Consider the following 72,089-nt stretch of genomic DNA (forward strand, 5'->3'; position numbering starts at 1 on the left):
ACCACAAGGCGCATAGAAATCCTCAATCACGAAGCTCGCGATCTCGTCGGATTCCCTAGTGGAAAACCTCAACTCTGAGATTACCCAAAGCATCACCGGAATCCCGATGCACAAGATATTTCGTCAAAGGTAAAACTAACCCAGCAAGGCCGCCCGACGTGTCGACGATCCCGATAGGAGTCGCGTACCTCGTTCTCAGGACACGACGGATGGGTCACACTAGGAGAACCAAACCTCGGGTTGCCCCGCGGTGGCCCCATACTCTGCCAATTTGGACCAACACTCATGAGGAGCACTGGCCCGGGGGTTGATGAAATTATCCTCGGGGTCCGGAAAGTCCCTATGCAATTTTATTAGGTGTTTAGGCAAATGTAGTACCAAAGTTGGGCCTTGCCAGACCAGTCTTAATCTAAAACGAATTATCAAGGGGGTCCCCATAACAACCCCAATCGTGTTAGGAGCGCTCAATTGTGGAACATAACACCGGTAGCCGGAAACTAAGGGGGCAAAGGTGGAACAGAACACCAGGCTAGAAAGGCCGAGCCTTCCACCTTTTACCAAGTATATAGGTGCATTAAATTAAATAGCATTAATATGGTGATATTACAAGGAACCCATGTTTTCACATGGAAGCATCTGCACCTGCAACTAGCAACGCTAACACATGGTTAAGCAAGCGGTAACATAGCCAATCAGTGGCTTGCTAGGTTGAACACGTCGAAGGTTTTCATGGCATTGTTGAGAGGCTGATATTTAACATGTGGTAGGCAACGAGACATAAACGGTAGAAGCGGTAAAAATAGCATGGCAATGATAGTAATGGTATCTGGGGAAATGGTCATCTTGCCTGAGATCCCGCTTGGAAGAAGAATGCCTCCGTGAAGCAGACGAACCGAGGTAGTCGAACGGGTCCTCACAATCCGGCACGCTGCGGAACTCTATCGAGACGAAGCAACCGGAAACACAAATCAACACACGGAATTCACCACACGACGCACAACACAAATGATGCATGAGCAGCTGAATACATGCAAGTCACGGCATGACAAATCACACAAGCAGTCACTACACATTAAGTGAAGTTCAATATGCAACGAGTTGCATATTAACGAAACTCCACGTCAATTATTTAGTTCTATCCCGATTAAATACACGACAATATTAAATGTGATTAAACATGGCAAGAGGTGAAGCGTAATTAAACTACCTATCTAGGCATTTTAAATGAGGCCGGAAACGACATATAGCATCTCCGAAATGACCCCACATGTTAAATTTTTATTCTGTCCAGATTTGTCCTAATCACGTTTTAAGTTTGTTAAACAGCAAAACAAAGTGGATCACGTGATTCTACTCGTCGTTCTGGACCATTTACATATATGGCACATCTCCAACGGAGCTACAGACAAATAGTTACGACCTAAACCGTTTCAACACGTCAACACGCAAACCGATGGAAACAGCACACTAAACAGTTCTGATTATGCATGAGAGTTGGAAAATATTACTCTACGCAAAATTCTAGTCAAAAACCATATATAACTCACTCTGATCCGGTGCACGGTTAAGAAACTACGAGCGTTTGAAAAACAATGCTTTTTAAAAAAATTAAAGAAAAAAATTACACGTGCTAAATAAACCACTACTGGGCCGAATCTATGCAAAAGGCTGCATCCAGCGGAAGCTTTCGGCCCGTGTGCTTGGGTGTGTGGCTGTGCAAAACAAATACAGAACATGGCAAAATATTGGTGCTTGACTGCGATTCGAAACATAGACCTATTGGTTGCTAGAGCTGTGGGTTAACCAGATTGCCTACTCCATGTTTGTATGATGATGGCAGTGCAATAGCAATTGAACAGATGCAACAGGAGTTACCCACCGAGGCCAAAAGGGAAAAAGAAAAGGTGCAGCCATGGGGTTCGAACCCTGCACCTCAAGGATGCAAGCGCAGAGAGCCAACCAGCTGGACTAACTAGGCTTCGTGGTAAAACGTGGGTACTACTCTATATGACATATACCTTGCGCGAATCTGACGAAACTGAAGAAACGAAGACACAGCCTTCTATTGCCAGGGCGGGGCTGCAGGGAATTCCATGGTGGGATCGGCTTGGGGATGAGGCCTGGAGGCGCGGGAACGGCGGGGCTCGATAGATCCGACACCGGGGGTTCCATTCCCGGCGGCGAGGAGGCTTGGGGCGGCACGGACGCGGAGATCGGGCGGCCAGTTCGGTTCCTGACACAGAGAGAGGAAGCAGAGATGAGGGGGGGATTAGAACAGAGGAGGGAGAAGAAAAGAGAGAGGGAGAAGAGAGGGATGGCACAGGGGCACCGGCCTAGGCGTGGCGCTGCTCCGGCGAGGCTGGCCTCGAGAGCTTGCTGCCCCCGTTCTAGATCGGAAGCGTCGGCTGGGGTTGGGACTGCTGTTGCTGTTGCTGGCGCGGGGTGCGTGTACGAAGAAGCTCCGGGCATGGGGGCGCTCCTGGCCGAGGTAGCAGCGACCGGAACGGCAGCGGGGTTGGCTTGGCTCGGACAACGAGGGGGCTACGGATGCTCCAACTGTTGGATCGAGGCCCCATGGGGCGGCTCGGCTGCTGCAAGACAGAGAGAGATGAGACGAGGAAGAGAGAAGAACCAGGGAAGAGAGGAGGAGAGAGGAGCAGGGGCACCGACACGGATGTAGGGAGCTACCGGTGATGGACGCTGGCATTTACCGGCTCCTGGACGCGTCCAACAATGCAGAGTAGAAGGTGGCATCGGGGCATCCTTCTTGCTTGTTGGGCAGGGGAACGAGATCCTGAGGAAACAGGAGGAGTGGCGGCGGCGGTGATGGGACAAGATCCCTAGGAATTAGGGTTGAACCTCTTTTATATAAAGATATTGAATTGGGCTAGAGTCTATCAGGACCCTCTGATGCAGATCAGACGGTCGAGAATAACTAGGTTCGGGAGTCCCATGGACAAACCGATGATGGTTTGCGGTATTACGGGGTTGAACTGGATCCAACGGTCATAACCGTGTGTTTCGGGCACCGGGAGGTTTCGGACTGGGCTGCGCGTAGGGTCGGTGCACTATGCAGAGGCGCTAGGCGGAGATGACAGGGAAAAACGGGCAACCCGGTGACAGAGTTTAAAATACCGAAACGTCCGACAATTGACCGGCTATAGTGCTGCTATATAATAAACGGCACGGGTGACAAACGAGCTCTGATCGCGATGAAATTTGACGGACGGCCTACCTACACTAAATTAATACCGCACGCCAAGTTCCAGCTCAATCAGAGAAAGTTTTACGCACACTTTAAAACAAGGTTTCGACGATGCCGCGGGCGCGTGCGTGTGCGGTCAGGCTCAGAACGGACAACGGCGAGAACCGGCAACTAACAACGGATGCAAGTTTTGAAAACGTGCGGCAATGGAGACGCCGATGCAATGTAGATGATGCGCATGATGCAATGATGGTGCGACAGACAAACGAACCACACGACGAAAACGGAAAGAAAGGGGAATCTTCTGGAGCGTCGGTCTCGGGCTGTCACACAAGGGCTCGTGATCCTACATGGGAGCCATAGATTCCTTCGTGTATTTATTTCTGCCAACAGCCGTTGTCCTTCCTCCTAGATGATGCACCTCAATTTCACCCCATTGGGCCTTTGCCTGTACAGATCATTGTCCATGAACTGGTACATTCTCAACCACCGGCCTACTCTTCCGGCTTCCTCTTGCTCTTTGGGGAGGTCTCCTGTCTGGAGGTATCAGAGAGCCCAGGGCTCAACGACAAGGACTAAAGGCGTCTCTTCCACCATCAGAGAGCTAGCTTCGATGACAAGGATTGCTTGTCATTTTGGAGCTTGGCGCTCACCGTCAAGCGCTTCGTCGTCCCCGACAACCTTCTTGGCAGCCACGGGTGGCTCTGCCGAGAAATAGTCAGCGGAGCCGATCTTCCTCTTCTTGGCCTGCCGCCTTCACGGTGTCACTGATGGCTGAGTGAGTCAGAGCACGAAGGTGCCTGGTTCCACATGCGAGTTCTCAATTGCTTGCTTCGACAGGTCATCAACGATGTTGTTCTCCATCCTTGGGACATGTTCCATCTGTAGACTGTCGAAGCGTTCCTCCAACTTCCCCAGTTCAGCAACATATCCTTCCATCAGGGGGCTTTGATACTCCTTGTTGACTTGACACACTACCACCTGTGAGTCCCCTCGTATTATTAGCTTCTTGATCCCCAGTTCTGCCGCTACTCGCAACCTGGGAAGCAACCCTCGTACTCTTCCATATTGTTGGTCGATACCTCCTCAGGGAAGTCCATCTGGATCACATACTTGAGGTGCTCTCCGGTGGGTGCTATGAGCAGCACTCTCGCACCGACGCCTTGCAGCAAGAGAGCTCCATCAAAGTACATGATCCATTCTGGGGGGTTTCCTTGTCGTGAAGGGTTGTCTCCGGGACCTCTTCATCTGGTGTTGACGTCCACTCGACAACGAACTCTGTTGGTGCTTGGGTCTTGATGGTTGTTGTGCTCTCAAAGTTCACACCGAAACTGGCAAGCTCCAGGGCCCACTCGACGATCCGTCCGGTTGCTTCTGGGTTCCTTAGGATCCGTTGAAGTGGAAAGTGGGTAACAACTATGATGTGGTGTGCTTGGAAGTAGTGACGCAGCTTGCGGGGGGGGCATGAGGAGGCCAAAGAGCAGTTTATGGATCCTAGAATATCTCGTCTGAGCCCCCTGCGAGAGGGAGCTGTTGAAATATACCGGCTGCTGCACCACCTTCTTCTTTTGTGTTGCCCGCTGTTCCGCTTCTCGTGCCGCTTCCGACTCGGGCTCTTGGCTCATCGGGGTTGTCTTCGGGCTACCGACCGCTGGGTCAGAGGCCACTGTTTTGCCATCCTTGGACTCCCTTTTTGCCACTAGTGTGGCGCTGACCACTTGATTCATCGCTGCCAAATACAATAGCGGCGATTCCTCAGACCTAGGTGCGACTAGGACCGGGGTCAAGGATAGGTACTTCTTCAGGTCTTGCAGCACTGCTTCTGCTTCTGGATTCCGTGTCATTGGTCCTGCCTTCTTCAAGATCTTGAAAAACGGTAGGGCCTGTTCCACGGGCTTGGAGATGAACCTGCTGAGAGTAGCAACATAGTCTGCCAGCCAACGGACGTCCTTGATGCGCTTTAGGGGCTCCACTTGCTCGATGGCTTCAATCTTGGAGGGGTTGGCTTCTATCCCACGTTGAGATATGAAGACGCCAAGGAGCTTACCAAGCGGGACCCTGAACACGCACTTCTCTGGGTTGAGCTTCAAGTTGATCTTGCGCAAGTTCGCAAAGGTCTCCTCTAGGTCTTGGACCAGCATGGCCTTGTTCTTGGTCTTGACTACGATGTCGTCCATGTAGGCTTCCACATTTCTATGCAATTCTGGCCCAAGGCCAATCTGGATGACCCTCGTGAACATGGAGCCTGAACTCTTCAGGCCAAATGGCATGCGCCTGAAGCAGTACGTGGCGCAAGGGGTGATGAAATATGTTTTATCTAGCGATAACAAGAGTAGGCGTCGACGAACGACAACAGGTCATAGCTGGCAGTCGAATCCACGATCTGGTCGATGCATGGCAAGGGGAAGGGGTCCTTCGGGCAAGCCTTGTTGACATCCGTGAAGTCAATGCAAACCCTCCACTTCCCGCTTGCCTTGCGCACTACCATGGGATTTGCCAGCCATGTCAGTTGGAGTACGCCCCTAACTAGCCCTGCTTCTTCCAACTTCTTGATTTCTTCAGTGATAAATTCTTGCTGCTCCAAAGCTTGCTTCCGGACATTATTCTTGATGGGGCACGCATGAGGACAGACGGCAAGGTGGTGCTCGATCACCTCCCTAGGAACACCGGAGATGTCAGATGTCTGCCAGGCAAACACATCGACATTTGCCCGCAGGAAGGAGACGAGTGTGCTTTCCTATTTGCTGTTGAGGGTGGCACTTATGGTGAAAGTGCCTCCCTCACAGTCCTCTCGCACAGCCACTTGCTTCGTCTTGGGGATGTTCACTCTGTTTCTCTTGCCCCGGCTCCGAAAGTCTCGGGTGAGTCATCGACGAGTGCGCTCTTCTTAGTGGTGCGCTTGCTGGATTTGTCACAAGTCTTGTCGGAGGTCTTGGGTTTGCTTTTGGTAGGAGCGGGTGCCTTGTCGACGGACACTTCGACTCCTCCGTCAACACACATATCATTTACAGCCTTTTGGAACTCCTGCTTTTCAGATTCCTCTCCATCCTCATCATCATCACTGCCAGATTGGTTGTCTCGTCCCCTGGCGGGCTTCTCTTTCTGCTGCTTGGCCTTGCCACGGCGGCCACCTCGGTCATCGCATTTCTTCTTGTCGGAACCACCAGCACCGTCTCGGCCCTTCTCCTTGTCGTGCCTTTCGAACTCTTGCTTATGCTTCTCAGCAAGTTGTTCTACCTGGCGGCACTCATTGATGTCGTGGCCTTTGGTGAGGTGGATCTTGCAATATGGCTTGCCGGTCTTCTCGGTTGTTGTGGCCTCGTCATCTCCGGAGCACGCGTCAACATCCTTGTCGGGCTCCTCGGGCTTGACCTTCTTGTCGGCGTTAGGCTTTTCGGAGCTCTCGACAGCCATCACCGCTTTTCCCTTGTGCTTCTTTTTGCGCCTGTGTCCCTTGTTCGACGAGGCAGGCGCGCCGTCGTTGTCGTTGGAGTAAACTTCTGCACTAGCGTCCTCGCCCAGGAGCCTTCTTCCCTCTTCAGGCCACGTGCACTTGTCGGCCAAAGCATAAAGCTCGGCGACATCTCGGACCTTCTTGATGCTCATCTCTTCGTGCATGCAGTGATTGCGTACGTGCTTGTGGTACGAGGCGATCACTGATACGTCTCCAATGTATCTATAATTTTTTATTGTTCCATGCTATTATATTTTCTGTTTTAGATGTTTTATATGCATTAATATGTTCTTTTATATTATTTTTGGGACTAACCTATTAATCTAGAGCCTAGTGCCAATTTCTGTTTTTCCATATTTTTGAGTATTGCAGATAAGGAATATTAAACAGAGTCCGAACAGAATAAAATCTCCGGGAAGATTTTTCTTGGACCAGAAGAATTCCAGAAGACTTGGAGTAGGGGACACGGCACATGTCGGGAGGCCACAAGCCTGCAGGGGCGTGCCCTGGGGGGGTGGTTGCGCCCCCTGGCTTGTGGGTCCCCTGCAGACCTCCTAACCCTATTCTTTGGCCTATAAATTTCCAAATATTCCCCCATCGCAAAAAAGATCCATGCGAATACTTTTCCGCCGTCGGGAGCCTCTGTTCGTGTGAGATTCAATTTGTGAGCATTTTCCGGTAATCTGCCGGAGAGGGCATTGATCATGGAGGGTGTCTACATCAACTCCATTCCCCCTGTGATGATGTGTGAGTAGTTCACCATAGACCTACGAGTCCATATCTAGTAGCTAGATGGTTTATTCTCTCTCTTTGATCTTCAATACCAAGTTCTTCATGATCTTCATGGAGATCTATTCGATGTAATACTCTTTTGCGGTGTGTTTGTCAAGATCCGATGAATTGTGAGTTTATGTTCAGATTATCTATGAATATTATTTGAGTATCTTCTGAATTCTTATATGCATGATTTCACATCTTAGCAAGTCTCTTCGAGTTATGGGTTTGGTTTGGCCCTTGCAATGGGAGAAGTGCTTAGTTTTGGGTTCAATCTTGCGGTGTCCTCACCCAGTGACATAGTAGGGGTAGCGAGGCACGTATTGTATTCTTACCATCGAGGATAAAAGATGGGGGTTTCATCATATTGCTTGAGTTCATCCTTATACATCATGTCATCTTACTTAATGCATTACTCTCTTCTTCATGAACTTAATACTCTAGATGCAGTCAGGAGTCGGTCGATGTGTCGAGTAATAGTAGTAGATGCAGAATCGTTTCGGTCTACTTGTCACGGACGTAATACCTATATGCATAATCATTGCCTTAGATATCTTCATAATTATTCGCTTTTCTATCAATTGCTCAACAGTAATTTGTTTACCCACCGTATTATTTTCCTTTATGAGAGAAGCGTCTAGTGAAACCTATGGCCCCCAGGTCTATTTTTCATATTATACTTTCAGATCTATAAACCAAAAATACCAAAAATACTTTGCTACAATTTATTTACTTTTGTTTCCGCAATCTTTTATATTTATCTCTATCAGATCTCATCCTTGCAAATCACTTTGAAGGGATTGACAACCCCATTTTAGCGTTGGGTGCAAGAGTTTGATTCTTTGTGTAGGTACTATGATTGGGGCCTTGATTGTACCTCCTACTGGATTAATACCTTGGTTCTCAACAAACTGAGGGAAATTCTTATCTAGTTCGTTGCATCACCCTTTCCTCTTCAAGGGAAAAACAATGCAAGCTCAAGAGGTAGAAAGATCAAGCCTACCAAGTACCCATCACAAACTCATATCTTGTATTTACTCTATTTGTCATTTGCCTCTCGTTTTCCTCTCCCCCACTTCTAAAACGATTATCGAAAAATACCCAAAAGATTTGCCTTTTTATTCGCCCTTTTTCCGTTCATCTTTTCGTTTGCTTCTCATTTTCTTAGGTGTTAGATCACTTAAAGTCATGGTTGGCCTTGCTACAATCGCTAGTATTCATGAGAATGAAGTTCTTAATTTTAAGCAAAGGGAGGGAGAAAACTTAAAAGATGCTTGGTATAGAATTTGCAATGCTCAAAATAGATCTATTTGCATGCAATCTACTACTGTTCTCCTTCGCAATTTTTATGTGGGTGTCTCTCCTTGGAATAGATATGTTTTGGATACCATTATGGGAGGAAACTTCTTGGGTAGCCACACTTTGGATTCCTATAATGCTATGACAAATCTGGTAGGTTCACCCCCACTAATGGTTAATGAAACAATCTTAACTTTGGAACATGTGATGCGAAGGCTTGATGCCATTGAAAATAAAGTTGCTACCGTTGAGCTCATTGAAAACTTGGACAAAAATATTCATAATCATATTACTCAATATGGATCTAAGGTAGGAGTTACTTTAAAAAGCCTAAGGTAAAAGGAACCCATGGTTAATGAAAAATTTGATCTAGATTCTTCTACAATTGGAAAGCTTGAGGACATCATTAACAACTTAGGTTCCGCCTTTGCCTCTATTAAAACCACTCCTCCTCCTAAGACTGCCAGGTTTGTTTATGTTCCTAAAAATAAGGGTGAATCCTCTAAAAAGGTGATGAAGATCTTAAGATGATAAGCGTTCACCCTAGCTTTATTTGGGAACTTATTACTACAAGTGAAATTCTGAATTTCTCACCTAGGATTATGATTATTCATAAAACCAAAGGATCTCCTAGGGTTCACAAGTGTACGATTGAGGAGTTTCATACCAAAGATGACAATACCTAGATTTATTGCATTATGCCTAGCTAAGGGCGTTAAACAAAGCGTTTGTTGGGAGGCAACCCAATTTTACTTTTATTTTTATGATTTTGCTTCTGTTTTTTAGTGTTGCACGCATTATTACCTCTGTAATAATTGTATTTTCTTGTTTTAATTAGTGTTTGAGCCAAGTAAGACCTTCGGGATGGTCTACGGTGTTTGCAAGTTGATTTTGCTGAAAATAGAAACTTTCACTCTCAGTCCAGGAATTTTGTAAATCCACTGGAACGTGCTTTTGATCTGAATTTTTTACACAAGATTGATTTACAAATTTCCAAGATTTTCCTAATTGTTCAGAATTTTTCGATTTGCATAAGTATTCGAAGTAAACGGATTGCTACACTGTTTTGTTTTTAATAGATTTTGTTTTCTTTGTGTTGTTTGCTTATTTTGATGAATCTACGGGTTATATCGGGGGGTATGAACCATGGAGAAGTTGTAATACAATAAATATTACATCAGTATAAATTCCCAAATATTCCCCCATCGCAAAAAAGAGCCCCGCAAATACTTTTCCGCCGCCGGGAGTCTCTCTTCCCGTGAGATCCAATCTGGGAGTCTTTTACGGTAATCTGCCGGAGAGGGAATTGACCACGAAGGGCATCTACATCAACTCCATTGCCCCTCCAACGATGTGTGAGTAGTTCACCACGGACCTAAGGGTCCATAGCTAGTAGCTAGATGGATTCTTCTCTCTTTGATCTTCAATACCATGTTCTTCATGATCTTCATGGAGATCTATCCGATGTAATACTCTTTTGAGGTGTGTTTGTCAAGATCCGATGAATTGTGAGTTTATGTTCAGATTATCTATGAATATTATTTGAGTCTCTTCTGAATTCTTATATGCATGATTTCATATCTTAGCAAGTCTCTTCGAGTTATTGGTTTGGTTTGGCCAACTGGATTGGTAATTCTTGCAATGGGAGAAGTGCTTAGTTTTGGGTTCAATCTTGCGGTGTCCTCACCCAGTGACATAGTAGGGGTAGCGAGGCACGTATTATATTGTTGCCATCGAGGATAAAAAGATGGGGTTTTCATCATATTGCTTGAGTTTATCCCTCTACATCATGTCATCTTACTTAATGCGTTACTCTGTTCTTCATGAACTTAATACTCTAGATGCAGTCAGGAGTCGGTCGATGTGTGGAGTAATAGTAGTAGATGCAGAATCATTTCGGTCTACTTGTCACGGACGTGATGCCTATACGCATAATCATTTCCTTAGATATCTTCATAATTATTCGCTTTTTCTATCAATTGCTCGAAAGTAATTTGTTCACCCACCGTATTATTTTCCTTTATGAGAAAGCCTCTAGTGAAACCTATGGCCCCCGGGTCTATTTTCCATATTATAGTTTCAGATCTATAAACCAAAAATACCAAAAATACTTTGCTGCAATTTATTTACTTTTGTTTCCACAATCTTTTATATCTATCTCTATCAGATCTCATCCTTGCAAATAACTCTGAAGGGACTGACAACCCCTTTTTAGCGTTGGGTGCAAGAGTTTGATTCTTTGTGTAGGTACTACGATTGGGGCCTTGCTTGTTCCTCCTACTGGATTGATACTTGGTCCTCAACAAACTGAGGGAAATACTTATCTACTTCACTGCATCGCCCTTTCCTCTTCAAGGGAAAACCAACGCAAGCTCAAGAGGTAGCAATCACCGCAGCGGGGTGGATGCCCGGGATGTTTTGTTGCACGGGATTGAATCTCTGGATGTACTTGCACAGGTTTCGCCATCCCGAAAACATGCAGATCGCTCGGCTACCCTAGGAGCTTGTGGCCCCCATGGTAGGCCCCAACCAACTGGTTGCACACGTCCGCCTAGGAGGAGATGGACCCCTCCGGCAAGTTCATCAGCCAACTTCGCACGTTGGGTTTGAGCGCCAACGAAAAGTAATTGGCGGGAACCTTCTCGTCTCGTCCCCTGGGAGCTTGCACCGCAATGGTGTAGATGCCTAGGAACTCTGATGGAATGATGTTTTCGTTGTACTTGTCCAGCAGTTCTGGCTTGAAGGCCCTGCTAGAAGGTCAACGGACTTGTCGCAGCTCACGGGTGAACGCGGGGCATCCTACCTCGTAAGGTAGGCTACCGGGCGCCCTGGGCGCTGGATCCTCAATGACTGGATCCGCACAACCATCGGACTGGCAGCGTGACTCACATCGCCTCTCGATTGTGTTGTGCGCATCCGCCTTCTGCCAGTCCTTCAAGATCCGATGTTGATCTTGCTTTAGCCGTGGGTCCATCGAGGCTTGAGACACTTCGTCTTGCATGTCGGCCCAGCGGGTAACCTGTTGCTGTCGTGGGGGTCATGCACCATGTGTGCTCCACCGACGTTGGGCCCGACAGTAGGCCCCGCAGGAGCCGCGCACCGCGCGCGCTCAGGAGCATGTCGCGTCTGGCTTGTCCTTGTTGGTGAAGCTCACCACGCTCCAGATGGTCACCCTCCAATCCTCCATCATCTTTGGCACAGGCGAAAATTTCAGCAACAGCTGAGCCTACGCTAGAGCTTCTCCCGCGATCTTATGGACCGGGCGGGCTGAGGCGCCTGTAGCGCTCTTACTCCTAACACTACCAGAAGGAGCACCCTCCCACGTTGTCGCCCATCGGTGGTCCTCACCAGGGGGAGGTGGCCGAGCGTGGTCGTGCGTTCCTTGCGTAGGGGTCTTATCCGTGCGACTCATCGGGTCGTCATATCGGGGGTGCGGGTCGTGGTTGTCTATTGAGGGGCGCGGAGGAAGTCATGTCGCCGTTGCCGCAGCGACAGGCCGCGGTGTCGCCCTCGGCCACCGCCGGAGCACTTTGCGCTAGCACGACGGCAGGGTCTGGGCCATGGCTCGCGGGGCTCCACGCAATGTTATGGCTACGTTCACCAGCATGATGCGCATGGTGACCACCCTCGCCCTCGTCACTCGTTGCAGTTGACGTGGGTAGCTTGGACATCCAAGGGGCGGCCGTTAGGCCACCCCTGGTTCTCTTAGGTCCCATGAGCGTTGATGAAGGCACGCGGAAGTGTCGGTGAAGGTACGCACAAAGAAGAGCCCCCTACCTAGCGTGCCAAAGATGTTGATGGAATAGACCGACGACGTTCTATGGGACCTGGGAGGCCCCTTTACGATTCTGCATGAGGGCTTTCGTGCATGCAGAACATGAGTCGGCCAAATCACATGCGAATCAGTTTATACAGGTTCGGACCGCTCACGAGTGTAAAACCCTACGTCATGTTGGTGGTGGTATTTGATTAGGTAGGTTGAGTGTAGGAGCGCAGCTGCCCGGCAAGGATGCTCGAGGGGCTCAGCTACACGTGTGATTAAACAGGGTGTCGACCTTTTTTCCGGTGGCCATGGACCTCCTTTTATAGGGTAAAGGGGTTGCCACAGTTGCTAAAACGGTCTTTTTACTGTGTGTGCAGTGCGTACTACAGGGACGGGACTGCTTGCCAAAATAGGTAGTGGGAAATACCTAACTCAGACGGGCTGCAACAGGCGCGTTGAATGCGCCATGAGGTGGCACGTGGGCGACGTCTTCCTGCAAGGATTGCCTCTCTCCCTGTGTCGTTCGTCCAGCTACCTTCTCTATCCTGCTGTCACGCTGCGAGACGGGTGTCATCACCGCTGGGACCCCCCCGCTGCTACGGCCATGTGACCTTGTGAGCTCTGCATATCCGCCTGCCCGCTCGACACCTCGGCTGATGTAGACAATCAGCCCCGTGGTGAGGTGGAGTAGCGGCTTGGCGGGCTAGGATCTTGCCAGGCACCGTGAGCAAGGTCTTGGTCTTGGTTTGTTTCGGGGTTCGTAGTGAGCCGGGCAAGAAGTTGCCATCCGAGGGCCGCGACTGCCCGTGCTTAAGTCAGGGGGACTAAGGACCCTGTTTCTTAGAACACCGACATAATCGAGCGTGTTGGAAAATGTGTACATACGTGTACGGATGATTGAATTATTCAAATAGCCATGTCCACGATAACAGAATGACTTGAAGTTGTATCCCGGTCTATTTAAGTAGTCATGTCCACAATAACATGACAACTTAAAGTTGTATCCCGATCTAATACAACTAAAACTATGACTTAAATTGAATAATTGGCTCTGAGATTACTTTCTCACACAGAGTTGAGGAAGGATCTTCTGGATGTACTTAATAAATTGGTGCAACAATACGACTACAAGAGCTAGCCAGAAGCTACATGCATGGAAGGAGGCGCACGTATTGCATGAAGTGGCGCTTGCATGGAAGGAGGCGCACGTATTGCATGAAGTGGTTGGAGTGCCGTAGGATCAATGCCGTAGGATCAGGAATGCAGAAGTTATCCACTAGGTGTCGTGGTTGATTTCCAACACAAACGAGGAGTACAAAGAGTCTTAGACTCTCATACCCCAAACTTGTTTTTACGTTAGCGTACTTAACATAAAAGTTAGTAAAATCGTTTTTCCTAGTAAAACTTGTTTTCTAAACTGAGCGCTTACCATCGCTAGCCAAACAACCAAGAAATGTTTTAGATGATGCTCCCCTTTCATTTTTTCTTCATGTTTTGTATTAATGTGCAGGATAATATAAGAATCGTTGGAACAGAAATCTATTTTGGCTCTAGGGAGCACATGCTTCTGTGTGCCAAAAATGTATTTTACAAATGTGAAATAAAAAATATATATGTGTGTTTGCCACACCAAGGGAAAACTTGAGCATTATGGCCTGTGCAAAAAACAAGTCAAACCCCAAATGTTACCTCCAACTGTTACACTTAATTTTTTTTTTTCGACAATGAAGCACTCGCTTGCAAATTGTCAAGCACATTTGCTACTTTGCTACACTAACATGAACATCTACAAAAATATCAGAATATTTAAATTTTATTTACTATTTATTTCAATTTACTGTTCATTAGGGAGTGTATGCTCCCAGAGCCAAAAATCCACGTCCTTGCTGGCAGAATGAACTAAAACCGAATTGCGCAAATCAAAATAAATATCCTTCAAGTCAAGGTTTGTAAACTTCAAGGAAGTTTATAGAATGTTAACATATACAATACCAAATCAGTACCATTACATTCATATATATCAGGTGATGTAGGTATAGATAATTTTTTCTATAAATTGGTCAAAGTTTGTGAAACTTCACTTTTGCAGAAACTACTGTACACTGTTATGGGATGAAGAGAGTATCAAACAATGTACACTATATTATAGGAATATAGGTCGAAGTGAGTATCAAACAAGATGCAGAACAAAAGAACATGGTTACCTGCTTCAAACAAGTGACTATGACATGAATATCATTGTACCTTTTGTTCGGCTAAAGATTTTCATCTAAATGATACAGGAACTGTCAGTTTACAGGACGATGGCAGTAACAGTGAGTTTAGCTCATCACCTTTTTTGCCAAAAGTGTGCAAGTGAATATAACTGAGGTTGTAATTTTGGTCATTGTCACTTTCCTCGTTTTACATTGAGTTACCATCAGGGGGAGAACCAGGAGGAAAGATCAACAAGTTATCAAAGTATGACATTTCCATAAGATCTGATATGTCTAGCTCTAATGAACATGGATCTGAGGTTTCCGCAGAATGAACATCACTGGGTTGGTAGCTACCAGTTGGTGATAAAACCGGCTTTGCACATTTTGATGGGATTTTTGGTAAAACATCATGGCATCCATTTGATGGAGAGACACCACCAACAGCTGGACTCATTTGTTCCCTTTGCTGTAGAGGCCTTTGAGAATTTACTTCATGACTGGATGACTTGAGTTCCACTGGGCTTGACAATAAATCCAACTTCCTCCTGGTTTTCGCATGCTGCTCAGATCTTGCGATTATGTTTTCAGGGGCTTTGGCTGATGCCACTCTAGCATACATGAAATCTGCACTTTCTCCCCCTGGTACATCAGCATTTTCACCTATTTCTGTGAAGCCTAGTTCAGATATGGAAATTCTTGGTACAGCTGACGGCATTTCATTTCTCTCGGACAAACCTTCAGTATCATTCAGAATATCAGAAACTTTAGTCCCCTTCAGAATATCCAAACTATTATTCTGTGTGCCTGACAGGTTTTCCAGAATGTCTGGAAATTGTTCAAGCAAACCTGACGATAAATATGAATTTAATTTTCTTTTCATAGGACCTCTCCAATATTCTTTGATTGCACCATTCGTCCTGGATGAACACAATGTAAATAATTCAATCGTACCAACAGCATTTTGAAGAAATGCATCCTGAATTATTACGACGGGAAGAATTAAATGGAACAGCAACATCAATTCGGATTTTTGTTGAAACATCCAACCTTACCTCCCAGGAAAATGTTTGACCATCTCACGCCATTTAGTTCCATAGATTTGATGAGCACGAATCAGTCTCAACTCCTCTTGTTCCGACCATGCCTCCTTGTTTATTGCAGAGTCTATTTTGTATCTCCACCTGTGTTTATTACCATTATGCCCATTGTTACTCAAACCTACGGACTTCTAACTGATAATATGAAGTAAAGTTGCTGGGCGTGCCGTCTGACAGAATTTAATAATGTAACAAACCTTCAAGCCCTTATTTATAGACAAGCTGTGATAGCACAAGTCTTGAGAAAACTCTATAATATGTTAAATTACAAAAATTCGAGGACTAAAAATTCCTTGCATAGTACCGTTATCTTTCCCCCTTGGTATGTTGACATAAGATGACATGTTTCTTTCACTGTTTTCCACACAAAAACTGAATCACAAAGCAGCCTGATGCTGAAGGGCACTTAGTGCAAATCAGAAGTTTGGTGCAATCACTTCGATGTCAGAACCAAATTATTAGGGAAAATTGTGAACCAATTTGTGCATATAACCCCCCCCCCCCCCCCCCCCGACTAAGCCACAAATAATTTCACACCAAGAACCTGGTGGTAGAAACTAGGGTTCTACCGGGTCTTGGCCGGAGGTTGTAGGGGAAAGAAGGGATCGGCTGTGGTCGCCGGCGCAGGGACGCCATCTCGCACGGATGGGGGCGGCGGCGCGATGGAAGAGGCGGCTAGGGTTAGGGCACCGGCTCCTAGTTGGAGCCGATCAAAATAGATTGATCTTTGCTTAATCTCAAAAGCGTTGATTACATGACTATATATAAGTTCCCTAGGCTATAATAAACTGGGCTAAGCCCCTAATATTATTAGGATAACGGGGCCAGTTTGGCTAACTGGGCCTCTGGTCATAACATTTCTCCCCGCCTGCGCAAACAGCTCGTCCTCGAGCTGGACATCTAGAAAATGTTGGCGGAACTCCTTGAGCTGCTCCCAAGGTGCCTTCGGAGGGTTGAGCTGTGGTCCGAAGTACGTCGTGCATCAAGGCCTGGAATGTCGCCGACGCATTGGAGAGACCGAAAGGCATCACCAAAAACTCGAAGTGATCGTGATGGTAGCCAGAACGCAAGTCGAGCGTAGGGAATAAGCGTTGCCCTGGCGGCTCTTCCCGGAGCTCCTCCACGACCGGTATAGGAAAATTGATCCTCGTCGTCGTGGCAGTGAGAGCACGGTAATCGAGGCAGAAACGCCACGAGCCCTCGGGCTTGTGAACAAGGAGCACCAGTAAAAGGTCGTCGTGCCGCTGCAGGAGATGAGCCAACAGGGGCGGCTCGGAGTCTGCTATGGCGGTCGACAGCTGAGAGGGAACTGCTGGAGAAGTGCCACCCTCGCCCTTCCACTGCACCATGCGCCCTTGACGCCAGAAAGTCATGGCCAATGCGTCGAAGTCCCAAAGGATGGGTCCGAGCGTCCGCAAGAAGTCGACGCCGAGGATGAAGTCGTAGTCGCCCAAGTTGATGCCGACGCACGTGATGGCGAAGGACTCGTCGCCAATGAGGATGGGAACCTGTTGCGCAATTCCGTGGCAGCGGAGACGGTCACCATTAGCCACGGTAACTCGGAGCTGCTCGCCGCCCGTCGGCTGGAGGGCCAGGCGACGCATAATAGATGCGGGCAGGAAGTTGTGTGTAGAGCCCGTGTCCAGGAGAGCTAAGAGGCGCTCCCCATTAACCGTCACTGGCAACAACATCGTTGTTTCCGCTCGTATGCCGGCAAGGGCATGCAGGGAGACCATGAGAGCGATGGCTGACGCCGGGGCTGCCGCCTCGGCAAGCTCGGAGGGAGTTGTATCCTCCGCGACATAGTCGTCCGCCTCCAGGTAGAAGAGGCGTGGACAGACGTGGCCTGGCACGTAGGGCTCATCGCAGTTGAAACATAACCCCTGGCGACGACGCTCGTTTTGTTCGGCCGGGGTTAGCCGACGGAACGGTCGAGTTGCTGCTGTGGCGGGCGTCCTTGTCGCCGGCTGGGTGCAGACATAGCCGGCTGAGGGGGTGGGCGAGGTGCCTGGGCCGGGAACGCCTGCTGCATAGCCACCACCCGCTGCTCCAACGCGCGGGCATAGTACATGGCCGTCTGGATGTCCTGTGGTCCGCGCATCTCGACGTCCACGCGGATGTGGTCGGGGAGGCCCCCGACGAAGAGCTCGGCCCGCTGGCGAGTCGTCACGCCAGGCGCGTGACACGCCAGGGCCTGGAAGCGGTCGGCGAAGTCCTGCACCGTGGAGGTGAAGGGTAGGCGGCCAAGCTCCGCCAACCGGCTCCCTTGGATCGGAGGCCCGAAGCGTGGGAGGCAGAGCTCGCGGAAACGCTCCAATGGAGGCATGCCGCCCTCGTCCTGCTCGAGAGCATAATACCACGTCTGTGCGACGCCTCGGAGGTGATAGGAAGCGAGTCAGGTACGATCCGACACTGGCGTCCGTTGCCCCCGAAAAAACTGGTCACATTGGTTGAGCCAGCTCAGGGGGTCCTCAGTGCCGTCATAGGTGGCGAAGTCCAGTTTGGCGAAGCACGGCGGCGTGTGGGTATGGCCGCCCTGGTAGTACGGCTCATCGGCGCGGAGTAGTGCAGGGGTCGGCGCCGGGTACCCATCAGGGCCGGCGAAGCTGGAGGGCACGTTGTACTGCGGGGGTGGCGCCGGTGGCGACTGGATGTGCGGCGGGCCGAGGCCGTCGTGTACACCGGCTGTGACGACCCGGTCACCCAGGCCGATAGAGGCGACGGCGAGGGGGGAAACCGGAGCTGGTGGATCGGCACCCCCCGCGCAGAGGTAGGGCCCGGCCCGGAGGTGGTTTGTGGCGGCGGCGGCAGTTGCAGGGTCGGCTGCAGCGGCCCGGCAGAGGGTGGCGGAGGCAGCTGCAGCGGCCAGGCGAGCGCGGCGGTTGCCGCCAGCTGTGGCGGCTGCCAGGGCATCCACGACGGCCCGGCGCGGTCTGGTGGTGGTGCGACCGGCTGCGGCCCATAGGGGACGGCCAGGTAGAGCCGGATACCCTGAACGGCGGTGGCCAAGTCGCGGATCGCGCCGGTCAATTCCTCCGGGGTGAGGACAGCAGGAAGCGGCGCGGCAGAAGAGGCCGGCGCGGGCAGTTGCGGAGCGCCGGCCGTGGTGGTCATCGGGGTGGTGGTGGTGGACGGCAGCGGAAGGGTTGAGGTGGGCGGCGGCGAAGACATGATCGCACCGAAGCTATCTGATACCAAACTGGTAGAAACTAGGGTTCTACCGGGTCTTGGCCGGAGGTTGTAGGGGAAAGAGGGGATCGGCTGTGGTCGCCGGCGCAGGGACGCCATCTCGCACGGATGGGGGCGGCGGCGCGATGGAAGAGGCGGCTAGGGTTAGGGCACCGGCTCCTAGTTGGAGCCGATCAAAATAGATTGATCTTTGCTTAATCTCAAAAGCGTTGATTACATGACCATATATAAGTTCCCTAGGCTATAATAAACTGGGCTAAGCCCCTAATATTATTAGGATAACGGGGCCAGTTTGGCTAACTGGGCCTCTGGTCATAACACCTGGCCTTCAAATAGAAACGTTCCAAACTGAGCAGTACACGCAACATGCAAATGTATCAACAGAGGTAGGCTAACAGACAATGATGAAGAATAAACAAGTCACTACTGTGGAGGTGATAGATCGCAGCTTGTGGTAACTAGCAAACATTAGTTAATTGATGAATTTCAAGCAGAGTGCAGGTTCTCACTCACATAGAGAGTGAAGCAAAGAGTATCATGTCTAGAAATTGCACTGGAATCAACCAAACACTTTGTTTTACCTTTGTCGGCATTGTGGTGCACTTCGGCCAGGTATAGCATGTGCGACAGTTTGCCAGTTTTTCAGCCCATGTTTGTTGATCATTTGAGTGAGCATCTTATCTTCCTGAAAGGAAAATCAAATTTGCTTGTCAGCAGGCATTAGGAGGGAAAATAAAGTTCAGAAGGACATCAAGATTCACAGGAAATGATGAAAGTTCTAGCCTAAATAACTTTCCTCTTCTGACCATTTCACTCTGGTGAGGACTTCAGAATTTGTGATACTGCAGCTCTCCTTGAAGGAGTGGCCATCATTCTTGCAAAGTTGTCCTCCTGTTTCAAACAGAGAAACATAATATAAACCAACAATCATTCCAATTGTGTTCTATGGAGATAACCCAACAGAACCAATAGCAGTACACATGGTAGTCATAGATGCAAACAGAAGGAGATAGGCAAATGCATGTGGCAGAACAACAATACGATAGGAATGGTGCACCCGTAGTGCCAACCCGGTTTGGAATGTGAGCTTATGAACGTTCAATCCATACCCTGCTAGTCAAGGGCATGGAATGAGTATATATCAACTTAAAGAAACAAGTCTAAGATTAGCTTGGCTGTTTTATCTGTTTTCTTTCCTGAAGTAAGCATGAAAGGTGTGTGAGTTGACACACATGACACATGGATACTATTTCTGTGTACAGTTAGAACCGTATGACATTGTAAGCGATCCTCAAGAAAAAGACATTATAAGCAAGGTGCATCACATGGACTAATTATATATATGAGTAACAAATAATCTTTCTTACTATTTACTTAGAAAGCTAGAACTGGTCTGCTAGCCAACAGTTTCTGAAGGAAGGATAGACTTATGTGGAATAATTGACTGTGTTGCTTAAGCCACGGAGGGCATACATCTATAAGTACATTGGCAACATGAACTATAAATCAATATAGTAGTAATGCCGGAACATACCTCATGCAAATCAGTATTGATTCTATTCTATCTCTAATAAACTTGTCATACAAGACATATAAAAGGGGAGATGATGTATTCCGAAGTTGTGACGAACATATATGTAGATGGCAAAATAGAGCTACCTAATAATTCGGAATACAGCATCCTCCCCTTTCATAATGAACTTGCATTGCGCTAAAGCATATTACCTATGTTTCCCAACTCTTCACCGTGGCAATGTTTGGCAGTGTCATGTGGTGTACCACTCTGCATCAATAATCAAAATTTCAAATAGAGCATAGACTGCAACTAAATAAACAAAACTATCAAGAAGCTAACTGACCACTCAAATTGATCACAATAATGGATTAAATATAATCTGAATCAAGGTTTATAATGGATTAAGCCAAAGCAAAAACAGAACTTCTACTTACTACTCCCTCCGTTCCTAAATATAAGTTTTTTTAAAGATTCTACTATGGACTATATACGGATGTATATAGACATACTTTAGAGTGTAGATTCACTCATTTTGCTCCGTATATAGTCTCTAATGAAATCTCTAAAAAGACTTGTATTTAGGAACAGAGGGAGTACTTCTTATCTTCTATAGTAATATAACAGTTGGTGCAGAGATCGCCATTAGACACATTGTTGGTGGGCCGATTACCTCAACCTTCACATTCACCCTAGAAGGCAATAAATATATAGAATTGCCAATGTAGAGACAAAGATAAAGTGAGCATAAATTAAGTGTGTCCTCCCTGATGATGGCCCAAAGCAAGATGTACATTTTTGTCCTGACGTTAAGGTCCTTGCATGAATTCTGAGAAAACTTGCTTTGAATATCCATGAAGAACAGGCAGCGACAAGGCAATAAAAGTTCATATATCGAAAGATGAAACTGCCGCCACCGGTGCTCCACGCTGGGCAAAGCCCTGGCGTATCCGGCGGCGGCGGGACTTCGCTCCCAGGCGGCCTTCCCCCTCGAGCGTGGGGCTCGACGAGGCTGACGGAGCTGTGCTTCTCCGGGCCTAGGGTTTCACGACGGCGGCCCCAGATCCAGAGGGTCGGGCCTCTAGATCTGGCATGGCGAGCACGCGGGCGGTGCGACCCTTTGGGGGTGCGTCCGCGGCTGCTTGGTTGTGCCCCAGCGGATCCGGGTGACGGAGGCTGCGGGCCAGCGCGGCGGCGGCCATGGTTGGCGGCGACATGGTGCAGGTGGCAGGCCCATGCGACGGCGCCACTAGCCCTGCTCAACGCGCCCCCCTGCAGTGTTTGGCCTTGTTTGGCAGCCATCAGGCGGCTGCTACACTGCGTTGGCCGGTGCTTCCCTTCATCAACGGTGATGATACGTGGTTTCCCTCTTGGTGCTGGTGGTGGTCTCCGGCGATCTGCTCCCCCGTCTCCTGTCTGCTCTGCTTTAGAGGTATTTGGGGTTCTGGTCTTGGGCCGGTACGAAATCCCTGCGCGGCGATGGCCTGCGCTGACACCGGCGACACGTGAGGGTGCCGTTACCTCCATGGAGGCGCTGTCATGGCCCGGACTAGATCCTCTCCTCGAGCACCGGGGGAAACCCTTGGTCCTTCATTGGACAAGGCAGCGGCGGCGTCTCAGCGCCGTTCCCTTCTTGAAGGTGCTGCTTGGGTTGCATTTGGAGTCGCTGAAGCTGCAGCTGGAGATGGTGGCCTCCCTGGTCTTTCCGGCGAGGCTTGTTGGTACTGCGATGTTGTGATGAGGGCTGCGGCATAGAGCGTGGGCATCCAGGGCGCAATGTACGCCGGCGCCGGCATGTCCAAGACGATGGCTTCGCTAGTTCTGGCTGGGTCCTGCCATCCACCTGTCGTCTCCTAGGCACATATGGGTGGAAGGTACGTTGGCCCGGACAGCCCTGGAGATGCGGTCTTCTTCGGAGGCGCCTGGCAACGGCTGTGACGCGGCCTTGAGGCTCTGAGTCTAGCTACCTCGCCATTCATGGTTGGAGGCTGGACAAGGTAAGACCTTTCGTCGTTGTGGCCTGTAGTTCGTAGCACCTCCTCACCTGCTCGTTTGGTGAGGACGATGATGTGTGTGCGTGTGTCCCTCCTCCTGGGAGGTTGTACCTGTACTGCTGTTCTCTTCCTGTTCAATGAAATGAAACGCAAACTCTTTTGCGTTTTCTCGAAGAAAAAAAAACTTCAAAGAAATCAAGAGTAACGTCATTCAGGGTGTCAGGCTAGCGTGGCATTACCACATTCGCATCAGCCTTCCTTGAATGACTTGTTGAATTGACAGACCTGCAAAGGAGTGAAGCAATAGTCAGCTGACCATTCAGAGCCCCTTTCCCCTCTGATTAACACCAGGCCAATTGTTTCCCATGATCTTCAACAAGGCAACCATTCTGCTAAATTCCAGATATAGTCGGCTTGAGGCTTGAATAAAAAGTAGAGAAGCATCCTGCTACGTAAATTTCAAAGGCCCCATTTGGAACAAAGAAAAAACATAGGAATTTTGAAGGATAGGATTCCTACGGGAAATATTTATTTTGTGCCGTTTGGAATAAAGGAATTGCTAATTCTACGTTCCTTTTGAATGGGCTATTGCATAGAATTTTGGTTCCTCCGTTTTTCCTATCCCTGTGTTTCTTTTTGGCATGGGCTATTCCAAACTCCCTCCATCCATATTAGCTGCCGCTGAAATGGATGTATCCAGGCGTATTTCAGCACTAGATACATCCGTTTGAGAGACAACTAATATGGGACGGAGGGAGTAGAATTTTAGAATTTCAGAATACAATTTATGTGTTTTTCCTGCTTGACATCCAAACAACAGTTCTAGGGCTATCCTGTGATTTTAGTTCCTGTAGGAATTCCGGATGCATGATATCCCTACGTTTTTCCTATCCCTGCGTTTTGAGCTTCCAAATATTTTGGTAAGTTCAACTTAAAATTCAACTAAACGGCGGTTAGACCACAAAGTCAAATGCTCCCCCGAAAGGAGGCATCTAATCTGCCCCCGGCCAAGCTCCTCCAATCCAAATCAAGGCTAGCTAAGTGGCAACAGAGATGCAGAAATAGTACTTATCGCGGCGGAGATAACAAACTCACCGCTCCCTCGGCATCGAATCTCCGATCCGTGACATGGCTGGGAAGAACACCCAAGTCCGCCAGAAGCATCGGTTGAAGCTGGAACGACAGACACACTGATCATTGGGGAATCTGACGGGAATGCACAGATAAAAGGGAAACTTAGCGGCCTACTAACGCGGTTGCTGCAGGATTCGGGTTCTGACCTGCGGAGCTCCCCGCGATGGAGGATCCTGAGGAGAGGACCGAGCAAGAAGAGATGCGTCGGGTGGGAGTGGGACGCACGCTGTCGCTGGCGACGAGCACGAGGAGAAGAGGTGGACGGGATCGGAAGAAAGACATGCATGTTGAAATCACTAATTAGTGAGTACTTCTTTCAAAAGATCACTTTCACCTATTTATGTTGCCTAATGTACTACATTCATGTCACAATGCCGGTCCATACTGGGACGAAACGATAAATGGGGTCTTTGTATACAAATAAAAATTAAGAATATATTATATTTCGAAAATAATTATGTACCTAGCATAAATTAATAGTCGAGAAAACTACATCATAATAGTATGAAAATAATATAGTTCTACAAAAGAGTGTTCTTTTAAGTTGCACAAAGAGACTATCATCTTGCTCTTCTAAGTATGAAAACATTGTCAAAACTGATAGCAACTTGAACCGTTTATGTTTTTTTCACTTTCTTTTCTCACAGATAAACATTTGTTAGAACACATGTCACCAAATAATTGCAGAAAAATTGTTAATACATGGAACAAAAGCATTTGGGTATGGGCATATGGCTTGATGTCGAATTGTCGATGTAGTTTCCTTGGATCCAATGAATGTTCGAAGAACATACCAACAAAAAATAGGAACTAGGAAGAGAAGAATTGAAGATGTCAGGTGGAGCAATCAGAAATGGAGAGGCGGGTTGTTTAACAGCGAATGAAAAGAGTACTTGATTATGCTAAGGAGGGAGATGTACCATCTCTGATGTGGTGATGCCTCAAACGTCTATTGATGGGGAACACTGAGGATGCTACGAGAGGTGGTTGGGGAAGGGAATAGCACCATCGGTCAACATTAATGGATGCATGGGAGTACCATCTCGAATTTGGAAGTGAACGGGAGCGACGACGCTATTCTTCAGGATTGGAGAATTTGGGGGAGGAGCAGAGGAGGCAAGATTTTTTTAGGAGCCAAGGAGGCGAGATGATCGTAGGTGATCGATGGAGTGCTGCAGCAGCATAGTGAACTAGGGACCGATTTTTTGGGTCCGGGAAAGCTATCTATGTTGTGGGTTTGTGCCTTTTTTCTTCCTCCTATTTTTCTGGATCTAAATAAAAAATATACTGATATATATATATATGTAATACTACCTGGGACGAGGTCCCTCCCTCCCAGGGGCCCAGGGCGGCCGCCCCGTTGCCCCTGCCTATGGGCCGGCCCTGCATGTCACTTGTTGTAACCTGAGAGTTTTTTTTCGTAGATTCATATTTTTAAACGCTTTATCTTCTAAATCGGACATCCAAATCTCGAACCATTTTCATTATTGAATTTTTCGTGTTGAGATCTTCAAAACTAGATTTCATGTCGATAGATTTGGATGAACCTTTTTTCATGAAAAAGCCAGACCAAAAAACCATTCCTCTCGCCATAGAAAAAAAACAAAAAACGCGTTATTTTCCTTTCCGACAGGCACGGCCGTGCCTCTCATAAAGGCAAAACCGTACCTCTCGTGAAAACAAAACCATACCTCTCACAAAAAAACGTTATTTTCCCTTTTCGTGATGCACGGGTGCGCCTTTCATGAATGCAAAATGTGCCTCTCGTAGAAACAAAACCATGCCTCTCATGAAAAAACAGAAAATGCGTTATTTTTTCCCTTTTCGAGAGACTCGACCGTGCCTCTCGCGAAGGCAAAATCATGCCTTTCGCGAAAGCAAAGTCGTGCCTTTCGTGAAAGCAAAACCGTGTCTCTCGCAAAAAAACACGTTTTTTCGTTTCCAAGAAAGACCGGTAAAAACCGAAATACCAAAAAAAAAGATAATAATGATCTAAAAAGCCGAAAATGCATTAAGAAAAATAAAAGAAATGAAATCCCGCATGTGACGGCGGCTGAGAACGCGCCATGTGACGACGTGTGGGAGTGCTCGTTGCGAATCTTTCGAAGAAGGGTTCGCTAACTAGTGACTCCCGTGAACGTTGTTTTGCAACAACAGTGAGTCAATGCCCGCAGCGGGCCGTATATGGGTTGTTTCTATGTGATCATGTTCGATTTCTTTATGAAATGATGAAAACGTTTCTCAAGAAAAATATAATGATGAAAAAAAACTCAACAAAATATAAAATGATGAAACAAATTTATTTTCTCCGAAAGAAAAAAACAAATTCTACTAAAGAAACTCTTAAAATAAACATGCATACAAACATACATACATATATACACGTATGGGCTTCAACATAGATAAGTTACGGATGATAACATAGATAACATCAATGCAACCCATGGTTCGCTATGACCAACAACATAAACTAGTATGTTTAAATAAAATATATTAATATCACAAAGGTATCAATTACATCCGACCTCTATATCTATAAGATGTTATCAATACATCGAGGAGTCACACAACTAAAAGAGAAAATAAAAAGAAAGTAAAAAAAGTCTCGTCACGCTATATTAATGCCGGTTCTCGTCGTTGTCCGTTCTGAGCCCGACCACACACGCACGCGCCCGCGGCATCGTCGAAACCCTGTTTTAAAAGCGTATTGAAAACTTTCTCTGGTTGGGGTGAGATTTGACGTGCGGTGTTATTTTAATATAGTTAGGCCACCTGTCGAATTTCATCGCGATCGGAGTCCGTCTGGTACCCGAGCGGTCGACCGCAGCGGCACCGTATTCGGTTTACCATCGGACGGTTATTGGTGTTTTTAAAATCGTTGTCGCGCTGCCCGTTTTTCCTCTCGTCTCCGGATAACTACTCTACACGGCCATTTAGTCCGCCACGCGTTCGAAATTATTCGAATCCGACCGCGCGGTTGAAACCGGGGCGGAATTTCGCTAAACCTAGCCCCCCCATATGTCTATAAATAGACCCCAGGTATTTTTAGACAACCCCCTCTTCTCCTACCTCGAGATCCGCGCCACCTACCCCCGAAACCCTAACCCTCTCTCTCTCCTCCCTCCCCCGTGTGCGCAGCCGCGGGCCCGCGGAGCCCATCGTAGGCCCGCCCAGGCCCGAGGCTCCGCCGCCCCGTTCTGCCTCCGCCACCAGCTCTGGATCAAGGAGCCCTAAGCTCCTCCTGCCCGCGCTGCCTGGCTCCCTCTTCCCCGGGCACGAGCCCCTGCCTTCCTCGCCGCCATTCGCCGCCTGCCTGCGTGCCCGCTGCCCTAGAACGCGCGCCCCCGCTCGCCGCCAAGAGCTGCGCCGCCGCCAGGAGTTGCCCCCGGCCGTACCGTCGCCCCAGCTCCATCTCGGGCTGTCGTCGTCGGGAATGGGGTCGTGGAGGCCGGATTAGTCCAGTTCCGCCTCTTCCCCTTGGTGTCGCCGGCCCTAGATCCCTGTACGCGGGAGTCAACCTGCGCCGCCGCCATGGATGTGGCTCGGGAGAGGCGATGAGGACGACGCCCAGAGGACGCGCCACCAACCGCTCGGCTGGGTCACGTGGGCTACTGGAGCCGGCCCAGGCCAGGGCGCCCAGCGGCCCACTAGCTCGGCCTTCCCCCAGCGCCCTCTTTGGCCCAACTACCCCTCCTTCCAGGCCGGCCCAGGTGAGCAGCCAAGTTCTTTCCTTCGCCCAGGCACTGATTAACTAAACTACGCCTTAGCTTCGGCCCGGTTAGTAATTTAGGTTATTTTCGAATTATTTAAATTCCAGGAATTAGACGAATAATAAAACGTCCGTATCTTTTTAACCGTAAGTCGGATCGCGACGTGTAGCATATGGTTTTTGTGTAGTTTTATGCGTAGAATATGATTTTGCAACTTGCATATTTGTTTGACGTAGTTTGACATGTCGAATGCATAGTTTTACTTGCTGGTCCAATAGGTTTCGTCCCGTATTTATTTTTCGCGCAAGTCTGGTTAGTTCGAATGCCGTAGTAGAAATGTTCATGCTCTAGGAACCCATTTGCCATGTATTTTAGAGTAGTCATTCGTATTTTTGCGTGTAGGGATTTGCTGCTAGATTATTTTCCGTGCTTAGGACGTTATCTCGCATTTACGTGTGGCATTAAATTTTGTTGTGCAACCCCACATATTTTCTATGTTTTCGGGGTAGAAAAATCCAAGGGATTTTTCTGTGCAATTAGTTTTAGCTTTTGAGCAAGTTAGTTCGCGCGATATTTTGCCATGTTGCCCTCTTGTCTTTTTCGTAGGATTTATTTCGTGCTTCGTTTGAAAGAGTTGTCAACTAGAGAGTTGATCTTGGATGTTTTGTCTAGCCCCTGGTAATTTTGGTTGCAATAGAAATGCATGTTTAGGTGTGGTTTGCTTGCTCTCAAGTTGCTAGAAATAGTGCTGATTTGGAGGAGCTGAAATATTTCTAAGTTTGGAATCTGTTATATTTTGTTGTTGTTTTGTTTTGCTTCTATCTTGTGATATGTAGCTCTTTTGAGGTTGGTGCAATGGAGTTAGTTGTAGCCCTTGTGTTTCTCTAGCATGCTGTGAATTTTCATGCCATTTGGAGTCATGTAGCTTATGGTTTTGCTGCTGTCAATATGGCTTCAGATCGAAAACTGCACTTTCATGAGGTGTAATTTTCACTAAGTCTGAAATAGTGTGTGGGATGCCATTTTGTGACTTCTTTCCCTAGTGATCCATGATGCCATGCTAGTTTTTGTTAGTTGTTTATTGTAGTGATTCTTGCCCTCTTTCGTGTCATGCCTTGGTTGATTATATTTAAGTTTTGTAGCTCGTAGTTATCGGGTGTCGAAAATGCTATGTGGCTGATTTTGGCAGTTTGTAGTGATTTCTTGTTTTGCTCGTAGTTGTTGAACCGTAGCTCCGATTTGATCGTGTCCTACATGAAACTTGCTTAGAATCTCGTGTAGTTTCATTTTATCTTGCTGGTTGTATGTTTTGAAGTGCTCGTGACCGTCGTTGCACACATATTGCATTCATGCCATCATATCTTGCGGTGCTTGTATCTTTTGATCCGTAGCTCCGTTGGAGATGTTCTTTATGTGTAGATTGCTTGAAATGACGCGTAGAATCACGTGAACCTATTTGTTTTGCTGTTTAATAACTAATTAAATGTGTTAGTTCAGATCTGGACAAAATTGTAAATTAACATGTGAGGTCGTCTCGGAGGTGCTATATGTCATTTCCGACCTCATTTAAAATGCCTAGATAGGTAGTTTAATTACGCTTCACCTCTTGCCATGTTTAACCACATTTAATATTGCCGTGTATCTAATCGGGATAGAACTAAATAATTAACGTGGAGTTTCGTTAATATGCAACTCGTTGCATATTGAACTTCACTTAACGTGTAGTGTTTGATTGTGTGAATTGTCATGCCGTGACTTGCATGTATTCAGCTGCTCATGCATCATTTGTGTTGTGCCTCATGTGGTGAATTCCGTGTGATGATTTGTGTTTCCGGTTTGCTTTGTCACGATAGAGCTCCGCAAGCGTGTCGGATGTGAGGACCCGTTCGACTACGTCGGTTCGTCTGCTTCACGGAGTCATTCTTCTTCCAAGCGGGATCTCAGGCAAGATGACCTTTTCCCGAGATACCATTACTATCAGTGCCATGCTAGTTTTATCGCTGCTATCGATTATGTCTCGTTGCCTACCACATGTTAAATATCGGCCTCTCAATAATGCCATGAAACCTTCGACCTGTTCAACCTAGCAAACCACTGATTGGCTATGTTACTGCTTGCTTAACCATGTTGTTAGCGTTGCTAGTTGCAGGTGCAGTTGCTTCCATGTGTTAACATGGGTTCCTTGTTATATCACCATATTAAATGCTATTTAATTTAATGCACCTATATACTTGGTAAAAGGTGGAAGGCTCGGCCTTTCTAGCCTGGTGTTTTGTTCCACCTTTGCCCCCCTTAGTTTCGGCTACCGGTGTTATGTTCCATAATTGAGCGTTCCTAACACGATCGGGGTTGTTATGGGGACCCCCTTGATAATTCGTTTTAGATTAAAGCTGGTCTGGCAAGGCCCAACTTTGGTACTACATTTGCCTAATAACCTAATAAAATTGCATAGGGACTTTCCGGACCCGAGGATAATTTTAATCAACCCCCGGGCCAGTGCTCCGCATGAGTGTTGGTCCACCCACCTAGAAGTCGGCGGTGCCACCTCGGGGCAACTCGAGGTTTGGCTACCGTCCACTATGCATAGACAGTGTGTCCTGAGAACGATATACGCGACTCCTATCGGGTTCGTCGACACACCGGGTGGCCTTGCTGGATTAGTTTTACCTTTGACGAGATATCTTGTGCATCGGGATTCCGGTGATGCTTTGGGTAATCTCAGAGTTGAGGTTTTCCACTAGGGAATCCGACGAGATCGCGAGCTTCGTGATTGAGGATTTCTATGCGGCTTGTGGTAATTTGTGATGGACTAGTTGGAGCACCCCTGCAGGGTCAAATCTTCTCGGAAAGCCGTGCCCGCGGTTATGTGGCAACGTGGAAACTTTGTTTAACACTGGTTCTAGATAACTTGAAGTTAATTAATTAAAATATGCCAACTGTGTGCGTAACCGTGACTGTCTCTTTCGTGAGTTCCTTCTCCGATCGAGGACACGGTGGGGTTATGTCTGACGTAGGTAGGTGTTCAGGATCATTCATTTGAGCATCAGTAGTCACGTTCGCTATGCGTAGATCTTCCCCCTCTTATTTCTTGTACTCGTAAGTTTAGCCACCAAATATATGCTTAGTCGCTGCTGCAACCTCTCCACTTAACCATGCCTCACCCATTAAGCTTTGCTAGTCTTGATACCTTTGGAAATGAGATTGCTGAGTCCCCTGTGGCTCACGGATTACTACAAAACCAGATGCAGGTACATGTAAAGGTTACTTGATGCGAGCGTGTTGGTTGTTCATTTGGAGTTGCTTCTTCTTCTTCTTCTTCTTCGATCTAGGATGGGTTCTAGGCCAGCAGTCTGGGATAGCAAGGATGGACGTCGTTCTTCTTTTCTCGTTTGTTTTCGTCTGTAGTCGGACCCTGCTCTTACTCTTGATGAATATGTATGTACTGATGTGACTCTGATGTAGCTTGTGGCGAGTGTAAGCCAATTCTATTATATATCTTTTCTTTTCAGTACATGTACTTGTAACGATATCCATTCTTGCGACACGACGAGATGCGCTTCTATCCCTGACGAGGCCTTCGTGCCAAATTGAGGATAGGGTCGCATCTTGCGCGTGACACAAGCGTAATGGTCTTCAATTAAGTTGTGGAGATTTCCCTGAGCATTTGTGGTCACCTCGAAGCCATATGCCATTGTGGTGAAGCTTCGTGGTGTTGTTGGGAGCCTCCAATTAAGTTGTGGAGATTGCCCCAACCTTGTTTGTACAGGTTCGGTGATCGCCCTTAAAGGCCCCTTAGTGGAATCACGACATCTTGCATTGTGCGAGGGCGTGAGGAGATTATGGTGGCCTTAGTGGCATCTTTGGGAGCATTGTGCCTCCACACCACTTCAAACGGAGATTAGCATCTGCAAGGCTGTGAACTTCGGGATACATTGTCGTCGCCATGTGCCTCGGTTATCTCTTACCCGAACCCTTTACTTATGCACTTTACTTTGTGATAGCCATATTGTTTCTTGTCATATATCTTGCTATCACTTAGTTGTTTATCTTGCTTAGCATAAGTTGTTGGTGCACATAGGTAAGCCTAGTTGTTTTAGGTTTTGTGCTTGACAAATTAAACGTTAGTTTTATTCCGCATTTATTCATGCCTAAACCATAATTATTTTAAAGAGCCTATTCACCCCCCCCTCTAGGAGACATCCACGTCCTTTCACAATCCCATTGGGAAAGATCCATCCTCGGATTGAAATCCTCATCACCATGGAAACGGGACAAGTCCTTGAAATTGAAGATGTTGCTCATATTGTACTTGTCCCGTGGAATGTCGATCTTGTAGGCATTGCCTTTGTAACATGCCAACACCTTCAAAGGTCCGCCGGCTCAAGGAAGTAGCTTTGACTTGCGCTCGGTGGTGTGGCACCCTGAAAGAGGGCCGACGCACGCCCGTCCCCAGGATAAGACCAGACGCACGCCACAGACATGATACAACAATTCCAGGCAAAAATGGCTTTATTAATATAATGGAGTATTACAATATTGTTTCTTACAACAATATTACACAACTCCAAGCCTAACTAAATGGAAGTGGAGGTCTTGATATAGCGGCATCGACGTCCCTGGCTGGGCTCCATAACTCACAGGACTAGCTGGGCTACGATCTAGCACGGCGAGTCTTCTCCTACAACTGGCCACGTGCAAGGCCAGGTGAGTACTTTGAATGTACTCGCAAGACAACCAAATACATAGCATCCAAACAAGCAGATAACCAAGCAAGTATTATAATTATATAATAGCTATTCTAAGCATGGCATGTAATTAACAGGAAAATATGAATCAAGCATAGCATGACATGGATTAAACATGTAATCTACCTCACTAGCATGGCAAAGATCACACGAGTGCTTAAATAGCCTACTGTTACTGAATACCAACTTACTCTCTTCTGGGTTATTCCAAAACCCTCGACATACTCGTAATACAACCTAAACGAATCCAAATCACCTCCAAATCATGTAGTCACCTATATAGCCATCTCTTGACTATCATATCATATCCCTGACATCCTCTGATGTCTACACAAGATGAGTTCTTCCATCATTACTAACACTGATATGGTTGACCATCTACTGAGGTCTGGTCGGGCTATCCAATATCGTGGACTCGGCTATTCGAATAGGTTTGACACTCTGTAGAGGTTGCACACTTTACCCACACTATGGAGCACTGACCCCATGATCCCATTCGGATGGACCAGTGTTGCTCCAACGAAACTTGTCTGACCCGTGACTCTTTCATCGTACCACCGGCATTCATCCTCCCCCGGAGTCCTGCCCTGGGTGGCCCTGTGTCCTCATGACACCTGCCACCATCGTGGCCAAACTAAACTGTCCCAAACGGGGACGTGCGCACAAAACAACTCAACTGGCTCACAGGGTTATCACCTCCTACCGGGCCAAGGTAGCACGCGTGCATAACCCTCCCTCTTTGGAGGTACCGGTGAAAGAGCACGCGATCAAACCAAGTCAAGGCCGTCCCACAACGACAAATGTGGCTGCACGGGTAAGCGCGGACAGGTGACTCGAGATCAACCCACTAGGTTTAGTTTTAACAACATATTTATCAAGCTTGGTTGTTTATCAACAATAGCTTACCATGATAATAACTATGTATGAAATAGCAACAGTAGAAACACCACAACCTATCTCTATATCATGAGTCAATATTACAATAGGATGTGAATGGCAAACTATTACCTTACAAGTTCTAGCTATAAGTTAGACCCTCGGAACACTCGCATAAAATCGGCAAATAAATCGGTAGCCACCAGAACGGTCTTTACAACACAGATATGGGACATTACCGGAATAACTCAACCCCGACTCAAGACGGCTGGAAAGTAGCTCAGAGCATGAGATGGTGTTGATAAGAAGAATGTAGCAGTTCCCTAAGACGACCGAAGAACAGCTCAGAGCATAGGGTCACTACCACGGAAAGAAATTCAACAGTTTCCCGGGACGGCCGAAAAGCAGCTCAAAACACGAGCTAGTTGCTGACAAGAGAAATATAAAGTTGGCATCCACCCCGGACGGCCGAAAACAGCTCAGACTCAGGCATGGTGCCGTTATTGAGGAAAATGCGAGCAAGGGTTCGTCATCATCTCATACATCACATTACTATGCACTCGGACATAAGTATTTTAAGTTAAATATGCAAGAACATCACACAACAAAGTTTAAGGCCATATATTAGATGAAAAGTAATGCCCGTAACTATTACTAATGTCATCAAAGTTATATGCAAAAACAGACTAACAGGTGGCACAGATAAACACACAGGGTGCAAGCAAAGTTATCATGCAAGTCCGGAGCTCATGATAATAGGTTGGCTTGCCTAAGGGTCGGCAAATACTCTAGGAAGAAACGCGATAAAACACCGGAAAGATTTGTCGGAGACGGTTTTCTCTCGAAGGGCTTGATCGGAGGGCAAGGGCAAAACAGTCATTTCTACTATGCAAACACATAATGAAAATCATACTATCTAAACGGGCTCGACGAGACGAAGGCGTGGGTGCTGGTTTTACCTCAGTCGGAGCTACGAGCGCAAAGTTATGGGTGTTAGATCACCAGGGGCTAGTCTGTAAAAAGAAATATTGCAACCAGGTCCCTGGGGCTGAAGTAGATCGAGCCTTCGGCCAGAATACATTTTCCAACAGGGAAAGCGTATTTTGAGAAGTGCGCTTCCACTTACTCCTCTGGGCCCGGGCTCTCTCTCTCTCTGATGGGCGGGGCCCGCCCTATCTTCTCTCTGTTCTCTCTCCCTCTCCTTCCTCTCTCTCTCCTCCCTAGCTCATCTCCATCCTCTCTCTCAGTCGCGACAGGGGCCACGGGAGGGCGCTGGCCGCCCTGGCTGCCACCGCTCCGCCGTGCGGGAGGGCTGTTCGGAGGGCGCAGGTGCCCGCCCCCACTCGCCGCACCTAGTGGTGGTCGCGGAGTCGCCCGAGGCGCCCTGTAGCGCCACCGACACGACGCGGCCAGACCCGGCACCGACCGAGCTCGTTGCCATCGTGCGGGGCCACGGCTGCGCCTGTGGAGGGTCGGGACCGGCTGCTGGAGCTCAAGGGGTTCACGGGAGAGGCTCGGGGATGCCCTTAAATAGCTCCGGGGGGAGTTCTCGCGACGCCGGGAGAAACTCTGAGAATCCATGGCGAGATTCCGTCGCTAGCCACCTCCAGGAGCAAGGGAACAATGGGGAGAGGGCTCTAGAGGGTGCAGGAGGGCAGTGGGGAACTTGCCGGTGCTCTAGACAAGCTAGAACCCACTCGAATCAAGCTCCCGTCAACTCAAATGCACAGAGCTCAGTTTTGGCACGCTCTGCACGTGGTCGCCACGGTGCCACGACATTGCCACGCCCACAAGCTTTCAAATCATGTCTAAGCTTATCTACACACCGCTCTGAGTTGACTTATGCTTCTGGACAGCACTGGCGAGCAATGATGTAACCAAACCAAAGCCAAATAGTCTCCAACAGCAAGGTGTTTGTGCTGTGGTGTGGCCACCACAATGCACCTCTTGGCATGATATTTGGCTGAGGTTGACCACTCACTAAGGTCACTATCCTGGCCAAAATTCAGCACAAACAAATAAGTCTAGAGGGTACTTCCTTTGTAACTTGGCAATCTGACCAAAAATGAAGAAGATGATGTTGGGGTTAATTGGCTAGATGGAAATGGCGCAAACTTGGAGGGGGCTAATTATTTAGACATATGAAGTCACTGTAAAAGTTTCATACCATTTGCATAAATATAAATGGTACTTCCTTCACAGTGCTCCAATCTGGACAAAATCTTAAATAATTTGCTAAGGACAATCGGCTAAAGGGAATGGGCTTGATTTTGGTGGACAAGGCTGATTTATCATGATGAACTGCTCTGCAAAAGTTCAGCTCAAGGGAAACAAGTAATCAAGCACTTCATTTGCAAACAGAAAATCTGGACAGAATTTGCAAAGGGATGTTGTGCTCAATTTTTGAATTGGGAACTTGATATTTTGATGGAAATGATGAATATATGGATATGAAAAGCTCCACAAATTATTTGGGATTTTTCCTAGCTACCAAAATGGTAGTTCCTTTGGAAAGGCCCCAAAATGGAATATTGGCTTTAAATAGGAAAAAGGCATTTTCCGTACTTAGTGATGGCCCAATATTTCATGAAAGCTTCATATGATCACAAAGAATATCTCCACAAGTTTTCATGACCTTGGGATATGGATAGATATTTTCTTGGATTTGATTCCTCAAAAAGGCAGAAACAAGAATTAATTCTAGAGGAGAAATATTGCATATGACTTGGCAATATTTTCGCACATCTAGGGTTTATGAGGGAAGAATGATATGTGGGAATATTTGGAGGATTATCAGAGCAAGGGAAATGATGGCTCCTTTGTAAACACAAAGGAAGGATTCCTAGTTCCAATATTTCAAAGCTAGGATTTCAAAGAGGTTCGCGGTTTACTCAACAAGGGAAAGCTGGCACAAGGACATGGGAAAGGCATTGAGAGGTTGAGGATGGACTGGATTTACCTGGTCATGTGCCAAATTCCAAAGGAAAAATTTGGGAGAGAAAAGCTAGGAAGGAATAACAGCACAAAAAAAGATAACCCGATTTTTGGGGTGTTACAGGTGGGGAATCTATCTTTGCAAAGGTGTACCAACAAAAGATCACCGGTCTTGAAAACCATGGGGGTGCTTGTTGATGTTGCGCTTGATGGTGACTCATTCCACTTGACGTTTGATCGTGTGCTTTGTATCTTCATGCACCTTCTTGATGTAGCTTTCCCTTGCACTTGTGTCCATGTTCACACTCTCTTGTAGTGGCAGCGGAAGTATGTCCAATAGGGACAATTGATTGAAGTCATAGACCACCTCGAATGTACACTTGCCGATGGTGAAGTGGTGCGCACGATTGTAGGCGTACTCGGTGATGGGGAGACATTCTTCCCATTCCTTGATGTTCTTCTTAATCAACACACGGATGAGCGTTGATGGCGTTCGGTTGATGACTTACGTTTGGCCATCGGTTTGTGGGTGGTAGGCCGAATAGAAAAGTAGCTTGATTCCGAGCTTCGCGCATGGAGTTTTCCAAAAGTAGCTAAGGAACTTTATGTCGCGGTCCCATGGAATGGTCTTGGGACTCCATGTAATCTCAAGATGGCCCTAGAAAATAGATTTGCAATATGTGATGCGTCGTCGATCTTGTGACATGGAATGAATTGGCCATTTTGGAAAAATGGTCCACAACAACAAAAACAGAATCATGGCCATTTTTGGTTCTGGGCAAATCAAGCATAGAGTGCATGATAATATCTTCCCAAGGTTGAAAAGGTGTTGGAAGTGGCATGTATAAACCATGGGATTGAGCTTTATACTTGGCTTTGCGACATGTAAAGCATCGATTGTTGAAGCGTGCAACACCAAGAAACATCTTTGGCCAAAAATAGTTATTGGAGAGCATGTCATATGTCTCGTCGTGTCCAAAGTGACCCATAAGTCCTCCACCATCAGCCTCTTGAAGAAGCAACAAACGAAGAGAAGACTTGGGTATACATAGTTTGTTAGCACACATAAGATAGCCATCTCTCATGTAATATTTCTCCAAAAGTTTCTTAGCTTGGCACTTTGCACAAGGAGTAGCAAATCAAGCATCATGCTCATACAAGTCTTTGATATGTTCAAAACTAATGACATTGAATTCAAGCTGAATAAATAGCATGCATTTGCAAGAAAGAGTGTCTGCCACAACATTTTCTTTGCCATTAATGTATTTAATGACAGGGGGAAAAGATTAAATGAATTCACTCCATTTAGCATGTCGCTTGTTCAACTTAGTTTTACCTTTAAGATACTTGAGAGTTTCATGGTCGGTATGAATGACAAATTCACGTGGACGGAGATAATGCTCCCAAGCATGTAAGACTCTCACCAAAGTATATAATTCTTTGTCATGTATGGGGCAATTTAGTAGAGCACCCGAAAGTTTATCACTAAAGTACGTGATTGGGCGTTTCTCTTGCATTAACATGCCATGTAACGCCCAAGATGTGATCCTATCCTTATTTTGGCGCGAGGGCCTCGTCAGGGATAGAAGCGCATCTCGTTGTTTCGCAAGAATGGATATCGTTACAAGTACATGTACTGCAAAAGATGAGTATAGAGAGTTGTCTTACACTTGCCACAAGCTACATCAAGATCGCATCAATACAACAACATAATCAATCATCATGAAGAAGAGTAGGGTCCGGCTACAGATGAAAACAAAAGATAAAAGAACGACGTCCATCCTTGCTATCCCAGGTTGCCGGCCTAGAACCCATCATAGATCGATGATGAAGAAGAAGAAACTCCAAAAGCACAACCATCGCGCTCACGTCATAATATCACTTTACCTGTACCTGCAACTGGTGTTGTAGTAATCTATGAGCCACAGGGACTAAAAAATCTCATTTCCAAATGTATCAAGACTAGCAAAGCTTAATGGGTGAGGTATGGTTAAGTGGTGAGGCTGCAGCAAGCGACTAAGCATTTATTTGAGGTAGCTAACTTATGAGTACAAGAATAAAAGAGGGGTCAAATCTATGCATAGTGGACATGAATTACTAATGATCAAATGAATGATCCTGAACACCTACTTACGTCACAAATAACCCCATCGTGTCCCGAGTCGGAGAAGGAGCTCACGAAAGATACAGTCACGGTTACGCACATAGTTGGCATATTTTAATTAAGCTTACTTCAAGTTATCTAGAATCACATGTTAAACAAAGTTTCCACGTCGCCACATAATCGCGGGCACGACTTTCTAAAAGATTTAACTCTGCAGGGGTGCTCCAACTAGTCCATCACAAATTACCACAAGCTGCATAGAAAGCCTCGATCACGAAACTCGTGATCTCCCTAGATTCCTTAGTGGAAAACCTCAACTCTGAGATAACCCAAAGCATCACTGGAATCCCGATGCACAAGATATTTCGTAAAAGGTAAAACAAGTCCAGCAAGGCCACCTGACGTGTCGACGAACTCGATAGGAGCCGCGTATCTCGTTCTCGGGACACGGCGGATAAGCGAAGCGTACGGTGGCCTGATAGAAATCACCCAAGTTCACTAGTAGAAAATGGCCCATTTGTCCCGGTTCCAGAGGCCCATTAGTCCCGGTTCTGGAACCGGGATTAAAGGGTCGGGACTAAAGACCATAACCTTTAGTCCTGGTTCCCTTACTAACCGGGACCGAAGGGTCTCCACATGGCCTCTGCGGGTAGCCCGGACCGGAGGTTCTTTAGTCCCGGTTGGTCACACCAACCGGGACAACATGGCATCCATGCGTCAACATCTGGCCGGAGCTGGGGTTTTTGTTTTTGTTTTGAATGGGGGTGTGTGTTTGGGGGGGGGGGGTTGGAGCGTTAATTTAGTGGTTTCATATTGTGTTAGCTAGCTAATAGAGAGAAGTGTCCTCTCTTTCTCCATGCTTGGTCGAACGACAAGTTTTCGTGTATCTATCCGACGCTATTAAATATATACAATATAACATCTTTTACAATTAATACTAAACATCATCTAATTAAGATCCAATGACAAATCCACATGGCATTCTCCGTCTTCAGGTATGACGTGGTCAACAAAGAATCCCGCCAATTCCTCTTGAATTGCTCGTATGCGATCATATGGTAGGAGTTCATCCCGCATCTACGAGATCTAATTTAAAGAAGGGCGTCAATACATGCATATATATGGATAAAACTCAACACAATTGTGAATATTATTTACGTACTTGAAATTGTTACTCAAAGAAGACCCGCTGAGAGGTCGAGTGGCGAATGAACTCGCATATGTAATATGCACATAAAACAGTGCCTTCTTTCTGGTACATACACTTTACGAGAATAGAGTTCAATCAAACTGATAAGCAAACATGGTAATGATATACTGATGAAAATTTGAATCAATTAGAGATGCGCGGAACTAGCTAGTACTACTTACTTTGGGGTGCGTAAATCACAACTCTTTGTTTAGACTGGGAACCTTATTGTCGAACTTCGTCCAAACCCTGCCAGGCAAAGAAAATGATTACTTGATAACAGGAAATTAACAAAAGTTGCATGCCGATATGGTCTAAGTATATTGACTGAACTTACTTCTTGAGCATTGCAGTTATGTCCTCATAATCCTCTTCGGCTTTATGACTCTAGTCTTAGACATTTACTAATGTTGTTGGGAAGGTTACCTGCGGTGTAACCCGCCCTAGCTGGGCCGGGTCACTAAGGGGGCGACTCATTCACTGGGCATACATGCCTTGGCCCAGGAGCTGGATGGCGGTTTAGAAGCTATACAGAGGATAGACCGCCAAGGAGATTTCCAGTCTTGGAAAACACGACGACTTAGAGATAAGGAAAGCTATGATTTGTAGCATAGCCAGGACTCTTGCAAATCCTAGGGTCTCGACCTGTATAGAATGGCGAGTCCCTCGGAAACATAGGGCAAGTTAGAAATCATCGAGAGCTAGGTCAGGCGAGTTACGCCCTCCTTGTAATCGAAACCATCATCAATCTACACAAAGCAGGACGTAGGCTTTTACCTCCACATGAGAGACCGAACCTGGATAAATCAGAGTCTCGCTTTCGCTCACCCCCTTTGAGTCGCCACCAAGGTGCGATGTCTCCATCTTTAAGTCCTTTCACAAGGACATCTGTCGTGACAAAACCATGATAGTTGGCGCCCACCGTGGGGCTAGCGCACGGTGGAGTTGAGTTCCAAAGGGAGCCCTACCAGGGTCAGAAAGCTATGCGGTCGGCATCATGACGAAGAGCCGCCGCGGAAGGTACTACATCGACAACTCGTTGTGGGGGCCAGAAGCCGATTCAGTCGAATATGGTTACAGAGTCCCCTTCCGCAAGATCAACATCTTCATCGGCATGATTGGAACACCCGTGCCTAAGCCGGACATCTCCACCGACATCGTCGAGCCGGCCAGGTACGTCCTCCCCATCACATGACATGATAGGAGACGCCGTGTTTTTGTCAGTTTTACGCAGGGAGCCAGCGTACAAGACGAAACGGCGATCCAGGAGGTCAGCCCCGTCAATTCTGACGGCGAGTCATCCATGGGCGAGACAGATTCAATTCATCCTCTTCACGAAAGACAACTCGGAGGGCTGTCAGTGGCAATGGACCCCGAGATCCTTGAGAGATCCCATCGACAAATCGCCATCTATATGGCGGGGGCGATGCAACCTCAACAAAACCCGACCGGCAACAATGAGACCGGCGAGACGTCGAAAACCCCGGCTCAAGCCATGGGGGATTTAACGGCGGAGGTCACCAGGCTCATGGAAACCGCTGTGACGCCCGAGAATTAAGAATCGATCAACGCCGAGCTGGCAAAGCTGCGGGAGGCGATGGCCAAAGCCCAGCGAGATGTAGAAGCGGAAGCCGCCAGGATAGAGACACAGCAGGCCATGATCGGAGCAGAGACGGAACGGCTGAACACCGAAGGCCGGCGGCTCGAAAGACAACAGCGTGCGTCCGACGCCATTCACCAAAGGAGACACCACGGACGCATCTCAGCCGACTTACATCCAACTTGCCTCTTCGACACCCCGCGCACCCCTGGGGCGGGTCCTGATCGACCCTTGCAAGCTGTTCCGGGGGAGGCCCGCTCCAACCACCTAACCCGCTGCCGCCTCAACCAATGGATGCCCACGCAACTCGCTTCCAGACACCACGAGGCCACTTCTCAAATCCTGTGGATAATGTGCTGGCGGCAACCCGCCACCTGGAGTCCCTATCGATTTACGGAAACTCCCCGGCCAAGATAGAAGCAAGAAACACCATCGAGATGCTGAAGACAGCAGTGGTCCAACATGTGCAATATTCACACAGCCTTGACCGGTTACACTCCACGCCCCAGGCGAGTCACACCAGGAGTCGCCACGAGGACCTACCTGGAGTGACCAGCGGGCAACGACATCTTCCTCAGACCAACCCACTTGGGATGCCTGACACGCGAGCCCAAGACATTGTGGACGCAGCGCGAGCCGCGCGTCAGATGGAAACGGCAGCCGCGGCGGGTCAGGGTTATCCGGCTTACACCCAGACACCTCCCGCACCTCTCGATGCCAGAGGCAAGCATGTTGGGGTGTCATGCCTGCTCTACGCAATGAGCGGATGCCGAAGGACTTCAAAGGACCCAGGAAAGTGCCTAATTACATGCCAGATCTCGAACCAGGGTCATGGATCGAGAGTTACGAACTTGCGATGGACATGCTCGACCTAAACGAGGCAGTTTGCACCGTATTTCACTATGACGCTTGAAGAATGGCGCGTGCATGGTTGAAATACTTGTCGCCTAGCTCCATCAACACTTGGGTAGAGTTAAAGGAGCGCTTCATCAAGAATTTCAGAGGGACTTGCAAACGCCCGATGACCATTGTCGACCTACAACACTGCGTCCAATAGGCGGATGAGTCGGCCCACCATTGGACTCGGTGAGTCGCAGAAGTTATCCATTCATCAGATGGCATCTCGGCGGCTCAGGCAGTGTTGATCCTGGAGAAAACCTACCATTACGGGCCTCTGGTGCTGAAGCTGGGGCGACTTAAGCGTAAAGTGCAGGACATGGGCGAGTTGATGGATACCCTCACCAGATATGCCGAGTCAGATGACACCAAGGATCCTGGAGAGAACGATGACAAGGCTAGCACTGCCAGGAGGGGCGAGTCGTCGAAGGGTCATTCTCAGTTTCAGGGCCGGGGCAACCACCATCATGGTGGGCAAGGCAAAAAGAGACAACAGGAAGGTCCCACAGATTTCGTTGCTAATACCAATACCGGCAACGGAAACCAACGCCAGAAGAAGCGGGGTTTTAGTGGGAAGAAGCCGCGCAATTATCATGAGATGCTCAAAGGCCCCTGCCCGCAGCATGCGACGGCCGAGGGACTGGCGACTCACTCTTGGGAGGATTGCTACGTGATGCAGGAGTTCCAAGCTGAGGCGCTCAAGAAAGGCCAGGGGGGTGATCAGGGCCAGCGACAGGAACAGTTTAGCGCACCCGGGTCACGCCAGAGCCCGTTCGGCGGTTTTCCTAACCCGGGTCCACAGGGCGGGTCACAACCCGACAGTGGACAGTACCAAGTTCACAACCAACAACAGTACAACCTGTCAGAAGTGTTTCAGCAACCACCCCCGCAAGGGGATCTCCAGCGACAGGATGATCGTAGCGGTTTCCAGAATAACCCCAAGCACTTGAACAACGGACAGTATCATGTGTTCACCACCAGCACCTGCAAACGAGATCAGAAGGTGAAGCATAGAACCTTCAGTGTGGTTGAGCCGGCGCTCCCCAGGTACCTTCATTGTTCTGAATGGCCCATAACCTAGAGCAGGGAGGATCACCCGCCCCGAGTGGCTAACCCTGGCGACTTGGCTTTGGTCGTGTCTCCCCAAGCTGGAGGATACACCCTTTCCAATGTCCTCATGGATGGAGGGAGCAGCATTAACATCCTATACTTCGATACCTTCCGAAGGATGAATCTCTTGGAGAAAGACTTGATGCCATCGTCCACGGTCTTCCACGGCATCGTTCCCGGTAAGTCGGCGTATCCAATTGGGTGGATTAAACTTAACATGGCTTTTGGCACAGTATCCAATTATAGGAGCAAATCTCTCATGTTTGAGGTGGTCAAAATCAAGAGCCCCTACCACGCGTTGTTTGGAAGGCCGGCTTACGCCCGATTCATGGCCCGCCTATGTTATGTTTATCTCAAGCTCAAGATGCCTGGTCCTAAGGGACCTATTACAATCAGTGGAGACAGGAAGATAGCCCAAGAATGCGAAGAGGGAGACACAACTTATGCCGAGTCGGCTTGCGCGACCGAAGAGCTCAAGTTTCACCAAGCTAATGTTGATCCGACAGACATGACATCGCTCAAGAGGCCAACAATCGATTCTCAGCTCCCCCTCAAGTTTAAGCCAACGGACGACACCAAGGTCATAGACTTCACGCCTTGCGACTCAACTAAGCAGTTCACTATTGGGACGGGTCTGGATCCCAAATAGGAAAGCGCGCTCATCGAATTCATCCGTGAGAATCGGGACATATTCGCGTGGAAACCTTCTGACATGCTAGATGTACCGAGAGAATTCGCTGAGCACCATCTTAATACTGACCCCAAAGTAAAGCCAGTCCGGCAGTACCTTTGCAGGTTTAATGAGGAGCGACATAAGGCGATCGGAGAGGAAGTCGCCCGGCTTTTGGCGGCCGGGTTCATCATCGTGGTTTTCCATCCTGAATGGTTGGCTAACCCGGTCCTAGTGCTAAAAAAGAACGACACTTTCCGCATGTGCATCGACTACACTTACCTCAACAAAGCCTGTCCGAAGGATCCCTTTGCCCTTACCCGCATTGATCAAATCATTGACTCGAAGGCGGGTTGTGAGCATTTGTGTTTCCTCGATGCTTATTCAGGGTACCACCTGAAAGTGCGTTATATCGACTAGAGGGGGTGAATAGGAGACTTTTAGAATTTCATCACTAAGGAAATTCCTTTTGAGGAAATTCCTCACTTGTTGGGGATATTACTTATTAAGTGACCCGCCCAAGGTGGGCCGGGTTACCAGTAAGGCGATTCATCCTCTAGGTTACTTGGGCTTCAGCCTGGCCAGTTCAAGGCCGCGGGACGGTTATGATTTCTGGAAGGTCTCTGGGTTTTGAAGGACGGCGACTTAGAGACTACAATGGTCATGAATTGTAAGAAGGAAGGAACTCTTGTAAATCCTAAGGCCTCGACCTATATATAAAGGCGAGTCCTAAGGAGGAGAGAGAGGTTACAGATCATCGAGTGCTAGGTTAGGCGAGTTACGCCTCCCTTGTAATCGAATCCACATCAATACACACAAAGCAGGACGTAGGCTATTACCTCCTCTCGAGGGGCCGAACCTGGGTAAATCGCCGTGTTCCTCCCGTTTAACCCCTTTGAGTCGCCACCAAGGTGCAATGGCTCCAGTACTAAGTCCTTTCACGAGGACATCTGCCGTGACAAAACCACGACAGTTGGCGCCCACCGTGGGGCCTACGCACGGTGGAGTTGAGTTCTCAAAGGGAGCCCTACCAGGGTTTGGGAGTTATGCGACGGCGCTCATGATTCGGAGCCGCCGCGGGATAACCTACATCGACAACCAGCGGTGGGGACCTGAAGCGAATTCGATCGAATCGGGCTACAGGGTCCCCTTCGGCAAGATCAACATCTTCATCGGCATGATCGGATCATCCGTCCCTGAGCCGGACATCTCCACCGACATCGTCGAGCCGGCCAGGTACGTCCGCCCAGTCACAACACAGAATCTAACTCGCCCGGTCTTTGTGGGGTTCACGCAGGGATCGGAGGGACCAGAACACTTGGCGACTCAGGAGGTTACCCCGGTCAACTCTGACGATGAGTCATCCATGGGCGATTCAGACTCCATCCGGTCTCTCCATGGGGACGGTCTCGGAGGCTTGTCACTGGCCATGGATCTGGAAATCCTTGATCGAACCCGCCGCCAGATCGCAATCTACATGGCTGGGGCAACCCAACCCCACAAAACCCCACCGGAGGCGATGGGACCGGCGGGACATCCAGAAGTGCATCCGCAGTCCTGGTGGATTTAGCGGCGGAAATCACGAGACTAATGTCAACTCCCCTCACGCCAGAGAACCAAGAGGAGATAAATGCAGAGTTAGCAAAGCTGAGAGAGGCGGTGGCAAAGGCCCATCAGGATGCTGAGATGGAGTCCACCAGGATCGAGACTCGACAAGCCCAAATCACGGCCGAAAGGATGCGATTGAACACTGACAACTGGCGGCTCGAAAGGCAGCAGCGCGCGTCCGACGCCGTCCATCAGCGGAGACACCAGGGTCGCCTGTCCCATGACCTCAACCTGACCCGTCTGTTCGACACCCCTCGAACCCCCGGGATGGGAGCCGCCCCAGCAGGAGGACCGGGCCGCCCACCTAACCCGCCGGTTCAGCCGACTGAGGGTCAAATTCCTCGTTTCCGGACCCCTCAAGGCCATTTCTCTAACCCGGTGGATAACGTGCTTGCCGCAACTCGCCACTTGGAGTCTCTTCCGATTCACGGCAACACCCCAGCTGAGATTGAAGCGAGGAACACCATCGAGATGTTGAAAACAACGGTGGTTCAAAACGCACAGTTCTCACACAGCCTTGAGAGATTGCACTCCACCCCTCAGGCGAGCTATACCAGGAGTAGGCCGGAGGATCAGTCAGCCGTAAACAGTGGCCCGCGACACTTCCCGCAGGACAACCCGCCCGAGCGGAACCCGCCGGGCAGAGATCTCCCCAACATTCAAGACACCCAGGCCCCCCTCGCAGGGACCGGAGGGCGAGTTGGGGTACCGTGCTTGTCCCTGGCCCTTCAGAACGAAAGAATGCCCAAGGATTTTAAAGGACCAAGAAAGGTGCCTAAATACACACCAGATCTCGAACCAACATCATGGATCGAGGGCTATGAGATTGCCATGGACATGCTCGATGTAAATGAGGCGGTTTGCGCCAGATATTTCACCATGATGCTCGAGGGGTCGGCGCGTGGCTGAAGAACTTACCTCCCAATTCTATCTAGTCCTGGGCCGAGCTGAAAGAGCGTTTCATCAAAAACTTCCGGGGAACCTGTAAACGACCGATGACGATCGTCGACTTACAACACTGCGTACAACACCCGGATGAGTCGGCACACCATTGGTCACGGCGGGTCGCAGAAATTATTCATTCATCAGACGGTATCACGGCAGCACAAGCTGTGCTTATCCTCGAGCACAAGTGCCACTATGAACCGTTGGTCCAGATATTGGGGCGACTCAAACGGAAAGTTCAGGACATGGGCGAACTGATGGACACCCTCACTAGGTATGCCGAGGCCGATGACACCAAGGATCCCGGCGAGGATGGTAAGGGTAACTCGCCCAAAAAGGGCGATTCGACAAAAAATCACACCCGTTTCCAGGGCCGCAACCGTCACAATCAGGGGACCAACGACAAGCGTAGGCCACAGGAGGAGCCCTCGGACTTGGTTGCCAACACCAATGCCAATGACGGCAAAAAGAAGAATCGAGGTTTCAGTGGGAAAAGGCCGCGTAACTATGAAGAGCTACTCAAAGGCCCTTGCCCGCACCACGCCACGGTCGACGGCCCGGCGGGCCACTCTTGGGAGAACTGTTTCGTGATGCGAGAATTTTGGGCGGAGGCAATCAAGAAGAGCCAAAACGAAGATCCAAACCGGCGCCAGAACCAACTCGCCGCGTCCAACCAAAGGCAGAACCCCTTCGGCGGCTTTCCCGAACAGGGGGCTCAGGGAGGCCCGCAACCAGGCGGCGGCCAATACCCGGTGCACCACCAGCGGCGGTACAACCCGCCGGGAGTTTTCCAGCAGCCGCCCCCACAGGGGGCTCCACAGGACCAGGATGACAACGGGGGCTTCCGCAATAATCCCAAACAGCTAAGTAATGGGCAGTACCACGTTTTCACCACTAATGCTTGCAGGCGTGATAAAAAGGTAAATCATCGGGCGTACAGCGTAACTGAGCCAGCGATTCCCAGATATCTCCACTGGTCCGAGCAGACCATAACATGGAGCAGAGAGGATCACCCGCCAAGAATAGATAACCCGGGCGACCTGGCATTAGTCGTGGCTCCCCAAGTGGGGGGTTACACCCTGTCAAAGGTATTAATGGATGGTGGCAGCAGCATTAATATCTTATACTTCGACACCTTCCGGAGGATGAATCTATTGGAGAAAGTCTTGATGCCTTCAACCACGGTTTTCCACGGCATTGTCCCGGGCAAGTCGGCTTATCCCATAGGCCGGGTCAGGCTCTCAGTAGCGTTTGGAACTGCGTAGAATTACAGGTCGGAGTCTCTAATCTTCGAGGTGGTCAAGCTGAAAAGCCCGTACCATGCGCTGTTTGGGCGACCGGCTTACGCCCGCTTCATGGCCCGCCCGTGCTACGTCTACCTCAAGCTCAAAATGCCTGGTCCTAAAGGACCCATCACGGTTGATGGAGATAGAAGAATCGCAAAGGAGTGTGAGGAAGGGGACGCGGCTTATGCGGAAGTCGCTTGTGCGGCGGAAGAGCTCAAACATCATCGGGCCAATGTTGACCCGGCGGACATGTCACCACTCATGAAGCCGACTACAGATTCTGAGTCGCCCCTCAAGTTCAAACCGACGAATGATACTAAGACAATCGATTTCGTGCCTGGCGATTCATCCAAGCAGTTCACCATTGGGACGGGTCTGGACCCCAAATAGGAAAGCGCGCTCATCGAATTCATCCGTGAGAATCGGGACATCTTTGCATGGAAGCCCTCTGACATGCCGGGTGTACCGAGAGAATTCGCTGAGCACCATCTTAATATTGACCCAAAATGCAAACCTGTCCAACAGTACCTTCGCAGATTTAACGAGGAGCGACGCAAGGCGATTGGAGAAGAAGTCGCCCGCCTTTTAGCCGCCGGGTTCATCGTGGAAGTTTTTCACCCCAAATGGCTGGCTAACCCGGTGTTAGTACTCAAGAAGAATGGCACTTTCCGTATGTGTATTGACTATACGGATCTCAACAGAGCTTGTCCCAAAGATCCTTTCGCTCTTCCCCGCATCAACCAAATCATTGACTCGGTGGCGGGATGCGAACGATTGTGCTTTTTGGACACCTATTCAGGTTATCATCAGATCAAGATGGCCGTGGAAGATCAGGAGAAGACGGCCTTGATAACCCCCTTCGAGGCCTTTTGCTATGTGTCCATGCCGTTCGGACTCAAGAGCGCAGGGGCGACTTATCAACGCTGCATCCAGAATTGTCTTCATAACCAAATTGGCCGCAACGTCCATGCTTACGTTGACGACATTGTGATCAAGACCCGCCGGGGGGAGACACTTTTGGAAGACCTTAAGGAAACCTTTGATAATTTACGAGTATATCAGATGAAGCTAAATCCTACCAAGTGCGTTTTTGGTGTACCTGCAGGAAAACTACTGGGTTTCTTGGTATCAGAGCGCGGCATCGAGGCTAACCCGGACAAAATTGAAGCGGTTACCTCTCTCGGGAAGCCGACGAATGTTAATCAAGTTCAGCGACTGGCGGGCCGCATTGCGGCTCTAAGTTGTTTCGTGAGCCGCCTTGGGGAAAAGGCGATTCCTCTCTACCAATTGTTGAGGAAATCCGACCGATTCGTATGGACAGAGGAGGCAGACGAGGCGCTTCAGGCCTTGAAACATCAATTGGTTAACCCGCCGGTCCTGGCGGCCCCAACTTAAAAGGAGCCTATGCTCCTGTATATTGCGGCAAATTCCAAGGCGGTCAGCGTGGCTGTGGTCGTCGAAAGAAAGGAGGAAGGAAAGGAATACCCGGTGCAACGTCCGGTATACTTGAACAGTGAGGTGTTAACTCTTTCCAAACAGCGATACCCGCATTGGCAAAAACTGGTCTATGGGGTGTTCATGGCGAGTCGAAAGCTTAAACATTATTTCCAGGAGCACCCGATCACTGTGGTCAGTTCCGCCCCCCTCGGTGACGTCATCCAAAATCGGGAGGCAACAGGGTGAATCGCCAAATGGGCAATAGAGCTTGGGTCTCATCACATACAATATACCCCCCGCACAACCATCAAATCCCAGGCACTAGTTGATTTCATTAACGATTGGACGGAACTTCAGGTTCCGGAAGATCGGCCTGACCTTACCTATTGGACTATTTACTTTGATGGATCCAGGCAGTTGGAGGGCTCGGGGGCTGGTGTGGTGCTGATATCCCCTCAAGGAGATAAGTTCTGTTATGTTCTCCGACTCATGTTTCCCTGCATGAATAATGCGGCGGAATATGAAGCTCTGCTTCACGGTTTGCGACTGGCAAAAGAGATGAACCTAACCCGAGTCAGATGTTTTGGGGATTCAGATTTGGTGGCGCAACAGGTTTCAGGTACCTGGGACTCTCGGGATCCTATGATGGCGGCTTACAGACGAGCTGTATCTGATGTGGCGGGCTATTTTCATGGATATCAGGTGGATCATGTTGATCGGCGACTCAACGAAGCAACTGATGCCCTCTCGCGACTCGGCTCACAAAGAAAACCGGCCCCCCTAATGTTTTTTTGGATATCTTGCATAAACCGTCTGTGGCTGTACCCACGGAGGAGGAGTTGGCGATACCAGATCCCAAGTCTCAGCTCATGGCGGCTCTCCATGTCACTCCGGACTGGGTTCTTCCTTATCTGGCTTATCTCACTCGCGGCGAATTACCCACCGATGAAGTTTTGGCTCGCCAGATCGTTCGACGTAGCAAATCCATGGTCATCATTAATGGCGAGTTATATAAACGGAGTGCTTCTGGGGTCTTTCAGCGGTGTGTTTCCTCCGAGGAAGGATGCGTGATCCTAAATGACATTCATTCTGGAGACTGCGGGCATCACGCCGGGTCACGTTCTTTGGTATCAAAGGCTTTTCGACATGGTTTCTTTTGGCTGACGGCTCATGCAGATGCGGAAGACATAGTACGACGGTGCGAGGGGTGCCAACGATATGGGAGACAGGCTCATGTGCCGGCTCAAGAATTGAGGATGATTCCCATTACTTGGCCCTTCGCGGTCTGGGGGCTGGACATGGTCGGTCCCTTTAAAATGTCCTCTAACAAGAAAACTCACTTATTGGTGGCAGTTGATAAGTTCACTAAATGGGTTGAGGCGGAACCTGTTGGAGCTTGCGATGCAGAGACAGCGGTCAAATTTCTGAAAAAGCTGATTTTCCGTTTTGGATATCCGCACAGTATTATCACGGACAATGGTACTAACTTGTCCCAAGGAGCGATGCTGGATTTTTGTCGTCGAGAACATATCCGGCTTGATGTTTCTGCAGTTGCTCACCCGCAGTCCAATGGGCAAGCAGAGCGGGCGAATCAGGAAGTCTTGCGAGGGATTAAACCTCGGCTCATGGTTCCCCTGGAAAGGACTCCAGGGTGTTGGGTTGAAGAATTACCTTCGGTACTGTGGAGTATTCGGACCACCCCGAATCGATCCACGGGGTTCACTCCTTTCTTTTTGGTCTATGGAGCAGAGGCTGTCCTCCCTACTGACATAAGACATGATTCTCTTAGAGTCGCTGCATATGTGGAGCAAGATAATGAGCTGGCGCGTCAGGATTCCTTGGATGCCTTGGAAGAGGCGCGTGACCTGGCTGCGGCTCGTTCGGCTATCTACTAGCAAGATCTGCGGCGTTATCATAGTCGCCGGGTTAAGAGTCGGACTTTTCAGGAGGGCGACTTAGTACTCCGTCTGATACAAGATCGGGCAGGTATGCACAAGCTATCACCCCCTTGGGAAGGGCCGTTCGTCGTCAGCAAGAACCTCCGCAATGGCTCTTATTATTTGATGGATCTTCGGCGTAATCGACCGACTACAGAGGCTGAGTCAACTCGCCCCTGGAATATTGCTCATTTGCGGCCTTACTACACTTGAGCTCTTAAAAGCTCCACGTTTTGTAAGTTTTCCAGTTTCATTATGAAGTAATAAAACGTTCTCTCACTTGGGGGCTTCCTCATTGAAAAGTGCAAATTGTGTCATCCTGTTGCGACCTTATGAGCCGACAGAACATGCATTTAGGGTGGGTGCACGAGCTTTCTGACTCGCCTCCCCCTGTCGCGACCGTATGAGCCGACGAAACTTGCATTTAGGGTGGGTGCACGAGCTTTCTGACTCGCCTCCCCCTGTCGCGACCGTATGAGCCGACGAAACTTGCATTTAGGGTGGGTGCACGAGCTTTCTGACTCGCCTCCCCCTGTCGCGACCGTATGAGCCGACAAAACTTGCATTTAGGGTGGGTGCACGAGCTTTCTGACTCGCCTCCCCCTGTCGCGACCGTATGAGCCGACGAAACCTGCATTTAGGGTGGGTGCACGAGCTTTCTGACTCGCCTCCCCCTGTCGCGACCGTATGAGCCGACGAAACCTGCATTTAGGGTGGGTGCACGAGCTTTCTGACTCGCCTCCCCCTGTCGCGACCGTATGAGCCGACGAAACTTGCATTTAGGGTGGGTGCACGAGCTTTCTGACTCGCCTCCCCCTGTCGCGACCGTATGAGCCGACGAAACCTGCATTTAGGGTGGGTGCACGAGCTTTCTGACTCGCCTCCCCCTGTCGCGACCGTATGAGCCGACGAAACTTGCATTTAGGGTGGGTGCACGAGCTTTCTGACTCGCCTCCCCCTGTCGCGACCGTATGAGCCGACGAAGTTACTTTTATTATGATTTAATCTTGAAGGTTTTAAACCATTTTCCCCTTTCTACATACTTGTTGAAACTACCCGTAGTTCATTTGTTTTCACAGATGATGTTTTCAAAGTTTAAGACAGGAGGGTGCTAAGATTTGTTTCATCCTTGGCGGATTAAGCATTATAGAAGACTCTTATAAAGGCGGGCCAAATATTTCAAATCGCCTTAAAAAGCGATATAAGGGTTTTTCTCGCAGAAGATATCATCAAAAAAATAGTACTGACTATTACATGGCTCGGAGGCCAAATTCAGGAAAGTCTACTTCGCTAAATCCTAGCGTGAGCTCTGACCAACTTCGATTTGTAAATCGCCCAATACCCAATTGCACCTGGCCAAAGCAGCAAAGTCGTCTTCGTCGGTCAAAATTGATGCCAAGTATGCTTCCCAGTCGAAAGGATTCTTGGGTCGTCGAGGAATTAGGTTGGTCACCACGAAGGTTGGCGGGCTGACTTTCTTATTCTTGCTGTCATAAGCCGCCTGGTACTTCGTTAAATCAAGGCTTGCGGCGAGTCGAGTTGCAGCCAGCCGAGAATCCTTGACAACTTTTTGATAATCCTCTTCGACAAATTCCGATCCATCGTCCTTAAGCCGAGGGAAGCCAGCGGCTACTTCTTCTAAATTGATCTCTGGGGCATACGCTAAGCAGCGACTCAGGGCAGTCAGGACACCTTTCCGGGCGGCTGACCGAGTTAACTTGCCAATCTGGGGAGGAAGCATGGACAAACATCCAAGTACCTTCTTGATGGAAGTAATAGGCTCTTTGGCACCCATCACAGCTTTGACGGTCAACACACTGCCTGTGTACAGCTGCTCTGTCAGCGTATAAATCGCCTTCAGTATCAACACACAGTCTTCTTGCAGGTTGGCGACTCTTGGACCTGGAATATGATAATTAGTGACTTAACATCAGAAATTTGAGTACAAAAAGGGGGGGGGGGATAAGGTTGAAGATTTAGGTAAGGCTTACCAAAGATGGCTTGCGTCATGTTAGAGATATGACGTTTTAAGCCGGATAACTCCTGTTGAACAGTCACCAGCTTCGCTTCAGCTTTCTCTGCTCTCTTCAAAGCGGCGTTTTGGTCAGCTTGAGTTTTTTCTAACTCGGCTTTGAGTTTTTCCAGTTTGGCCAGAGCCAATTTACACTTCTCTTCCGACTGAGGTCGGGCGTCTTGTTGTTCAGCTAAGTTTTTCCTTAAATCGCCCAGCGCCAATTCGGTCTGAGCAAGGTTTTCCTATTGAAAGTTTTAAAAAAGGACAAGTCTCAGAATTACTGCAAAGCAATATCCCTGACACTAGGGGGCTAATGTATAATTTTTTCAGGAGAAATTATATAGAAATCAAGACTCGTCGCGAAGCTTTTTCTAAAATTTTCAAGACCCGGCTCATCTTTTTACTGATGACCCGACCCTTGGGGGTTACTGGTCGCGAAGCTTTTTCTAAAATTTTCAAGACCCGACTCATCTTTTTACTGATGACCCGACCCTTGGGGGTCACTGGTCGCGAAGCTTTTTCTAAAATTTCAAGACCCGGCTCATCTTTTTACTGATGACCCGGCCCTTGGGGGTTACTGGTCGCGAAGCTTTTTCTAAATTTTCAAGACCCGGCTCATCTTTTTACTGATGACCCGGCCCTTGGGGGTTACTGGGAATAATATAAGTATAACAAAATTTACCTCATGTTTGTTGTTTAACATCTTCAGCAGATTTTTCTCCATCTCATAGCTCGCCTCCAGGCGACTTGCAAAGCGAGAACAGAGTTCCTTAAACTCCAGATTTGCATAGTCGGAAAATTTCGCCTTGGAGAGCCCAGACTCGGGAATGGCCTGAGAGGAGGATGCTACATGTTTGGACAAAACTGTCGCTGCCGGCTTAGAAAATCCAGAGCCAATAATCACTACAACATCTGGGTCTTCTGTTGTCATCAATGGGTTCGGCGATTTAGAGGCATCCATTGTTTCCTTCGGCGACTCAGGAAGATCCACTTGAATCGCAGGCTCAGCATGATCCGGATCGTCTTGAGTCGGAGTTGCTTTCTTTGGGGGTTCTGAAGTTGCATCAGGAATTGATCCACTGGTTTTCCTTTTCTTGGCCTGTGCCCTAACAAAAGGGAATAGGCACGTTAAGGAATTGAAAAGATCGTTATTCTCAAAAGTCGAGGCAAGGTTATCAAAAGACTTACCCTGGAACTCGAATCATCGGTGGAAGTGTTGACATCACTGAGTCGCCGGAAGTGGGAGGAGAGTTCTGCAAGAGTTATATATCAATAATAAAGGCGGGTTACAAATGTGATCCAAAGAAGCATGAATAATGGTTACTCATAAAAGTACCTCGCTTGGCTTTCTTTTGTTCGTTGCTGGTAAACCAGATACCAGATCGCCAGAGTGACTTCGTGTTTTCCGGTTTGAGGCGTGCTGTGCTTTCTTCAGTAAGAAATTTGGGTCCAAATGAGCATTTGGATGTGAGAAGGGGACTTTCCCACATATTCGCCGGGCCGGCTTAGGTGGAGAAGGAGATGAATCGGAGGAAACAGAAATTACCTCAACAGAGTCTTCTTGGCTTTCGTTATCTTCATTCTATTACAAGAAGAGAGAAAGATACAAATAAAAGGTCAAAAGTGATAGGTGGCGAGTGAAAAGAGGACGGATTTGTACCTCTGAAAGTGCATCGCCGACTTGAGATTCGTCGACTTCGGATGGCTCAGCCGCATCAGATTTTCCTTTCCCTTGGGTTTCTTAGAGGGCGGCTTAGCAGTTTTCATGGCTTGCTTTTTAGGTCTCTTGGACCAGAACTTATCGCCTTTCTGAAAAGGTATATATTATGAAATCATGACGGCAATGAAACAGAAGGGATAAATACCGAGGGCGGGTCAGTTTTGGTTACCTTGGGCGCCGGGTTAATCTTGCAAAAGGGCTTAAGGCCGATTTGGCCGCACTTTCCCGCAGGCTCGCCGGTCAACTTTTTGATGATGGCAACAATGTCCTTTTCTGTTAATGATGTGTGAAAGTAGCATTGAGGATGATCCATAGTGCCATCAAACTCACACATCAGACCATCTCGGCGGCTCAAAGGAAGAATCCGCCATTCGACCCAGCAGCGGATCAGGTCAACCCCGGTAAGACCATTGTTCGTCAGGGATCTGAGCTCAAATAATATTGGGATGAACTCCGACTCTTCTTCTTCGGTGAGCTTGTCTGGGAGCTTGAAGTTGACCGTAAGGCGGGTTGGCCTGTAACCCAGAAGCTTATTCTCACCAGCAGGGGACGTCTCTTGACAATAAAACCAAGATTCGCCCCAGCCCTTGGGATGGCTAGGCATGATGAGTGAAGGGAACGGACTATCCCTACGACGCTGGACGTTGACGCCGCCGAGTTCCAAACTGGGGCCATTGTGGAATTCCGTCTGGCGATTCAAATGAAAAAAAATGCCAGAATAGAGGGACAGAAGGCTCGATCCGCATATACGCTTCACAAAGAACTTGGAACTGGCTCAAATTGCTTATGGAATTGGGTCCCAGATCCTGAAGTCGGACGTTCATGAAGGTCAAAGCGTCCCTAAGAAATTTTGATCCGGGCGGCTTAAAACCCCGTTCCAAATGTTCAACAAAAACTACTATTTCCCCTTCTTTGGGGTTAGGGAGATCTTTCCCTACCCAGTGCGCCATCCAATGACATCTTGAGGATCCAAACAGCCCGCTTTCACATAATTAGCTAAGACAGCGTCATCAACCTTGGTAGGAAGCCAGTCGCTCTTGAAGACGGCGCCCATGCTACAAGTAGGTAAAAGTATGATATTACATGTCTTGGACATCTACTATATGGATTGGAATCGGTTCATTTAAACCCGCTAGACCAAGAGGCCGGGTTGGGTTGCTATGGCGACTTATGGAAGTAGGGTTATTCCCAAAGACTACATTTCTGCGGATGGTAAAATCTATTCGTTCCGAAGCGCTAAGGGGGGGGGGGGGTGAAGGCTACAAACGGTTTTTCGCAAACAGTAAATGAGGAATGAATCTACCAAACAGATGTGAAAACCCACGAATATAACTGGGCACGAACAATTTATTATCAGGTGACGCCCCTCGTTTGGTGAAGACATTGTGTTCAAAGATTCGCGAGTACAACGGATAATTAAAATTATTCAGGGCACTGGCTACCCTATCAGTGCTCGCGCTAATCGATTCGAAGAAGATGAGCAACTATGAGCGAAAACCTTCGAAGCTACGGCAATGGCGAAAGCTCAAGCAAGGAATGAACCTACTCCTAAGAAGGTGAATGAAGGCCCAACCTGATGCTCTTGATCGAAGAAGGCCGACGATGATGGAGATCGTTGAAGAAGCGCGGGGATCCCGACGAACGAAGAGATCTTCGGCGGCGGCGGAGTTTGAGGCGAGCAACGAGGTGGTCGGTGACGATGCGATGGTCAATGGCGGCAGATGGATCGTCTGAGGTGCGAAGCTTGACGACGGCAACTTCTTATGGGCGGCGCTGAAGCTTCTCGGACGAGGGCGGAAGGTGCGGCCGGCGGCGGAGCCCTCGGGAAGCGATGAGGCCTTTTGCTGTGATAATGGGGGGGATTGACGAGACTGGTAGGTGGGAAGCGCCAGCCCTGTCCCCTTCGTCTATTTATCAGGACGGGCGCTGGAATCGAGGCGCCGTGAGCGGGAACCGTTGGGGAATAAAAAGATTCGCCATGATGACGTCCGAAGATTTTGGGATAGTGATGCACTAAAGATCCGTTGGGATTATGTTAGTTTTCCCGAGAATCGAGGGACAAGAAGATGCCAACGGGAAATGGTTTGGCGACTCAAAGATTTTTTCGGTGCCAGATGGCGAGTTACAATTTCTGACGTATGGAGAAAGACGAAGGAGTGAATCACCTTCAATTGAGCGGAAGCATTGGCGTGAAAGTTCAAGTCAATCTGGGGCCTAATGTTGGGGATATTACTTATTATGTGACCCGCCCAAGGTGGGCCGGGTTACCAGTAAGGCGATTCATCCTCTAGGTTAGTTGGGCTTCAGCCTGGCCGGTTCAAGGCCGCGGGACGGTTATGATTTCTGGAGGGTCTCTGGGTTTTGAAGGACGGCTACTTAGAGACTACAATGGTCACGAATTGTAAGAAGGAAGGAACTCTTGTAAACCCTAAGGCCTCGACCTATATATAAAGGCGAGTCCTAAGGAGGAGAGAGAGGTTAGAGATCATCGAGTGCTAGGTTAGGCGAGTTATGCCTCCCTTGTAATCGAATCCACATCAATACACACAAAGCAGGACGTAGGCTATTACCTCCTCTCGAGGGGCCGAACCTGGGTAAATCGCCGTGTTCCTCCCGTTTAACCCCTTTGAGTCGCCACCAAGGTGCGATGGCTCCAGTACTAAGTGCTTTCACGAGGACATTTGCCGTGACAAAACCACGACATCACCGATGACTAACTTACAACGGAAACAGTAAAGGATCAGACGTGCAAACGTTCACACCAGTAGTATTTCAGAGTGAAGAATGTGAAAACAGATTGCACAGTAAGCAGGCACGCAGTATACAAATGATGATTAACTATTGTGAAGAATTTGGGGTTGAGGAAATTTAGAGAAAGACTTCAGCAAATTCTTCAAACAGTCAGAGTGAAAGTCATCAACACATAATACAGAGAAGGTAAAGAGTTGAGGAATTAGAACCCGTTTCTCAGTGAAGACAGTCGTTGATGACCCAGTTCCAACTGTTGTGACAGTTGTACATCTGGTTTGGAGCGGCTTGGTATTGAAACCAAAGGACACCCAGTCCCGGGACACACAGTCCCTACCGTATTCTCCTTGAGCTAAGGACACACAGTCCTCGCCCAACACTCGTGGTAAGTCTTCAGGGCACTTCCAAACCCTCACAAACTTGGTCACTCGACGATCCAAAATTAACTGCTGGAACGTTCTAGACCATGACGCCTAACCGTCTGGAGGATGCACAGTCCTCAAAGGTAAAGGGCTTTAGTCCCACACAGGAACAACTTCTTCAGTGATGCTCAATCACTAGGTTTGGTTTATGGTTTCGGTGGGTGGTGTATTTCCTCACTGATGAATTACTCTCGAAGACTCTGAGGAATTTGGGTTGCTCTTATGACAAGTGTCAGTTTCTAATGGAGCAGCCAACCAGCTAGTGGTTGTGGGGGTGGCTATTTATAGCCTCGGAGCATCCCGACATGATTTGACACTAATGCCCTTAAATAATATGACCATTGGAGTGGATAAGACTAGTGACTAGGCGTGGCTATCGAAACGGTCGGAACCCTCAACTGTGAGAGTCCTCATGTCACTCATATTCCTCACTTGAAGCTTTTGGTAGGATTTGGCTTGGGTTGAGCATCATGAGGAAATCCATTCCATAGTGTAACTTCGACCCCCTTTAACAGTACGATGTTCCTATTACTCAAATGCGAAGAAAGTAAAACAGAAAGTGTAAATCTTCACGCTTCAAATTCTTCAGAATGAATTTCTTCAGGAACCACGGGACTTCTCAATATCAGTATCTTCATGAGGAATATCAATTTCATCGCAGATTCCTTGCGATTCATTTCTTCAACTTCAGACCAATTTCTTCAACTGAAGACATACATTTTTAGGGGTCTATATTCTTCAAATATCTCAAACTCCTCAATGACTTATAGATCCTGTGTACACTCATAAACACATTAGATACTTAACCTATAAGTCTTCAAACCACCAAAATCACTAAGGGGCACTAGATGCACTTACAATCTCCCCCTTTTTGGTGGTTGATGATAATTAGGTTAAGTCGTCAACAGGGATAAAAAATATGAAGTGTAAATACTCATTTGAGGAATTTGAAAACAAGATTCAGAGAGACTCTCCCTGAAGATGTGCATATCTTGAGGATTTTGCTTTTATAGCAGATGCACAGTGATGATTTATATCATGGAGATCTCCCCCTGAGTCTTGTAAATCATGCATACATATAACATATCATATGAAGAAAACGAAGATGCATGATGGAAAATGGTATCTGACGAATTCCAGCATGCGTGCATTACAACTTGAGGAATAATCATGCGAAGAAAAATGTTCAAAAGCGCAGAGTACCATCGGGCTTAAGTTACAACTCATTACATAAAAACTTCAGAAGAGCCTAGAGTTTGTAACTTAATATAGTTTATAAGCCCCAAAAATATCCCGCTTGAAGACTAACTCTCGAGTTTCTCCCCCTTTGTCATCAAGTGACAAAAAGGGACAAACTGAGGACTAACGCCCGTGAAGACTTCATCTCTTGGCGGTTGAGGAAGAGCCGCGATGCTTCTTGGGAGTAGTCTTCTTCCTTGGGCCGGTTGCTGTGTCGAGTTGTTCCTCATCAGATTCAGCAGTGCGGAATGAAGAAAAGGAGCTGTCTTCAAGGTCTGGCACTGGAATGGGCCTGAACTTCCTCTTGGGAGGCCACAACCAATCAAAGTCTCGTTCAAAGTCCATTTCTTCAAGCTCAGTCTAGGTCTTCAGATGTGCAAGTGTAGCCGAGGTGCGATCGAAAACCTCATGCAGATAGTGATGGTTAATCTTCACAGAGTTCTGTGTTTCAGTGAGGGTTTTCACAATGGCACCAAACTTGCGTTTGACCCATTTGTGGTTGCGATCCACCTTCTCGTGAAGACTGAGGAGGAGCTCTCTGGTGTTCAGCATGCGAGGAGGAACTGGGCTTGCTGGACGAGTCTCAGTATCGTCCCATGAAGAATATGCTTCGGGCTCTTTGAACTGGCCATCAAGGGGCTTGCTGCCTTCTTCAATCACAGATTTTCCTTTTCCTTCAATGTGCTCGAAAGTCTTCTTGTTGACTCGGATAGGAGGCATATAACCCATGTGATTTTGGAAATCAGCGTGGAAGTTGATGCCTGTCCTTGTCCTGATGAATCTCATGATCCACGGGGCATGAATATTGTGATCATAGGGGCACATGGCATTGTCGGCCAAAGTCCTCAAGAAGAAATCATGGATATTAATAGGAATACTATGAATGATGTTGAAGAGGATATTCTTCATGAGGCCTACAACATCTTCTTCATCGTCATGGCCTTTGATTGGCGCGAGCACACTGCAGAGGATTCTGTAGACAGACCGGGGTGTGTACTTGAGCTCGTGGACGAGGAAGGTTGTTCTTGAGGGTTTGCCAGCAGCCAAAGGCTTTATGAGGACTTCCATCATACCATTTGGCAGCTCACTCTCACCATAAAGCTTCACTGCCCCATCTGAGGGAATTGGTACGGGCAGTTCTGTGAGGAGTTCAGAAGCAGGAGCCTTGTAGTGAGTGTTTTGTGACATCCAGTCAAACACCCAAGTGCTGATGTCGTCAGGCTTGCCCGATATATGAAGAGTGGCATAGAACTGAAGAATAAGCTCGTTGTTCCAGTCTGATATGTCTGAGCACATTGGGAGCAAACCTGCATCGTGGAGTACACTGAGGACTGGCTCCAGGCAAGGTATTGTTTCAAGCTCAACATGAGGAATGTGCCTGTGCTGGAATATCTTGTTGCGTCCACAGAGCACAGAGGAATAGTAGTTCATCTGAGTCCTTGTCCAAAACTTCAGATGCCTCATTTGAGGCTTGTCATAAGGGTTTTTTCCGATGAAGTACATGCGTTCTCCAAAGAAATTTTCTTTCTGAAACTTTGGACGCTTGGAGAATGGCTGACGCTGAACTGGCTGAAGATTTTGCTCAGGAATAGGGGAGGAGGCAACAATAGCAGTCTCTAGGTTGAGCACAATGAAGTCATTGTCTTGGGCGGGTACATTTTCTTCAGCATTTTCCTCAGGGTGAGGAATTTCATCAGCTGGTACTTCATGCTGAGGAGATGATGCTTGCTCTGGCTGAGCTTCAGGCTGGGGAATTTCTGTTTCTTTCTCATTTGGAGGAGTTGGGCCAGCCTGTTCCTCATCTTGAGGAGTCTTCTTAGAATGTACAATTTCATCAACATGAGGATTTTCAGCTTGTTTTTCCTCAGCTGGCTTTGTGGCAGAAGCAGTTTCATCAGCTGGTGCAGCTGATGCTTGAGTAGTCTCTATCTGAGGAATAAGAGGTTGAGGACTGTCGTCAATCTGAATTTCCTCATCAGTGTGTTCCGCAAAGGCGACATCCTTCATTTCCTCATCGGCCTTTGTAGCTGGGTCATCAATGACGACCATCTCATAGGAAGGGGCGACATTGAGAGGCACTGGGTCCAGAGGAGCAGTTTCTTCAATTTCTTTGAGGCGCTTTGCCTCTGTCGCTTCTACTGCTGAGGAGGCTTTTCTCTTCTTGGCTTCCTTTTCAGCAGCCCTTGTTTTCTTCACGTCTGATGCAGACGGAATTATCTTCTTCACCTTTGAAGCTTTTGGTGAAGGTGTTCTTTCTTCAGATTCTTCAGCTGGTAGTGAGGAACCAGCTGGAACAGAGTCATCAGCCTGCTTAGATGAAGCAGCTGGATCAGGAGCAGTCTCATCTGTGGTAGCAATTTCATGAGTTGCAGTTTCCGTGATGATTTCTTCAATGGTCGGTTCATCAACACGACGCTCTTGGTGTTCTTCCTCAGCTTGAGGAGTTTCCTCCTCATCAGGAGATGCATCTGCTGGCTGCTCAACCAAGGGCTGAGGAGTTGGTGCTGGGGGTGTGGTTCTCTTGTTGTAGTCATCAACAACACTAGTGGCTAGCTTGATGAAATTGCTCTTGATGCTTTTGCGATCTGACAACTTGGTGTACTTGTTAGTCAATATTTGCAGCTCTGTCTGGGTGGACACCAGTGCATCAGGAGTCAGTTTGAGGAGATTCTGCCTGAGGAATTTCTCCTTTTTGATCTTTGCAACCTTTGCCTGCCTGGCCTGCTGTTCTTTCCACTTGGCTTCATTTATGAAGGTGGCCACCATGTGGCTGATGCCAGGAGGAAGTTTCAAATCATCAATGGGAGTGTTTGGGTCCTCATACCAGATATTGATGTAGTCAAGGAGGACCTTGGGGTCCATGCCCAGAGGAATAGACCTGCCTGATGCTTGAGCTACCCTTTCTTGCTTGTTTCTGATGATGGCTTGCAGGGTTTCATCATCATATTCATCACTTCCCTCTAATGCAGATGGGACTGCGATGATTTTGCTGGGGCTGGGTAGAGGTGCACGTTCAGCAGTTGCCAAAGTCTTCACAAGAGGTGTTGAAGACTTTGTCTCCGAGCTAGTTGCAGCTGGGAGTGAGGAGCTGGAGCTGGCGGTCGTAGGTTTCACGACATGCTTTTGTACTGGTTTCTCTTGAGGCTTTGGAGGTGGAGCTGAGGATTTTGGTGCTGAGGAGATTGGTACTGAGGGTTTTGGCCCTGATGGTTTTGGTGTTGAAGGTTTTGGTAATGAGGGTTTTGGTGATGAGAGTTTTGTGACAGAAGCCTGAGCAGACTTCTCTTGAGGCTTTGGAGCCCTTTGCTTTGATGGCACAGACTGGATGTGAGGAATTTCTGAGCCTAAGGTTTCTGCAGCTGAGGAATTAGCAGCACCGGAGGCAGCAGCTGAGGATTCATTAAATTTCCTCACTGCATCTTCTGCTTGCTTCTTGAGCTTGGCCAGATGTTTTTCTTTCTCATCTGGGTAGTCATCAATTGTCATGAGACTTGAGGGATGTTCTACTTGATGATCCTCAAGTGGGGCCCTTCTGCCAGGAGGCTTCAAAGCGAATTTCTTCACATATTTGGGAGTCACAAACCTGTACTCCTTCCATTCCTTTGCCCATCGGCGTCCAATCTTCTGCAGCCGCATCTTTCTCTTGGCCATTGTCTCATGTTCATCAGGCGTACAATAGTCCAAGTAAATGTCCTCAGGGATATCAGCAGCTGTGTTTTGCTCAAGTTTCTTTCCTCCCTTCTGTTTTCTTTCTTCCTCCATTTTCTTCACTTGAGGACTTTGCTGATGATTTTGAACTCTTGAGGATTCTGATGAGCCTTGAAGAGTTTCTTCCAGAAACGCTGCCAATGAGTTGATGTGATGAGAACGAGAGATTCATCAGCTGACATGTGTGTACGTGTGAACAGAGTATAGTTGCGAGGGATTTGGAGAGGTCATATGCATTCTCAGATTTGAAGAAAATGAAAAAGTTTGACAGTTTGAGGAATATAACTAGTGGTTGAGGAATTTGCCTAAGCATACTGTTCTTGGGTTCCAGAGGTGTACAGAACCGAAAATTCGCACAATTGAGGAATCTCGTGAAAATCTTAGATGCTTAGCATAGTTCATCAATGATTGTGGTGATAGGTAGTGTTTGAGGAATCATGTGCGCATCGTATCTTGAGGAAAAACAGATTTCACATAGAAGATGTAAAATTTCAGATCTAATCTGCTGTAAAAATGGGATATATTTACCCTGGAAGGTGCGTACGAAGAACACAAAAAGTAGTGTTGGAGAGGCTCTTCGTTCAAGTGTCCAATGCACCCTAACTCGGCGACAGAGGACGTCTACGGCGGCGGCGGACGATGATGGTCCGACTCCGGAGTGGTTCTGGCGACGGAGAAGTCAAGGCAGTGAAGCTCTTCCTCACCGGCGATGAGACTACCAGCGGTGGCGCTAGGGTTCGGTGGAGTGTGATGTGGCAGAAGAGCGATGAGGCGAAGAAGAGGATAACGAGGGGGATAAGGACATATTTATAGCCAAAAGTTACTGTTGGCGCGAAAATGTCGGACCAAATAGCCCCCGCCTCTACGTCTCCGCAGGACACGTGTAGCTCCCGTACGATGCGGTGGAGATAGTGGAGATCGTGGTTATCCGATCGTGGGAAGTGGGGTTCAGTTACTGTGTCTTTAAAGAAACAATTTTTGAAGATTTGAGGATTTTCATTACAAAATCATCAGCTGACAAGGATGCAGTGACGATTTTGAACGAAGTTTCAATTAGAACGCATATGAAGAATTGAATAGACTCGATAAGTATAGCATAGAGGGAACGTGGGGTCCGATCACATTCACTTAGCAGAAACATCAACTTGAAGAAATAGCAATAAGTGAATGCTGTTGAGGACTAGAAATCACAGTCTATCTAGTCAAATGAAAGTCATCAAGTGTTTTTGAAGATTTTGTAATAAATCATCACAATGAAGAACAACTGTTTTGAAGAAAAATGCATTGTGAGGAAATTGATCATTTGAAGAAAATCAACTTGAGGAATTTCACATTGGGCGGTGGCGTTACCCACCATATAAGAATGTTGATTACAGACGCCGCGTACAATTGTCGTAGGGCCCTGAGAATCAATTTCTTCGTTAATTTCTTCACATTCAGAGTGACTTTCTTCATCAGTTGAAGAAAATCGTTTCATCATGTGTTGCACATCTAAGTCATCAACTTTGCATAAGTGTTAGGATGTGTGCATGTTTTTACAAAACATTTGAAGACTCTAAGATATTTAGCTCACACCGCAACTTGCAAAACCTTTTCTCATCCAAGGGCTTAGTGAAGATATCTGCCAGTTGATCATCAGTCTTCACATGATCGATGATGATATTGCCCTTGAGTACATGGTCCCGAAGAAAATGATGAAGAATCTAGATGTGCTTGGTCTTCGAGTGTTGTACTGGGTTGTATGCAATCTTGATAGCACTCTCATTGTCACAGTAGAGAGGTACATTCTTCATGTTGATGCCGTAGTCCTTGAGGGTTTGCTTCATCCATAGCAATTGAGCACAGCAAGAACCAGCAGAAATGTACTCAGCTTCGACAGTGGAGAGTGATACGCAATTCTGCTTCTTTGAGGACCAGCAAACTAGTGATCTTCCGAGGAAATGGCATGTGCCAGAAGTTGACTTGTGATCCACACGGTCACCAGCATAGTCTGAATCAGAATACCCTACCAGATGAAGATTGGAGCCCTTGGGATACCATAATCCTAGTGTTGGTGTGTGAGCTAAGTATCGAAGAATATGTTTCACAGCCTTATGGTGTGATTCCTTCGGTTTTGCTTGAAAACGTGCACACATGCAAACACTAAGCATTATATCTGGCCTAGATGCACATAGATACAATAAGGAGCCAATCATAGAACGGTATACCTGCTAATCGAAATCTTTACCATTTTCATCAGTACCGAGGTGGCCGTTGGTAGGCATCGGAGTCTTGGCACCTTTGCATTCGTGCATGTCGAATTTCCTCAGAACATCCTTGACGTATTTCTCCTGTGATATGAAGATTCCATTGCTTTGTTGACGAATTTGAAGACCTAAGAAGAATTTCAGCTCCCCCATCATGGACATCTGATATTCTTCACTCATTATGTAGGCAAATTCATCATTGTATCTTTTGTCAGTACAACCAAATATGATATCATCAACATATATTTGACATACAAACAACTCATTATCATAGGATTTTGTGAAAAGAGTTGGATCGAGTGAACCAGGTTTGAAGCCTTTCTTCATGAGGAATTCCTTCAATGTATCATACCATGCCCGAGGGGCTTTCTTGAGGCCATACAGAGCCTTTTTGAGTCTGAAGACTTTGTCTGGATTCTTTGGATCCTCAAAACCTGGGGGATGAGCAACATATACTTCTTCCTCAAGCTTACCATTGAGGAATGCACTTTTCACATCCATTTGATATAAGGTGATGTTATGATGATTAGCATAAGCAAGTAGTATTCGAATAGCTTCAAGTCTAGCAACAGGTGCAAAAGTTTCATTGAAATCTATTCCTTCAACCTGGGTGTAGCCTTGGGCTACAAGTCGTGCCTTGTTCCTCACCACTTGACCGTCCTCATCTTGCTTGTTTCGGAAAATCCACTTGGTGCCGATGATGTTGTGCTTGCGAGGATCTGGTCGTTTGATGAGCTCCCATACGTCATTCAGCTTGAATTGAAGAAGTTCGTCTTGCATAGCTTGAATCCACTCCGGTTCCAGAAAAGCCTCAGCTACTTTTGAGGGTCCTGTGATGGATACAAAAGAAAAGTGACCACAAAAGTTAACTAAGTGTGAAGCTTTTGAGCGAGTGAGAGGACCTAGTGCGTTGATGTCGTTGAGGATTTTGTCAAGTGCTACTTCGTTTGCAATCCTCGGATGAGCTGGTTGAGGATTTTGTCTGGGCTGACGAAGTGGTGCTGTTGCAATTTCCTCAAGAGCATCTTCTTGGTTTTTATCAGCGATGGGGATTGTTTCTTCACCAATTTCCTCAGTGGGAACAATGTCTTCAGTAGGCTTAAGCTTTATTGCTTCCTCAGGAGACAACTTATCTGGATCAGAAGGCAATTGCTCTCTTTGCGAGCCATTAGTTTCATCGAACCGCACATCTACAGTCGCAACAACTTTGTTGTGATAGTTGTTGAAGACTCTGTAAGTGTGCGAGTCCTTTCCATAACCGAGCATAAAACCTTCATGTGCCTTAGGTGTAAATTTTGAGCTATGGTGAGGATCTCTAATCCAGCATTTTGCACCGAAGACTTTGAAATAACTTACATTGGGTTTCTTGTCAGTGAGGAGTTCATATGAGGTTTTCTTGAGGAATTTGTGAAGATATACCCTGTTGATGATATGACATGCAGTGTTGATTGCTTCAGGCCAAAAGCGACGAGGAGTCTAATATTCTTCAAGCATAGTTCTAGCCATTTCAACCAGAGTCATGTTCTTCCTTTCGACGACACCATTCTGTTGAGGAGTATAAGGAGCAGACAATTCGTGAGTAATACCAAGTTCATCAAGATAATCATCAAGACCAGTGTTTTTGAACTCGGTTCCATTATCACTCCTGATGTGTTTGATCTTGATGCCAAAGTTCGTCGAGGCCCTTGAAGAAAATCGTTTGAAGATTTCCTGCACTTCAGTTTTATACACTATGATATGGACCCAAGTATATCTGGAATAATCATCAACTATGACGAAGCCATATAATGATGCTGCATTGGTTAGTGTGGCATAGTGAGTAGGTCCAAATAAATCCATATGAAGCAATTCGAATGGACGTGTGGTAGTCATGATGGTTTTAGAGGGATGCTTGGATCTGGTCATTTTCCCAGATTCACAAGCACCGCAGAGATGATCCTTGAGGAATTTGACTGATTCGATGCCGATGACATGCTTCTTCTTCGCAAGCGTGTGCAAATTCCTCATGCCTGCATGACCTAGTCTTCGGTGCCACAGCCATCCTTCTGAGGTTTTTGCTAGTAAGGAAGTGGCTGGTTGAGGACCTGTAGAGAAATCAACAATGTACAAATCCACTCTTCTTACACCTTCGAAGAATTTGGATCTGTCAGATTCCATGATGACTACACATCTATATCTACCTAAGATAACAATCATATCAAGATCACAAAGCATCGAGACTGACATAAGGTTAAAACCAAGGGATTCAACAAGCATCACTTTGTCCATATGCCTATCTTTGGAAATAGCTACTTTGCCAAGTCCCAATACCTTGCTTTTACTATTTCTATTTCATCAATCATTAGCTTGCGTCCTATCAAGCATTTCCTCAGGTCTCCAGCAAATTCTTCAGATGATGATTTTCACCTGGAGACCTGACCTGCAGAAGTGATTAGTTTGATTTCTTCACCACCCACATCTGAAGGGGTGGCAGAGCGTCCATCATCCTGCGAGCACCATATGAGAAAGGTGGCATTGAAGCTAATGCACTTCTCTTAACAGTAGGGGGATTAAAGTACTCATATGAATATGCAGAGAACTGGTTTGAGGATTTATGAACATAATGATTTGAGGAGTAACGCTCATATTCATATTCCTTGTAGTCTCCCTGCATGTTAGACGCATAAGCACGGGTACGAGCATAGTTTTGACCAGTTGAGGATTTTGATCCTCTTGAAGACTTTGGTCCTCCCGAGGAATTTGATCTGGGGTTTAGATTCTTTAGTGGTGGTGTCATGAGGACATTCACGTGAAGATTTTCAAGACAACTTTTGGGAACCCAGATTTTCCTCAGAGGAGGGCCATTCCTGCAGTTAGTTCCAACATATCGAGCAAATACTTCACCAGATTGATTTTTGAACAGTTTATAGTTGGAATCAAATGACTCATCCGAGGAATAGGATAATTCACATGAAAAACCAGTTAGATTAGATGGATCAAAAGGAGGCCCAGTAGCAGCAACCCATGAGGTTTTGGGATACTGCTCGGGTTTCCAATAAGATCCATCAGCATTTAATTTCCTCTCAAAGGCAATTCCTTCTTTCCTCGGGTTCCTGTTCAAGATCTGCTTTTTTAGCACATCACAAAGGGTTTGATGTCCTTTGAGGCTTTTGTACATGCCTGTCACGTACAATTCCTTTAACCCTGCATTTTCATCAGTAACATTTGTGTTTTCCTCAAGTGAGGAAATAGACACAATAGGTGCAGTTGAAGAATTTGTAGCAATGGTGGCATTTGATGATTCTGGTGAGGAATTAGCAGTTTCGCATTCAATGCATTTAAGACATGGAGGAATAAATTCAACTTGACTAGTGCTGATCTCTTGAGCTAGTAATGAATCATTTTCCATACGAAGATCATCATGAGACATCCTCAGCTTTTCAAGATCAAGCTTCCTTTGAAGAAATTCACAGGAAAGCTTCTCATGATCAGTGAGGAGTGTATCATAACGCTCCTGAAGATTATCAAATCTAGACTGAAGACTTTTCATGTCATCAGTGAGGATTTGGGTAAGGTTCATTTCATCATTCAACACATCATCACTTTTGTCTAGCAGTTTCTGAAGCTTTTCCAGAGCAGTTTGTTGTTTAGTGGCAATGATAGCAAGTTTACTGTAACTTGGTTTCTTATAATCATTAGGTTCACAGTCACTTGAATCAAAGGAGGAGGCATTATTTGATACCTTTGATCCTTTTGCCATGAAGCAATAGGTTGGAGCGAAGTCATGAGCATAGTCATCAGTCTGGATGGTGCAATCATTTTCTTCAAGATTGAAGATTGACTTGCTGACGAAAGTGGTTGCTAGTGCAAGACTAGCCTGTCCAGATTCTGAGTCTTCTCTAGAACCCTCTTCTTCATCACATTCCTCTGATTCTGCCTCGGAGTCCATTTCCTTGCCAATAAGTGCCCGAGCCTTTCTGAAACTAGTATTCTTGTGTGATGAGGGCTTTGAAGATGAGGATTTTGAAGATTTCTTCTTCTTCTTCGAGTCATCAGAACTGTCATCCTTGTATTTCTTCTTCTTTGATTCCTTTCCCCCAACGGGGACAATCAGCAATGTAATGACCGGATTTCTTGCACTTGTGACAGGTTCGTTTCTTGTAGTCCTCAGATGCAGATTCTGATTTCCTCATGTCTCTTCTTGAAGATTTACCGAACTGACCACGTCGTGTAAATCTCTGGAATTTCCTCACAAGCATTGCAAGCTCCTGTCCAAATTCTTCAGGGTCACAAATGCTGTCATCTGTGTCTTCTTCTTCAGATGAGGAAATTGCTCTAGCCTTCAATGCACGTGGTCTGGAATAGCTTTGTCCATATAGATCTCTCTTTTCTTCTAGCTGGAATTCATGAGTATTTAGCCTTTCAAGTATATCAGCTGGATCCAGCATCTTGTAGTCTGGTCTTTCTTGAATCATCAGAACTAGAGTGTCAAATGAAGAATCCAAAGATCTCAGCAGTTTCTTCACAACTTCGTGATCAGTGATGTCTCGAGCTCCCAGTGCTTGCAGTTCATTTGATATGTCACTGAGGCGATCAAAGGTGTCTTGGCAGCTTTGATTGTCATGTCTCTTGAAGCGATTGAAGAGATTAGGAAGAATATCAACACGAGAGTCACGTTGGGTTGATACTCCTTCATTTACCTTGCACAGTCTCTCCCAGATCAGTGTTGCAGAGCCCAAAGCACTTACTATTCCAAACTGGCCAGGGCTCAGATGGCCACAGATGATGCTCTTCGCTTGAGAATCAAGTTGCTTGAATTTCTTCACATCAGCCGCAGTGACACTGGCAGAAATGATGGGGACGCCATTTTCCACAATATACCAGAGATCATTATCAATAGCTTGTAGATGCATTTGCATTTTGTTCTTCCAGAAGGGAAAGTTCTTCCCTTCGTAGGTAGGACATGCTGCAGTCACCTTAAACATGCCTGCAGTCGACATAACTAAAACTCCAGGTGGTTAAACCAAAATCACACAGAACAAGGGAGTACCTTGCTCTGATACCAATTGAAAGTGCGTTATATCGACTAGAGGGGGGTGAATAGGAGATTTTTAGAATTTCATCAGTGAGGAAATTCCTTTTGAGGAAATTCCTTTTGAGGAAATTCCTCACTAATGACTAACTTACAGCGGAAACAGTAAAGGATTAGACGTGCAAACGTTCACACCAGCAGTATTTCAGAGTGAAGAATGTGAAAACAGATTGCACAGTAAGCACGCACGCAGAATACAGAGGATGATTAACTATTGTGAATAATTTGGGGTTGAGGAAATTCAGAGAATGTCTTCAGCAAATTCTTCAAACAGTCACAGTGAAAGTCATCAACACATAATACAGAGAAGGTAAAGAGTTGAGGAATTAGAACCCGTTTCTTAGTGAAGACAGTCGTTGATGACCCAGTTCCAACTGCTGTGAGAGTTGTACATCTGGTTTGGAGTGGCTTGGTATTGAAACCAAAGGACACCCAGTCCCATGACACACAGTCCCTACCGTATTCTCCTTGAGCTAAGGACACATAGTCCTCGCCCAACACTCGTGGTAAGTCTTCAGGGCAGACTTCCAAACCCTCACAAACTTGGTCACTCGACGATCCACAATTAACTGCTGGAACGTTCTAGACCATGACGCCTAACCGTCTGGAGGATGCATAGTCCTCAAAGGTAAAGGGCTTCAGTCCAACATAGGAACAACTTCTTCATGATGCTCAATCACTAGGTTTGGTTTGTGGTTTCGGTGGGTGGTGTATTTCCTCACTGATGAATTACTCTCGAAGACTCTAAGGAATTTGGGTTGCTCTTATGACAAGTGTCAGTTTCTAACGGAGCAGCCAACCAGCTAGTGGTTGTGGGGGGTGGCTATTTATAGCCTGGGAGCATCCCGACATGATTTGACACTAATGCCCTTAAATAATATGACCGTTGGAGTGGATAAGACCAGTGACTTGGCGTGGCTATCGAAACGGTCAGAACCCTCAACTGTGAGAGTCCTCATGTCACTCATATTCCTCACTTGAGACTTTTGGTAGGCTTTGGCTTGGGTTGAGCATCATGAGGAAATCCATTCCATAGTGTAACTTCGACCCCCTTTAACAGTACGGTGTTCCTATTACTCAAATGCGAAGAAAGTAAAACAGAAAGTGTAAATCTTCACGCTTCAAATTCTTCAGAATGAATTTCTTCAGGAACCACCAGACTTCTCAATATCAGTATCTTCATGAGGAATATCAATTTCATCGCAGATTCCTTGCGATTCATTTCTTCAGCTTCAGACCAATTTCTTCAACTGAAGACATACATTTTTAGGGATCGATATTCTTCAAATATCTCAAACTCCTCAATGACTTATAGATCCTGTGTACACTCATAAACACATTAGATACTTAACCTATAAGTCTTCAAACCACCAAAATCACTAAGGGGCACTAGATGCACTTACACCACCAGATCAAGATGGCGGTGGCAGACCAGGAGAAAACATCCTTCATAACCCCCTTCGGAGCTTTCTGTTACGTGTCTATGCCGTTCGGGCTCAAGAGTGCGGGGGCGACTTATCAGCGTTGCATCCAAAATTGTTTGCATAACCAGATCAGTCGTAATGTCCACGCTTATGTGGACGACATAGTAGTTAGATCTTAGAAGAAAGAGTCGCTCTTGGAGGGTGTCAAGGAAACTTTTGACAACTTGCGCGTCTACCAGATGAGGCTTAATCCCACCAAGTGTGTGTTTGGTGTTCCTGCAGGAAAGTTATTGGGTTTTTCTGGTGTCAGAACATGTCATTGAAGCTAACCCGGACAAAATCAAAGCGATTACTTCGCTCGGAAAGCCAGCTAATATTAACCAAGTCCAGCGCATGGCGGGTCATATCGCAGCTCTAAGCCGCTTTATAAGTCGCCTCGGGGAGAAGGCCATCCCTCTCTATCAGCTGCTCAAGAAAACTAATCAATTCGTATGGACAGACGAAGCCAACGAAGCCTTTGAAGCCTTGAAGCGACAATTGGTTAAGCCGCTAGTATTGGCGGCTCTTACGGACAAGGATCCTATGCTTTTGTACATCGTGGCCAACTCCAAGGCAGTGAGCGTGGGAGTGGTTGTCGAGCGGAAGGAAGAAGGAAAGGAATACCCGGTCCAGTGACCAGTGTATTTTATCAGCGAAGTCCTGACCCTCTCCAAACAACGCTACCCGCATGGGCAAAAGCTGGTCTTTGGGGTGTTTATGGCGAGTCGGAAGCTGAAGCACTACTTCCAAGAACATCCCATCACGGTTGTCAGTTCTGCCCCCCTTGGCG

The 72,089-nt window shown here is 47.5% G+C and overlaps 2 protein-coding genes across 5 annotated transcripts; both read right to left on the bottom strand.

Moving 5' to 3' along the window:
- Positions 1–14,700: 14,700 nt before the first annotated feature.
- Positions 14,701–23,926, bottom strand: LOC123401135 (transcriptional activator Myb-like). 4 transcript variants are annotated; one of them, XM_045094862.1, is made up of 8 exons: positions 23,767–23,926; positions 23,582–23,659; positions 22,726–22,771; positions 20,705–20,762; positions 19,772–19,870; positions 19,561–19,660; positions 15,746–15,874; positions 14,701–15,610 (listed from the first exon to the last, which is right to left on the bottom strand). In XM_045094862.1, the coding sequence occupies exons 1-8, from the start codon at positions 23,904–23,906 to the stop codon at positions 14,899–14,901; spliced, it is 1,362 nt and encodes a 453-aa protein (XP_044950797.1). In that variant the 5' UTR covers positions 23,907–23,926; the 3' UTR covers positions 14,701–14,898. The 4 variants fall into 4 exon arrangements, with proteins under 4 accessions (XP_044950797.1, XP_044950796.1, XP_044950798.1 ...); XM_045094861.1 differs by having other exon boundaries at positions 23,739–23,924; XM_045094863.1 differs by lacking the exon at positions 22,726–22,771 and having other exon boundaries at positions 23,739–23,924.
- LOC123401136 lies at positions 21,179–22,530 on the bottom strand. Its single transcript, XM_045094865.1, has one exon. It carries the CDS (start codon positions 22,017–22,019, stop codon positions 21,180–21,182), a length of 840 nt encoding a protein of 279 aa, XP_044950800.1. The 5' UTR covers positions 22,020–22,530; the 3' UTR covers position 21,179.
- Positions 23,927–72,089: the final 48,163 nt, after the last annotated feature.

The sequence above is a fragment of the Hordeum vulgare genome, chromosome 6H (assembly GCF_904849725.1).
Source record: "Hordeum vulgare subsp. vulgare chromosome 6H, MorexV3_pseudomolecules_assembly, whole genome shotgun sequence".
NCBI lineage: Eukaryota > Viridiplantae > Streptophyta > Magnoliopsida > Poales > Poaceae > Hordeum > Hordeum vulgare.

What these genes read in the sequence shown, in the direction of transcription:
- LOC123401136 (XM_045094865.1), bottom strand. Translation starts at nt 22,019, where the DNA reads ATGGAGGTAACGGCACCCTCACGTGTCGCCGGTGTCAGCGCAGGCCAT.
- LOC123401135 (XM_045094861.1), bottom strand. Translation starts at nt 23,902, where the DNA reads ATGTCTTTCTTCCGATCCCGTCCACCTCTTCTCCTCGTGCTCGTCGCC. An exon ending in GAAATGGTCAGAAGAGGAAA is followed by an intron (nt 19,661 to 19,771) that starts GTTATTTAGGCT and finishes CCTTTCAGGAAG; the next exon opens with ATAAGATGCTCACTCAAATG. An exon ending in GTCAAACATTTTCCTGGGAG is followed by an intron (nt 15,611 to 15,745) that starts GTAAGGTTGGAT and finishes GTGTTCATCCAG; the next exon opens with GACGAATGGTGCAATCAAAG.